Consider the following 72,089-nt stretch of genomic DNA (forward strand, 5'->3'; position numbering starts at 1 on the left):
TCTCCATATGTCCTGCAGCTCTCTCTACTTCTCCTGTACTTCTCAATATGTCCTGCAGCTCTCTCTACTTCTCTATATGTCCTGCAGCTCTCTACTTCTCCATATGTATTGCAGCTCTCTCTACTTCTCCATATGTCCTGCAGCTCTCTCTACTTCTCCTGTACTTCTCCATATGTCCTGCAGCTCTCTCTACTTCTCCTGTGCTTCTGCATATGTCCTGCAACTCTCTCTACTTCTCCTGTGCTTCTGCATATGTCCTGCAACTCTCTCTACTTCTCCTGTGCTTCTGCATATGTCCTGCAGCTCTCTCTACTTCTCCTGTGCTTCTGCACATGTCCTGCAGCTCTCTCTACTTCTCAATATGTCCTGCAGCTCTCTCTACTTCTCTATATGTCCTGCAGCTCTCTCTACTTCTCTATATGTCCTGCAGCTCTCTACTTCTCCATATGTATTGCAGCTCTCTCTACTTCTCCATAGGTCCTGCAGCTCTCTCTACTTCTCCTGTACTTCTCCATATGTATTGCAGCTCTCTCTACTTCTCCATATGTCCTGCAGCTCTCTCTACTTCTCCTGTACTTCTCCATATGTCCTGCAGCTCTCTCTACTTCTCCTGTACTTCTCCATATGTCCTGCAGCTCTCTCTTCTTCTCCATATGTCCTACAGCTCTCTCTACTTCTCCTGTACTTCTCCATATGTCCTGCAGCTCTCTCTACTTCTCCATATGTCCTGCAGCTCTCGCTACTTCTCCATATGTCCTGCAGCTCTCTCTTCTTCTCCTGTACTTCTTCATATGTCCTGCAGCTCTCTACTTCTCCTGTACTTCTCCATATGTATTGCAGCTCTCTCTACTTCTCCATATGTCCTGCAGCTCTCTCTACTTCTCCTGTACTTCTCCATATGTCCTGCAGCTCTCTCTACTTCTCCTGTACTTCTCCATATGTCCTGCAGCTCTCTCTTCTTCTCCTGTACTTCTCCATATGTCCTACAGCTCTCTCTACTTCTCCTGTACTTCTCCATATGTCCTGCAGCTCTCTCTACTTCTCCTATACTTCTTCATATGTCCTGCAGCTCTCTCTACTTCTCCATATGTCCTGCAGCTCTCGCTACTTCTCCATATGTCCTGCAGCTCTCGCTACTTCTCCATATGTCCTGCAGCTCTCTACTTCTCCTGTACTTCTCCATATGTCCTACAGCTCTCTCTACTTCTCCTGTACTTCTCCATATGTCCTGCAGCTCTCTCTACTTCTCCTATACTTCTTCATATGTCCTGCAGCTCTCTCTACTTCTCCATATGTCCTGCAGCTCTCGCTACTTCTCCATATGTCCTGCAGCTCTCGCTACTTCTCCATATGTCCTGCAGCTCTCGCTACTTGTCCTGTACCATCCCCAACACACAACTCTGCAACTAACGGGTCCATTTATCAATACATAGAGATAGGGCTGAATTTCTGTCTGCTTATCGCAGCCATATAAAACCTTGTCTCAGCAATACTGTCTCTAAATCTTCATCCTGTCCTGCAGCTCTCTAATTGTATGTACAGCAGCCCCCCAACGTGCGCACAGACGCACCTCACTACATCTTCATCCGGTCCTGCAACACTCTAACATTTCTGTACTGAACCCCACTCAAAAAATAACCCCCCACACATCTCATTTCATCTCCCTCCTGTCCTGCAGCTCTTCTACAATGTTATGTACTTTTCCATCCCCCAGCACACACACACATCTCTGTCACTACACCTCTATCCTGTCCTGGTATCTCTCTGCTATTCCTGTACTGTCCCCAAACTCACACACATCTCTGCCACTATTTTTCCATCCTGTCCAGCAGCTCTCTCTACTCTTCCGACTATACTGCCCCCAAACACATGTACCCTGTTACTACATATTCTCCCTGAATGTCCTAGAGCAGGCTTGGCCAACCTGGGGATCTCCAGGTGTTGCGAAACTACAAGCCCCAGCATGCTTTGCCAGTAGATAGCCAGCCAATAGCTGACAGGGTATGTGGGGACATGTAGTTTCACAACACCTGGAGAGCCACAGGTTTGCTAGCCTTGTCCTAGAGACTCCCAAATTCCAGGGACTGTTCCCACGAGAGTAGGACACCCCCCCCCACACCGATCCCGCTCCTCGTTGTTGTAAAACACATCATTGTGAGCCAGACCCATCCTGAGATGGGGATGGGGCAGATATTTGTTCTCAGTTCCACTAATTTAAAAAAAAAAAATGATTCAAATTGTAAACAAAAAAAAATATTTAATCATGGAAAAAAAAATGCCTTATTCAAAGAATAATTTTCATCTGTGATTGAATAGAGCAAAGCAAAAAGTAGCTCTCTCAATGACGGAAACTTCCACTGGCTATAGGGCTTTTCACCCCTTGATAAATCGGCATAAATCTACCTTCTGTTCTGCCGCTTATTGTACTATTCTTTTACCGACTCGCTTTCTGTCCCGCTTCTCTCATTCCTCTGAGAGTCCTGCAGTCCTGCCTCATATCACAGTAATGTTTGCATACGTCTGGGTGATTATTCTTTAATTGCTGCTCATGTCATGTCTGCCCTCTGAGGTGCGTGCGTTGGTTGCTCTGACCACACCGCAGCCTGTCAGTCCAAGTACAATGCAGTTCAGGCAGTTGTCACATCTTGTGTCAGTAAATAACTGCAGGACACGGTATCTAAATCACCTTCAATTGAGTGGTACACATATTATATTCCAGCTGCCTGTATTAAATGTCACTCACATCTTTAATCTCTCGTCTATAGTATAAAAAGCTAAATAAAGTGACTGGGAAGCCTGCATGAAATTCATGGCTGCTGCAAGACACAACTTGCTGATCCAGGGACACGTTTATAAAGGTGTACATACATTGGTCAATCTGTTGGCTGGTCAGATCATAGAGGGCACCAAGCATTCTTAATGTGTGTACTGCTGTTTTATGGTGGAAAAAGTGTACATGTCCCTGGAGGCAGCCATTTTGGGGCTGATCCAATATTAACTAGAGTTAGTGAGTTTGTCTGACTCCCGGTCCTTATTCGGTTCTTGTGTTCTCGATCCCCAAGATGCTATCCAGTTCATTGACCTTCATTAGTTCATTAGACTCCAGCTCTGTTCTGACGGTCCGTCTGCCTCCTGACTCTGTAACCGCACTGACCGCTCGTGTACCAGACCCTGGCTCTGTTCTGACTGTCCGTCTGCCTCCTGGGTCTGTAACCGCACTGACCGCTCGTGTACCAGGCCCTGGCTCTGTTCTGTCTGTCTGCCTCATGACTCTGTAACCACACTGACCACTTGTGTACCAGACCCTGGCTCTGTTCTGACTGTCCGTCTGCCTCCTGGGTCTGTAACCGCACTGACCGCTCGTGTACCAGGCCCTGGCTCTGTTCTGACTGTCCGTCTGCCTCCTGACTCTGTATCCGCACTGACCACTTGTGTACCAGACCCTGGCTCTGTTCTGACTGTCCGTCTGCCTCCTGGGTCTGTAACCGCACTGACCGCTCGTGTACCAGGCCCTGGCTCTGTTCTGACTGTCCGTCTGCCTCCTGGGTCTGTAACCGCACTGACCGCTCGTGTACCAGGCCCTGGCTCTGTTCTGACTGTCTGTCTGCCTCCAGACTCTGTAACCACACTGACCGCTCGTGTACCAGACCCTGGCTCTGTTCTGACTGTCCGTCTGCCTCCTGGGTCTGTAACCGCACTGACCGCTCGTGTACCAGGCCCTGGCTCTGTTCTGACTGTCCGTCTGCCTCCTGACTCTGTAACCACACTGACCACTCGTGTACCAGGCCCTGGCTCTGTTCTGACTGTCCATCTGCCTCCTGGGTCTGTAACCGCACTGACCGCTCGTGTGCCAGGCCCTGGCTCTATTCTGACTGTCTGTCTGCCTCCTGGGTCTGTAACCGCACTGACCACTCGTGTACCAGGCCCTGGCTCTGTTCTGACTGTCCGTCTGCCTCCTGGGTTTGTAACCGCACTGACCGCTCGTGTACCAGGCCCTGGCTCTGTTCTGACTGTCTGTCTGCCTCCTGACTCTGTAACCACACTGACCGCTCGTGTACCAGGCCCTGGCTCTGTTCTGACTGTCTGTCTGCCTCCTGGGTCTGTAACCGCACTGACCACTCGTGTACCAGACCCTGGCTCCGTCCTGACACTACATCTGCCTCCTGATTCTGCTACCTCGTTTTTCGCCTGGGACAGTTAAGTGATGTGGGAACAACTTCATGCCAGAAGATCCCAAGAGCTGCTGTAAAGAACAGTGTAGAACACGAGTGACAGTAGTTATCTCCAAGGCATGGGGTGTCAGCTCTTTTGCAGCACTCTGTTTAGCATTTACTAAGTATATGCTGGAGGTGTTCAGTAAAGGAGAAGACTTTATCTAAAGATGATCTGGTACCTATTCATTATAACAATTCTGATGTGAACTTTACTGTCACACTTGTGGTGCCGATAGCTAACCTGGCTTTCAAACTTGCATGTACAACAATGTACTTTCCACACTCTAACCTCCAGAGCCCAGGGATGTAAAGAGACTGAGCCTGGAGGAGCATGAGGTAGGTGCACTTGTGAGGAACACCCACATTACATACATCTGTGAACAGATAGAAATGACAAATAACAGTTAAAGTTACGCATGTGTACTATTAATTAATCGGACATGAAGCTATCACTCTGCCTTTATGACTCAGAGATACTCAAGGAGCTGTGTGTCATTGGTGTGTACCCACTGCACTAATCCAGGTTAAGCATGTTGTCATCCAGATAATCAAGTATAAACCACAGCTTGTTAATTATAAGTACTCAAGGGCACAGGGAGGAAGGAAAGTGTTAGTAAGATGTTAATGTGGAAGTTCATTATCCGTGATAGTGTCATATTAGGACGCGGTAAGTAAAGACTGGTAACATTTAACGCCTCACATAGCTGTAAGATCAATTTAAACACTGGCATCCAAAACCAATAATCAAATCAATGTTATGCAAATCCAAGCTATAATTTAATATTAATACAGGCTCAGTAATTAGCACAAGGGGTTGAAAGCATTTTTCAGCAAGAGACACGCAGTGCAACAAGTTTCTCCCAGGAACATTGACTTTATTTACAATTTTTAATTAGAAAAAGAAATCAGACAGGCAGCAATAGGTTTAAAGGATAATTCCACGGAAGGTGAAGATTCAGTTTTGTGAGGAATATCCTAATTAAAACCGGGTGCCATAATGTTACCTGGGATTCAGCATTCATTCTAATTGGTGGGTCCCCAGTTTCTTGTGTGTGCCCGACACCTCTACACTCACGCCCGCTGGTGTCTGAACAAAGATCGGGCTGGCACGAGTGAGGAGAATGTGGTGGGCAGTGCGGGACTGCTGGTGGCATGCTGTCTACGGACAACGCCAGTGGAAGAAAACGGAATTCCAGGCATACACAAGACATTGGGCAACCCACCAGCCTGAATAATAGGTACTGAGTTTTACTTAGGGTATTCCAACCAAAACTGAATTTTCACTTTTCGTTGAATGCCCTTTAAATATCCATCCAAACGTTTAATAATTTAAAAAGAAACAAAACATGTCATTTGTATGTACAGTTCCACCCATCCCTCAGCAGCCAATGCCCGTCACCACATCATGTCTCGTGAAACAAGCGGTAACTTTGCAATTAATCCAGCACAGAGTAAAAGAAACAAAAAATTCAATCAGTTCAAAAGATTAATAAAATGAGTACGGTCTTGAGGCTCTAACGTGGCAAAATCTACATCAGACCCGCCAGATATTTCCAGGGGTCTCCATGTGCGCTCCTCCTCTGGAATGGATGGGTGGGCAATAGTCCTATTTGGAGGAGTAAAGTTCTCCATGACACTATCCGGTCCTCTAGGTTGGGGCCCTGTTGGAAAGGTATGCAATTAGCGCTACCACAGCACCCACGTAGGTGCAAATGCCCAGGAAGATTGAGAGGACAGCCAGCAGGAAAGTCTGTCTGGACGCCACACTGGCCCCATGGTAGTCACCTTGAGCTGAGGCCTTGTTGGTCTGTAGAGAAGGAAAATCCCAGTTAGCAGAGTATACTATGACTTCTGCTCTACCACATCACTCTGAACTTTTCTGATTTCTAAACCAGCTTCTTGTGAGCCAACACATCTCTACAGCTTATTCTCCCATAGAGGAGAGTGTACAATTTCTTATTAGTTCACAACTTAATGGTTTCTTACAAATTCTTGCAAAACGCACGGTACACAGACGGTACTTCAGCCACCTAGACGTCCTTGCTTATACTCTCTTCCTTTCATCCAGTTCCTAACCCTCTGAAAAGGCTTTATCACCTTCCAGCTATCTTGGTTAAACCCACATGCAGCTATTATTTTAAATTTATCTTAAATGAGCTTTGTTTTTGAAAACCACAAAATTTGCTCCACAATTCTGTAGGAACCTGTGCAAATCCTGGGATCGTCTTTTAGTACCATGGGGATCCGACTGACAGCTAGAAATAATAGCTGGCTTGTGAATGGATGGCCACATCGCTCTTCCAGTCAGGAGCTAGTAGTCATTTCTAGCCACGTGTTGGATCTGTCTGCGTTGTACCAGTAGATGTCTTGTCTAATTGACAGTGGTAGCCCATTATTTGCTGAATTCACCAGGATCCTGATACTTACAATTAGTAGGATGTGTGGATAAAAAGCATTGTAACAAACAGGCGGGTGGAGTGTGTATCTATTATAACTCTGTTCCACCACTGAGAGCGGATTACACAATCTAATATGTGGAGATTAGTGGGTATGTGTAAAGCTTTAAACTGATGCAAACTGATGTTCTTACCATAACTGAAATTTTATCCAAACTAAAACTATTTCCATGTTTCTATGATGCATCAAACATAACAAGTGACAACCAATTGACTTTTTCATTAATTGACCAAATAACTGGCTGATATATTGTATAATCCACCCTTTCAAATCTTCATCCTACCCTATAATCTTATTTCCCTTAAAGTGGACCCATTAACATACACACAGTAGAGACAGCAACTTTGTGAGCTGAACCAATATGCAGGTGAATTCAACCTATCACAAGGTTAGGAAGTTTGTTCCACATGTTTCAGTGATGTCATAGTGATGTCACTATATCCTAGTGAATCGATAGGCTGATTATTGACTGTCTCGCTAGGTGCATTTGATGGGTCTAATGAAAAGTGTAGTACCTTATAATGATGTTAAAAAAAATAATAAAAAATTCACTGTATTCACCTATATTTACATATATGTTTAATTTTAATGGAAAATATTGATTATAACCAATAAACAAATCTACCTCAGTTGAGGTTTACAGTCATCTATCTGGACAAGGTCATGAACAATTTATTTTCTCTACTCTGTGCTCTTCTCTCTCCTGTCACCTTCTATCAGCAACCCCCGGAACAGACAGCGCTGAGGGCAATATCACCCGCATCTCACCTTTTGTGACAGGAAGAACGCAGCGATGCCCAGGGGCCAGAAACAGCAGAGCATGGAGAACACAGCCAGGCCCAGGTAATCTTGGGGCAGGAGGAGCGAGAAGTGGCTCTCGCTGTCTGTGTCGCTCTCACTGGAAGAGTCATTCTGTGGGAGAAACAGAGCACTGATCAGCGGAGACAACAGGAGCAGACAGTACACACAGGATACACTCAGAGAAGTACAATAACAAGAGCCCCACAAACATCCATATATCTCTTTCTTTCTGGGCCCCCTCCAAAATCATGGGGTAAATGTATCAGGCTGAGAGTTTTCCGGGGTTTGAAAAGTGGAGATGTTGCCTAGAGCAACCAATCAGATTCTAGCTGTCAATTTGTAGAATGTACTAAATAAATGATTGCTAGAATCTGATTGGTTTTTCAAACCCGCCGGAAAACTCTCAGCTTGATACATTTACCCCCATGTGTCATATCAAACAGCACTATATAGTGGCATAGGACAGCACATGGTATCACAGAGCAGTATATACAGAATTTGCTTATTATGCTGTCGTGGCTTTTAAAGAGTTAACTTGACCACTGTAATTAAAAAAGATGTGCCTAAGAGTCTAAGCCTTATTGCTTGCAAAAACGGCATTTAATTGCACCCTATATATCAAAGGGTTAACGCCAGTTATAACCTTGCGATAACCTTGCCAGCAGCAAGATTTGCTGGCTTTCGACTGTACATGGGGAAGCCTATTTAAGAAATATCACAGTGGTACTGGGTGTGGTTTGGGTGGAATTTGGCATTATGCGGAGGTCCAGGGAAGCAGCTTAATTGCGGCTTGGGTTTGCTTTTTACAGTGTTTGAAAGTTTGACTCCTGATGCACCAAAATTAATCAGTTGAAATATGATCCTATAATAATTTAACCTTATCCGGGTCTTTAAAAAAGGTAAGGATTGGATTAAATGGCCTGAGAAAATTTCAGGTCACATGAGTGTCCTGATTCTTCATTTCAGAATGATGAAACCACACAATGAATGTTACATGGCATAGAGACGCTGGGGAGAAGGGGGCTAAGAATATGGGTAGAGAAAAACCGTGACCGGTGAATGGTTTTCACTGGCCGAGGAAGGGATACTGTGCAGTGTTAGACATATAGGTTTCATAGATAGGTGTTGTCAAGGATAGGCCCCTCTAGCTACTCCCTGATTAGATATCTTATCATATACTCCTGAACCCCTTTATTTGTCACAAACAGTCCTCTGCGCACTTGTGACTTGGAAGCTCACTGTAAGGGAACACACAGGATTCCAGCCCAAATCTCACACTCACCTCTTTCTCTAAGGCTACAGACTTCGCTGGTCCCTTTTCCCAACACAGACGCACGCTTCAAACCTCTCAGCAAATGCCACCAGCTATGTATATGGCCCGTAGCAAACCTATGTCTTAATCACCCAATTGTGCACACTCTGTCCTCTGGTAGCTAAACAATTAACCCTTCACACACTGGTTTCTAAAGAGTAAATCGAGCCAAGCAATCTGTCTCTTCTAAACTGGCAATGAATTCGTTTTAGAGCAATAAGGACAGAACTATTAAATTGTTAGATTTAATATACAAAAAGTACATTGCCTACAGAGAATAAAAAAACAATTAGATAAAGTTTTGACATATAAGTAAAATATTACAAACAGTTATAAAAACAAATGGGATGAAAGTACAGAGCATCACTTATAATCTGTATGCCTGGGGTAGGCAGAAAAGATGGACAGTCCTTCGGTTAGATTGATCCCCAAGAAGCTGACCCCTTGTCCCTTCAAAACACAGGTTTTTAAGCATACTCAAATGGGACGGCATTCACAAGGGCAGTGTGAATGCTAATGTGGGGGCGGAAATGTCCCTTGGGTGTCACCTAATGCTTGTTCAAAACTATTTCTAAGTTTTGACCTGTCTTAGCTTTTCTCAGATATATCCCAGAGACATAACTTTCCCTTCAATAAACCGGTCATAACTTCCCGCACATTTAAATACCAACTATGATGGGATTACAACAATATCCAATCTCGTCCTGAAATACATGTGACTATGGCTGTTCCCTGTATAGTTGGTATCTATGTTTTAAAACCCTTATGTGGCTGATCACTACTTTTAATGATTTTAAGTAGCATATTTTAAAACTGAATTTATTTTGTCTATATTATATATAGTCTATGTCAGCACATGGCCTCTGTGAGCCAGACCACATGCTGAGCGGTACCTAAACGTCTATTCAGGTGTCACAACCAGGCTATATCTCACCGCAGGAGCTCTTTGAAGCTGCCCCAGGTGACACTCCTATCTTCTCACACTGGAATGTGCAAAGCCATCAAATACATTTACATCAGACTCTCTGGGCTAGATTTACTAAGCTGCGGGTTTGAAAAAGTGGGGATGTTGCCTATAGCAACCAATCAGATTCTAGCTCTCATTTTGTAGAAAGTACTAAATAAATGAAAGCTAGAATCTGATTGGTTGCTATAGGCAACATCCCCACTTTTTCAAACCCGCAGTTTAGTAAATCTAGCCCTCTGTCTTCACATCTTACACTTTAACTAAACTTATCAATGGATTCATTTGATATAACATATTTACACTGCAGTTATGATTTATCCCTTATAAATAACTGTAAGCGCTCTATGTTCACGACAGGTGTGTAGGGTTAGGGGATGTAGTAATCAGGAGGGGGATATATCATAATAAGTGTCTGTTAGTTGTGTAGTGATATTGGTGCAGGATGGGTGTCACAGTCTAACGTGTGAGGGTTTAGCGGTGTGTGTAGAAATGTGTTTACTGTTTTCTTTACGTGAAATATGTGGGGTTTAGTGGAGAGTGCGGTGTGCAGTACAGAGAAGGCCTTTTTCCAGGATTCCATGAGTGGGTGGGACAGGGGTCTGAACGATGCAAATTGCTGCAAATCGTTCGATGACTTGATCGCAGCATTTCACCGTGAGGAACGAGGCAAGAATTAAGTACATTTCTCCCTTACTCCCACCCCCTCCCAAAAAAAACCCTGAAGAGGTCGTCCACACAGACATTTTTAATCCTCACATTATATGACCCACTGACTTCAGTAATTTCAGAAATAAAATAATAGAAAAGAGCACAAATGTTGGTGTGTTTCCCATATAAATATGGTTGTTTTTGAAAAAACGTGTCTAAATCCATTTTTTACAAAAATGAGCACAAAACAGCAACATTCTTACACACATACAAGCATTTTCATTTTTTTTCCCACTAAAAGTGCATTAGGAAAAAAAACTTCCTGGTGGTGATACCTTTAACGTGTGCGTGTCTCTTACATAATCAAGCAATGTGTCACTATGCCATGACTGAGTAATTGGTTACCTGATAAATCCACCCCTATAAATCATTCAATGGCACATTTCCAATACTTATTCCCCCAACAGATCGATCTGTTCCCTTTTCCCACACTTACAAGACATTTAAAATACTCAGACATAAGCAGCAGAGTGTGGATGTAAAGTTTTGGTCTATATCAGTCAACTTGTGGCGCTCCAGCTGTTGTGGGACAGAAGGTCACAGATTGTCTCTCTAGAATCATAGTGTTGGGCATACTTGCCAACTCTCCCCGAATGTCAGGGAGACTCCCTGAACTAGGGGTGATCTCCCTCACTCCCTGAAGAGTCTGGCATTCTCCCTGATGCTGAGCCAGTACAAGACGTGGTTGACTTCGCCATCTGTGGCATGATGACACAGTTCAGAAATTTTGTCCTATGTCTATGTATTGATGCCTATGGAGGTGGCCTTTTTCATGGAGACCAAGATTTAATCACAGACTGACTGGTAACACAACATGACTTCAGTAATGGAGACAGAAATGTAAAAGACACTTCAGTCTCTAGAGATTCATTAGCTGCTTTTCTTTAACGCAAATTGTGTCAATCGTCCCCCCCACCAGAACCCAACACCTTGAGAACGATTCACAGAATCGAAATGCGTTGGTAGTGAGAACGGGGGATCTGATACCAGGTGGAAACTGCTTCTGAAAGACTTGCGGGACTGTGAAGCAATGTGGCGGCACCTGCTGATATAATCTCACAGCGATTGCGCTCCTTACATGCCTGTTATGTGCTTAATGGGGAAGGAGTCCACCTTCATAGGGATCGGAGAGAAACTTTAAAACTGGATATTAGAATGTTTTCAGATATTTTATATATTGGTAAAAACAAAGAATATTTGATTATTTTTTAAGCAAATCGCACTATTGTTGTTTTATTTGTTTATAAACACAATCTGTGGAGTGATAAGTGAAATGAAATACAGCAATGTTTGGTTCATATGTAAAAAGTAAATAACTCTTATAATGTCAGACCTCTCTAAGAGAGGAAAGAAAAGGAGATTGATATTACACTTGTGGATGAGAACATTTATGAGTTTGAAATTTAATTGGAATATGTCTGCTGTGAAGTTTAAATCAGAAGAAAGATTGCAGCTGTTTAGGTTCAAGAGTTAGCACAGTTTGCACTATGATCTTTTTTTGCTTATTTCTTTGTATGTAACACTGCAGGAAAAAAGGAAGTGATACATCTTTATTAAGAAAAAAGCACACATCATTTTAAAGGACAATATTTGTTTATATTGTAACACTGGAGGAAAAAAAGAAAGTGACACACTTGTATTAAGAAGAAAGCACACATCACTTTAAAAGGACATTGTGTTAATATATGCCTACAGCTGCCCAATCTTGTCTGATCTTGGAAACTAAGCAGGATTGAGCTGGGTTATTACTTGGATGGGAGACCACCTGGGGATATCAAGTGCTGTAGGCTAAAGTATATTTAATGAAATTCTATTGTTATTGTATGATGAACCAATAGCGCACAGTACACTTTATTTGTTTTTTGGATATTTTGTAATATTGGTTAAATTGGATGTTAACCTAAGGTGTATATTGCTGCAGTTGGAGGTAGCGCAGGGGAATCCAAAACATGTATTTATTACTCAAGTATTCCTGCCTAACCCGACCTTATTAGCATATACAGCCTGTGCTGGAAGAACACCGGAAATGCCCAGGGCTGTCAATCAAAATTCCAGTTGTGCCTCATCCTGCCCATATAATAGTAGTAATAGTCTACTGCTATACATAACGAAACTCACCCATTCAGTGTTATACATGATAATGTTCTGCAGTTCTCTATGAAATGCTGAGTATTGAAAAGTAGTCTTTAGCTATAATTTGTTATGGACTCAATGTAATGTGTTGTTTTACGACAAAGAACAGCCATAGGAAACCTATCCCCTAATCGCCCCCACCACCCGCGAACTGGTACCTGCTTGGCTCTGTTGCCCTGGGTGCAACTAAGAAAGCAGACGAGCAGGGCCATCTTAGCAACATTATGGGCCCCCGGGCAAAGCAGTGCACTGGGGCCCCTACCTACACAACCACTCACAGGAATAAAAATGTAAATTATCGATAAAATTAAGTTTATATTTATTGTTACCTGCAAAACGTCATAAATGGCCAACATACCCATAACACCACTCCACATGCCATCAAACCTAACTAAATGCCCCTGGCATGCCCATCAGATCTCTCCATATGCCCCATACATCCACATCAGCTGCTTTTGTCCCCCTTCATGTCTCCCCTATTTCACACACTGTGACCTCCATTATGCTCCTGTTTTGCAGTGCATGGGGAACTCTATTTAATAAATATCATGGAGGCACTCTGGAGCCTACACCATAAAATATAAATCTTTATTACATACCAAATTAAAACTATATGTCTAACCATTAGATTTTATATTTCTTTTTCTATATATGACCTTATTCAGATTATTCTAGAATGCTTCCCAACACGAGCAGGTATTTCTATACGCTATGGCTATTCTTCAGCTTGCCTATTATTCCAGTCTTAATGCACAGATCAGTCACACAAATGTAGCAATCAAAATGCCTTTCAAGATAAATTGTAGCAAAAGATATAACCATAAGATTACTTTCTGAAGTTAATCATTGTAGCACACAAAAAACAAGATATATGCTGTTACTATTCCCTTGTTACAGGTCTGTCTCTAAGTAACTGCTGGAAACGGAGATCTTCGTACTGCATGATCATTATCATTTTTTCTTTATAAAGTGCTGAATTATTATGCAACGCTGTGCACTGATTGGATCATGACAGGACACAAACAACTGACATACAATGACATGAAACAGAAGGTAAAGATGGCACTGCCCAAATGAGCTTACAATCTAAGAGGTATGGGGAACACATGATACGGAAGGTAGTGAATAATAAGGTGTGGGTGTCTATTGTTAGGCATATCAGCCTCCAATAATAACTAATAAAGAAGCCATTGGCGACTGGTATTGGCGTGCAGCTACCGGTGGTGTGGTATGGTTGGAATGAGGAGACTGTGGAAGGTGAAGACATGAACCAGTCACTGTAGAAATCTTGAAATAGGCATATGCTGGCAACCATGTCTGTCCTTCACCATTTATTATAAACGACAGGGCTATCTTTCCCCCTGGGCACGCTGGGCAGTTGCCCGGGGGGCCCATGAGCATAGGGGCCCCATAGGCTGGGCCCAATAGAAAAAAAATCTATTCACCCATGTATCAAGGCACAGCTGTACAACATGTTTTTTTAATGTTTAAACACTGATTTTTGTTGCAAGTACCAATAAATATAAACTTAATTTTATTGATAATTTACATTTTTATTCCTTTGAGTGGTGTTGTATGTAGGGGCCCAAGTGCACTGCTTTGCCCGGGGGCCCATAATGTAGTTAAGATGGCCCTGATAATTGAGCGTCCTTCCTCTGCTGGTACTAGAAGAGACTTTCTTCTGGTTCCCTCTGGTTAACTGTCAGTTTAGAGTAACTTCGTAGCCCGGTGTTTCTTTCCAGTGTCATGCTCACTGCATGACACTGTTGTTCCCCAACAATCACAACAACTGTTCTGCTACAGACCTGTAGCAGGACAGTTGTTCCCCATGTCCGGTGGCAGTAGAAGTCACCAAAGGAGGAAGAGAGATGGCAACAGTTAAACTCACTGGCTCCTGCAGTTAGACTGAGATGGTATCTAGTAGATCTTCTAAACAACCTTGTCCTTGGTGTGATGACTCTCCTGGCAACACCATGTGATTTCCCAGAGCCGACACAATGATATTTTATAACTTGTGGAACAATTGCATACATGCTAAGTGGCCACTGTTCAGCTTTGTTTCCCACACTTACTTAGAGAAGACTTGTGTGCAATATTACAAGGGAATAATTATAGTGTAGTTCTTCTATGTGGGCTACAAAGATTAACATCTGAAAGTAATCTCATGGTCATTTCTTTTGCAGCAAATTATCTTGAAATGCAATTTGATTGCTACATTTGTTGTGACTGATCTTTGTATTAAGATTAGGATAATAGGGAAGCTGAATAATAGCGTATAGAAATACCTGCTCACATTGGGAAGCAATCATGAATTATCCTAATAAATAAATATAGAGGCTAATGGTTACTTTAATTTGAAATACTACTAAATGGCCATCAGTGATGATATTTGGGGATAATGAACATAAATATTGCTTCAAACCAATTTATTTAATACCACTGTATCCTTTAATTCAGATTAATATGTATTCTCAACTCCAAAGAGAATATTGGGGATTTATTGTAAATAATTATTTGAATTAAGTGGATCTTTTGCTGCTTTAATGATAATTTGCATTTTAAATCACATCAGCACTTTCCACAAGTTAACATTATATGTCGTTGGTGGAATGCTGTGGCAAAACATATAGGGACTGAGGGCCTGATTCATTAAGGTACTTAAATTAAGAAGTTTCTTATCTAAGTCTCCTGGACAAAACCATGCAAGGAGTGAAAATTAGTTTTCTGTTTTGCACATAACTTAAATACTGTCTGTTTTTTCATGTGCGCTACATGAAAAAACAGACAGTATTTAACTTATGTGCAAAAATAGAAAACTAATTTGCACCCCTTGCATTGTAACCTGGTTTTGTCCAGGAGACTACTTACTCAATTTTTTTACTTAATGAATCAGGCCCATAGTTTGTTAAAAAAAAAAAAAAAAAAAAAAGACCTCAACCTCCCCCACCCTCAACCTATCCATTTTCATTCAATATCCTAAAAAAATATGAATAAAAAAAAACTAGGCCAAGTCCATTCTTCTTCTGTATCTGACCAATGCGGGCTACTTTACCCCTTAATACAAAATGGCGCTGCTTCGGCTTGTACAAAGTGACCAACATTTTTTGTTTTTTATCCGTTTCAGTGCTGTTCACCTTCACAGTAACACATTTATAGAAATAGATCACACAGCTTCTGCCTGCAGTCTAGTCCCACAGGAGCTATGGCAGGTTAGTAGCTTTAGTAAACAGACACTATAGAGAACAAAGATTATTTAAAGGAAAAGCAAAACTAAAATTTAAGTTGTCTTATGTACAAAAAAATGAAATAAAACTTTATGTAAGATGGGGTTTGAAATATTTTTTGTTACGCACATCTTTTGTCTTTGAATCTATAGAAGGATACAGAAGCAAGTGTCTTGGGGATAATTATACTATATCGTCTAAAAATGAAAAGCAGATTTGTTGCCCATAGCAACCAATCAGATTGTAGCTATCATTTATCTAGAACAATGCACAGAACGAGTCATCATTTGCAGCCCTCAACTCCTTCCTGATTTATTGTCAGATTTATTTGTTATTGCCTATAACACATGTTTATAATGCCTGCTGATGTTTTATTACAGATATGTATCTCTTTACTTGATTAAATGTATTGTTTTAACTCCTTACTGAAATTAAGGGTAATGTGTTGCCCTTTTGAAGGTCAGAGGAACACACCATGAAGTGTGTCAGATTGCCCATCACTGATCTAATACATTCTAGAACATGACAGCTAGAATCTGAATGGTTGCTATGGGCAACAATTCCACTTTCACTTTTTAGAAGTTTAGTAAATCTATCCATGTAGAACTGGTGGTATGGAAAATGTAAGTGAATGGAATTTGATAGATTTATAATCAAAACAGTTAGATAAGTGGTGGACCAGCCCACATCGACCACTGCTTCTATCTATCTATCTATCTATCTATCTATCTATCTATCTATCTATCTGTGACTGGATCACTTATAAATAACTTATGGTATAAATTTTTTTAAAGGAAATAACGCAGGGCGCTTATTTATATAATTGCAAATGTACTTATTTTTGATATTGTGTATATTTTGGTAAAGGAAATATCCTTATTTCTGAGACCAGAGGAGTAAATTTGTTTTTTGTTTTTACTTTGCTCAAGGAAATGCATTATTGCTGAGGTATATACCTGATGCAAAAAGCATTTGTTGAGGAAGAATTTTGTGTATTTTGGTGTGGGGGAATGACTTGATTGGGATTTTGTAACTTTTCTTTGGGAATGTGTATTCTACAACTGTCTGAAGACAGGACCCATGTTAATCTTATGTTAATTAGACTTTTTGATGTGTGAGGGTCCAGTACCTGAAGGCACAGGAAGGTTTAATTAGACTTGCTGTTAGAGTTCCTGTGTCTAAAACAAGATGCCAGAAATCACAGCAAGTTTTACGATATCACAGATAAGTGTAAAAATTGTTCGCTTTGCATTGCATGTAAATCCATGTTTGGGAAAACATATTGCATCCTGATTCCAAAAAGAACTCAGACCTCAGGGGGCTGGCTTACCCTGTGAGGCTGTGTACAGAACTGTGTAAAAAGCACTGTTTTGTATTGAAAGCTGTTCTTCTTGTTTCATCTGACCTGCTCACTGGTACCTTCAACCAGTATGAGCAAATAAACATCACTTGCTTCAAAGACCTGCTTGGAAACTTCTCTATCCCTGTGACCTACAGATTAGACCCAACTCTAATCTGTTACCGTCTATTTCCGAGGTTTGGACCCAGCTTTCTGGTACCACCGATCTGCCCGCTACCCAGCAGCTCTGGCCAGTGTGATAGGCCAAGGGGGATACATCCACAGCAAACCTGATCCATAGGAAGAGGTCAGGGCTACCAGCCCAGGTACACCAGAAACGGGGTACACTAGCAGCATCAGTTACCCAGAAAAACCCAGTACTGGATGCCTGTAAGGAGTGCAGTTGCAACAGTATTTGTAAGCCCCTCCTACTGCGGTTAGAGGGCGCATTTGTGATAACGAAAGGGAAGGATGGCAAAGTGAGCCCAGTCGGTTCCCAGCAACAACAGACAGGGTGGCATAGGCGGTCCATCCGGTCACACTATCTATCTACAACTGTGATAGTTAGCTGCCAACCCTGCTCTCTAATTGAATGGATGATTAATTTCATTAGTCCCACTCTTGAGTAAATGGTAACATTAAAATACCATGTAATACAGTTGATTACTATGTTTGATGTTCATCTATACCTAATACATGTTTTAACATTATTATTAATGATATTTATTTAAGCATGCTATAAATCTGACTTTCTGGTCAATAAACTAATCCACTACCAGAACATAATTCCCAATTATTCATCTTCAGGAGACAAATTCCCAGACACTCTTGTTTCAAATTGTCCTTTTTTTTGACAAATGTTTTCAGATCTGTCTGTGTGTCAAATGCTCACAAAACATTGATCTGCTTTCTGTACTAAGCATAGTAACTTTATACAGAGGTGGTTGAACAAACGCATATTCTTATGCAAAATTTTGCATTCCAAGCCATTTATTCCTATATATTAGGAAAAGACAACCTTGTTTGTCAAGGCAAAAAGACAATATCACATTCACTTTGATACAGGTAGAGTCCTGTCACAACTTATTAATAGGGTGCGTGGGTTCTAGAATTGAGCAAAATTCGCAAAACTGTTCTGAAAATCATTTGCGTCATTCTTCATTCGGCCGCATAATTTTACACATTGTCCCTGCACATATTGGGCCTGATTTATTAAGGAACTTAGGCAAGAATTTGAGTAAGTTTTCTTACTTAAGTTTCCTGGACAAAACCATGTTACAATGCAAGGGGTGTAAATGAGTTTATTAGTTTGTACAAAAGTTAAACACTGGCTGTTTTTACATGTAGCACACAAATATCAACTTTAAATTTCAGTGGACAAATAAGCTATCAAGTATTTGTGTGCTACATGACAAAACAGACAGTATTTTCCTTATGTGAAAAATAATAAACTAATTTGCACCCCTTGTATTGCAACATGGTTTTGGTCAGAAAACTTAAGTAAGAAAACCTTCTCAATTTCTTGCATGGTAGCATGGTAAGGTTATTGCGCCATGTTAGAACCGTCACCGTTGGCCCTGGTATGTCACCTCAATTCTTATCCACCGTTGGCCCCACCTCTTGTTCTCAAATCCTAGAACTTGAATAGGAGATTGTGTGCTGGGTGAAGCTCGTTGGGTTTTATGTTCTCTTATTGGTTAAATACATCCCTGTGGGAGACAGTAAGTTTGTTTACACACCGCGGGGAGTCAAAGAGGGGTGGGTACCTTCTGCTCCCTACCCCTCTACTCTCCCTCACACCCTCCTCTCATCTCTACAAACGTCTGATAGAAATGTATTATATATATTCTATATATATGTATTATATATCCCAAAAGTTAAGAAGTGATGTGGTGATGATAGAGGTGAGTGTCAGGAAGTCATATCTCCCGACTATTCCTTTACTGCTACCGCACGCAGATCTCTACCATTCCCATACCCACTCCACATCTAGCTCATACTTGCCAACATGGGCAAAATGATTGCCGGGAGGTCCGGGATGCAGGTGGGTGTGTGGGGATGGGGCTCAAAGAATTGTGTCATGAGCCCCGCCCCCAAATGGACACCACTACTCTGGACCAATAAAAACAGTGGGCGGGTCCACGATGCCGCGTCCATGACATCACTAGGCCCCACCCCCTCTGTTTAGTTTACACAGCCAGCCAGGATCAGGGAGAATTGCCTGCTCTATCGGGAGTCCGGGAGGACTCCCAGAAATTCGGGAGTCTCCCGGACATTCAGGGAGAGTAGGCAACTATGATCTAGCTCTCTACTATTGCTTGTGTGAAACATCTATAGGAACATTGGTAATGGGTTATTAAACCGCTGCTTGAATCAGACAAGCCTTTCTGTACAAATCTGTATATAAGTAAATTGCTCAATAACACCGTTAGATAAATTATAAGGGAAAACTTTAAAACCAGGGTTGCTGTGACTAAGATAAAAAAATATATTTATTTTAATATACTACCAAAATAAAGCTCTATATATCCTGACAAATCAAGGTGAAATGCACCAGGTAGGGTATGCAAAATATTTAATAAGTTATTCTCTGTATAACCAACACATTGAAAAATTGTCTAATTTGGGCTAGTTACAGATGTATAAGAAATCTCTAATTATGCCAGTGGTATATACAGTCAAATATACCCTAAACAGATATTTTATTTGAAAATGTCAACACAAATGTTCAAGACAAGAGAAACGTGTCCCAGCCACCTCCCTCCATCTGTGTCTCCTGCGTCCCTAGCTCGTTGGGAATCAGCCTGTAAACGAGCTGACAATTTTAGAGCAGCCAAGCATGCAGATACAGTCTGTCAGACACAATGCCACAACACACTGCAAATTTACATGGCAATGCCCGAGTAATACACACCTATAGTACTGATACAGCGACAAACATGACACAATATTACAAATAAATAAATCTAAATAAAATACTTCTTCAGATATTGAGCATTGCCATGTACCAAGGAGGAATGAGGGAAGGTGAGAAGGGTATCACGGTTGACCTTACTGGTGAGTATACAATAAGAGGAGTTATATAACACTTGTATCGCTAGCATTCCATGTACTTCATAAATACTTTGTGATGAATGTTAATATTCATGTCTTGTCTGGCTGTATATACCACATGTGAGGTCCTTTTGGTGAGCATTTTTGTTATTGGTATATACATTTTCATTTAGTCTTACAACTCTCTCTACGTTTCCTGTAATGACCCCACACATAGCTGATTTGCAGCACTGCTATTCCTCTAATAAACACACGCAGAGCTTAGTCACATAACCTCTGTCTTGTTGCTCTCTCTATAGTTCCGTAATAACACCACATACTCACAGTTCTATCACTAGACCTCCAGCTTTACTGCTCTCTTACATATACTGACTACACACAGTGCTGGCACTACATCTCCAGCCAGTGGTACTATACTGACCATACACAGTTCTATCAATACACCTTCTGCCTACCCTACTGCACTCTTACCTATACTGACCATACACAGTGCTGGCACTACATCTCCAGCCATTAGTACTGCACTCTTACCTATACTGACCATACACAGTTCTATCAATATACTTCCAGCCTACCCTGCTGCTCTCTTACCTATACTGACCATACACAGTTCTGTCAATATACCTCCAGCATACCCTACTGCACTCTTACCTATACTGACCATACACAGTGCTGGCACTACATCTCCAGCCAGTGGTACTATACTGACCATACACAGTTCTATCAATACACCTTCTGCCTACCCTACTGCACTCTTACCTATACTGACCATACACAGTGCTGGCACTACATCTCCAGCCAGTCGTACTGCACTCTTACCTATACTGACCATACACAGTGCTGGCACTACATCTCCAGCCAGTCGTACTGCACTCTTACCTATACTGACCATACACAGTTCTATCAATATACTTCCAGCCTACCCTGCTGCTCTCTTACCTATACTGACCATACACAGTTCTGTCAATATACCTCCAGCATACCCTACTGCACTCTTACCTATACTGACCATACACAGTTCTGTCACTACACCTCCAGCCTACCCTACTGCTCTCTTACCTATACTGACCATACACAGTTCTATCAATATACCTCTGGCGGCCTACCCTACTGCACTCTTCCCAATACTGACCAAACACAGTTCTAACAATACACCTCCAGCCTACCCTACTGCACTCTTACCTATACTAACCATACACAGTTCTATCAATATACCTCCAGCCTGCCCTACTGCACTCTTCCCTTTACTGACCATACACAGCTCTCCCACTACACCTCCAGCCTACCATACTGCTCTCTTACCTATACTGACCATACACAGCTCTCCCACTACACCTCCAGCATACCCTACTGCTCTCTTTTCTCTTCTGATAACACATACAGCTCTGCCACTACACCTCCAGCCTACCCTACTGCTCTCTTTTCTCTCCTGATACCACACAGTTCTGCAACTACACCCCCAGCCTACCCTACTGCTCTCTTACCTATACTGACCATACACAGCTCTCCCACTACACCTCCAGCATACCCTACTGCTCTCTTTTCTCTTCTGATAACACATACAGCTCTGCCACTACACCTCCAGCCTACCCTACTGCTCTCTTTTCTCTTCTGATAACACAGTTCTGTCACTACACCTCCAGCCTACCCTACTGCTCTCTTTTCTCTTCTGATAACACAGTTCTGTCACTACACCTCCAGCCTACCCTACTGCTCTCTTACCTATACTGATCATACACAACTCTGCCACTACACCTCCAGCATACGCTACTGCTCTCTTTTCTCTTCTGATAACACACAGCTCTATCACTACACCTCCAGCCTGTCCTACTGATCACATTCCTATGCTGGAATCCACACAGCTCTGTAACTACATCTTCAACCAAGACTTAAGACATTAGATGACAAAGGTTACATTAGTGGACCCTTGATGCACTCTGCAAAACACAAAGGGAAAAATGAGGCTGTATTCCTAATCTAGAATGTATCAGACATCAAGAAAGAAAAACAAATTCCACTGGTACAAATTGTTCAGTTATTACATTTGCAGAATTTGAGGAGCGAGATCATAAATCTCATGGAATCAGATTGTTTTAGAGCTTTAGATAGATTTATAGTGAGATTTGGATGATGCCTTGGGCTAGGCTGGAGTTAAAACTTGTTGTAGATTCAGGACTTGGGTTGGTATTAGGTCAAGGTAAGTGGGAGTGTTTACATTATAACGATGAACTTCATCATCATCACCATTTATTTATATAGCGCCACTAATTCCGCAGCGCTGTACAGAGAACTCATTCACATCAGTACCTGCCCCATTGGAGCTTACAGTCTAAATTCCTTAACACACACACAGACAGACTAGGGTCAATATGTTAGCAGCCAATTAACCTACTAGTATGTTTTTTGGAGTGTGGGAGGAAACCGGAGCACCCGGAGGAAACCCACGCAAACACAGGGAGAACATACAAACCTGAATCAAGATGGTTCTTGTCCTAAGACACTGGGGGTCTGATATGAAAGTCCTTCAATCCAGACTCCATTACTATAAAGTATAAGGGTGGTCGGCCCATCGTGATGGTACCAGTCCAATTTCCCCTTTATTAAAACAGCTCTGACTTCAACTTGTCCTGAAGTTTTCTTCACTATTCTCTTACTGATCCCACACACAGATCTCTGCTATTCTGGTATTGACCCCACACACAGATCTCTATTCCTCTGTTGACTCCACAGACAGCTCTTTGCTATTCCAGTACTGACCCCAAACACAGCTCTGTGCTATTCCTGTACTGACCCCAAACACAGCTCTGTGCTATTCCAGTACTGACCCCAAACACAGCTCTGTGCTATTCCTATACTGACCCCAAACACAGCTCTGTGCTATTCCTGTACTGACCCCAAACACAGCTCTGTGCTATTCCAGTACTGACCCCAAACACAGATCTCTGCTATTCCTGTACTGACCCCAAACACAGCTCTGTGCTATTCCTGTACTGACCCCAAACACAGCTCTGTGCTATTCCAGTACTGACCCCAAACACAGCTCTGTGCTATTCCTGTACTGACCCCAAACACAGCTCTGTGCTATTCCAGTACTGACCCCAAACACAGATCTCTGCTATTCCTGTACTGACCCCAAACACAGCTCTGTGCTATTCCTGTACTGACCCCAAACACAGCTCTGTGCTATTCCAGTACTGACCCCAAACACAGCTCTGTGCTATTCCTGTACTGACCCCAAACACAGCTCTGTGCTATTCCTGTACTGACCCCAAACACAGCTCTGTGCTATTCCTGTACTGACCCCAAACACAGCTCTGTGCTATTCCTGTACTGACCCCAAACACAGCTCTGTGCTATTCCTGTACTGACCCCAAACACAGCTCTGTGCTATTCCTGTACTGACCCCACACACAGCTCTCTGCTATTCCTGTACTTTCCCCACACACAGCTCCCTGCTATTCCTGTACTTTCCCCACACACACAGCTCTCTATTCCTCTACTGATCCCACAGACAGCTCTCTGCTACTCCTGTACTGATTCCACATACAGCGGTCTGCTATTCCTGTACTGAACCTACACATAGGTCTCTTCTACTCCTGTACTGATCCCACACACAGCTCTCTGCTATTCCTGTACTGAACCCACACACAGGTCTCTGCTATTCCTGTACTGACCCCACACACAGCTCTCTGCTATTCCTGTACTTTCCCCACACACACAGCTCTCTATTCCTCTACTGACCCCACAGACAGCTCTCTGCTATTCCTGTACTGATTCCACATACAGCGGTCTGCTACTCCTGTACTGAACCCACACACAGGTCTCTTCTACTCCTGTACTGATCCCACACACAGCTCTCTTCTACTCCTGTACTGATCCCACACACAGGTCTCTTCTACTCCTGTACTGATCCCACACACAGCTCTGCACTATTCCTGTACCTTCCCCACAAACAACTCTCTCTTCCTCTACTGACTCCACAGACAGCTCTCTGCTATTCCTGTACTGAGACCACACACAGCTCTTTATACATCTACTGACTCCACATCTCGCTCTCTAATATCCCCGCACTGATATTCCTGTTCTGCGAGTACACACTGTTCTTTCACTACACCTCCACCCTGTTATAAAGCCACATCCATGATCCCTTTACTCAGTGGCGCACGCAAAACCCCTCCCCTCCGCTAAAAAAGTGCCCTATATAGCGGCACTGTACTATACAGCAGCTGCGGCGCTGCCAAAGAAGCGTCCGCGGCGGTGCTGTACTGTATACAGGACCGCCGCGGACGCTTCTTTGACAGTGCCGCGGCTGCTGTATAGTACAGTGCTGCCTAAACGGAGCTGATGCGCATGATTGGCAGCTCTCTCGCTTTTTTTTTTTTCTCGGTGGAGGGGAAACCCCCCTTAAAAATGCTTTGTGCGCCCCTGTTACTGAGCCACACATAGATCTGCAGAGGGTTGTGGACCCACACCCTCCGAAGTGATGACTAAATGCTGCCTGGAGGGATTTGGAAACTGAACTTGGGGTAATGCTTAATAATAGCAGGCACCCACTTAACTGGGGTCATTTTGGGGGCATGGGGTGGGTTTGAAACGTTAACTGTCAACATGGCAGAGGTTTACAAAAAGGCTAGAATATCATTAACCCTATCCATAATCTTGCCCCCAAATCCTAAAAATAAAAGAGATTCCTCGGGGACAAATATTTGTACTTGTGGAAATATATTATTTGTTTGGGTTGTATACATATTTTGGAAGTACAGTTGGATGTTACCTCTCATTTCATATAACCAGGTGTCTGCTTTATTTAAATTATAATATAATTAAAATAATATTACCGATATCCGTAAATTATGTTTTGCAATTCACAGTACCTGTAAAACATGTCAAACAGGTACAGAATAATATACTTTTCTAAAATAGTATGGGGTACTATTTAGTGCAGGTCTGCTCAACCTGCGGCTCTCCAGGTATTGTGAAACTACAAGTCCCAGCAAACCTTGCCATCTATAGACTGGCTATCTGCTGGCAAAGCATGCTGGGGTTTGTAGTTTCACAACACTTGGAGAGCCACAGGATGGCTAGGCCTGATTTACTGCATTGAAGTGAGAAAATGTGAGTATATATTATTTATACCAGTGTTGTCATTTAGTCCATTAATGGAGAAGGCCCACTAATACGGTTTTTGCGTCCAACAATCATCCATCACCACACAGTGATTTTTTACTTTGAAAACCCAGTTACCTCCAAATCCAGAACATCCTCTTCCTTCACTTCACAGGATACAGTATGAATGTCTTTCTCTGGGGAGTACAACAACTTTTTGCAGATCTCTGGGCTCCCCTGAGCATCCACAAAAGTGGTCTCTGAATAGACTTTTCCCTTCCACACCCGGGGATCTGTTGACCTCCAGAAAGATACATCCGCTACCCTCCCACCCCCAGAATCCACAGTCCTGCGCAGGCTTCCAGGATCCAGAAACTGCTGGGTCAGTTCTGCCCCCTGCTGGGATCGGTGTGGGAGACATTTCCAAATGAATCCTCCTCCCCCACTGTCTTTGGAAATGAGAGGGGTAAGCATGCCCGTTCCGATAGACCGATCCAGGAGGGGATGCTGTAACTCATGTAGACACTCCATTACTTATTTGTGTTACTGTGGTCTCCAGAGGATTCTGGGAAAAGCCATTATCCGCTAAGTAAAGCTAAGTGTCCTTGCCTTGTCTTTGAAGTGGGCTCCGCTTGTATATTCCTTCTTTGTGGCTTGTCTCGGTATTGTGCTATATTAATGTGCTAGATACTGAGACCCAACGCTTCATGACTTCTGGTTATTATAGATTTTTTTGCATGTTCTTGGGGCCAGACAGGCGGAACTGCCCAACACGTGGCAGGAGGATTAAGGTGTAATAATACATTATTTTGTAGCTTGGTTCCAAAATATGGAAAACGTCAGTGAATAATTTATGCCTTGTTTACTGTGGGGAAAGAAGAAAAATAATATTAATAATCCAACTCCCATCCAGGATGAAGACACAAAAGGGGTTATTTACAAACTGGGAAAAAATGTGGAGTGTAGCGCAAAATATGTATGATTGCTTTTTGTGGCATCCTACACCTGTTTTTAAGCATTTGGTCCTGTTTGTGCTTGTATGGATATGCACATGGGTTCAGAGGTTGAAGTAGCAAGCTGTGGGCCCCGATGCAGGGAAGCCGGGCGGAGGGAACCAGGACCCACAGCTTGCTAGTTCCCCATGCAATGGGCCCCATTATCTCCATGGGCCCCGGTGCAGGGAAAAGGGACAGAGGGAACCAGGGCCCACAGCTCGATAGTTCCCCATGCAATGGGCCCCATTATCTCCATGGGCCCCGGTGCAGGGAAATGGGACAGAGGGAACCAGGGCCCACAGCTCGCTAGTTCCCCATGCTATGGGCCACCTTTATCTCCATGGGCCCCGATGCAGGGTAACGGGACAGAGGGAACCAGGGCCCACAGCTCGCTAGATCCCCATGCAATGGGCCGCCTTTATCTCCATGGGCCCCGGTGCAGGGAAACGGGACAGAGGGAACCAGGACCCACAGCTTGCTAGTTCCCCATGCAATGGGCCCCATTATCTCCATGGGCCCCAGTGCACCCCACTTGCTGCACCATTGGTAGCTCTGCCACTGCATGGGTTAATGTGGTAAGAAGGTGCGGACTGAGAGGGGAGCACATTTTTGTTTCTTATGGAAGTACTTTACATGAAGTACTTTACATGGAAAGAAGAAGCACTGAGGGGTCTAAGGGTTAACGCCAGAGAAATTAGAGATTTCTCTGACCTTAATTCATTGCCGGAGCTTACTGCTGTCCCCATAAAACTCTATGGGGAAAGCAGCTCTAGTCAATTTATCAAGCTGTGAAATGCAAAGGACCATCTCAGGATGGTGTTACTGGGCTTTTACAATGGGATAACGCTGAAGTTCCAACAAGCAGTAATGGACCACAGGCCAGCAGGCATTGCCTGTGCAGGCAAACATTAAAAAGCAAAATGCGTGGCAAATAGAATGCATTGTGGCTCTGCATTGTTTTACAGTTCACAATAGGACTATAATCCCTACACTGCAGGGTCATACAGACAGAACAGAACAATGAGCTATGGAGACTGTCCCTCCTGCTGCAGGGTAACACAGACATTAGGGAGCTATGAGTGACAGAGGTAGCCCCTCCCACCATAGGGTTACACAGATGGAGAGAAGCAATGGCACAGATTTTCTCCCTCTTAATAAAGAAGTGTTTGTTCTATCTGAACCCCTGGCTGTTTTATTACATATCCAGGAACAGAGATGCTATATTTAGCACACAGTGCGATGGAAATCGCCTTCATACATATGTTATGTGACGTCTCTCCCTCCTGCCTGCAGGGTGATAGAAACAGAGGAGAGATATGCGTGAGGTTATTATTTGCATTTAAACGGCAATGTTCTCTCCCTGTTACTAGGGTGTTTCCTTGTAGTAATATGAAATATTCCCTGTATTTGCTTATACACATAAATCACATTGCATGAAAGCAGGCACAGAGGACATCTAGCACAGCAATATAGTATAAACTTTCCCATGGGGTTTTAATGAAGGCCAGGAATGAATTATGTTCCAGGGTAGAGGGGGGGGGGGGCTACACTGGATTTTTGGAGGTCCCTGGGGCAGCCCCTGTTAGGGGAGTGAGCGTACATGATAATGTGTCAGTCAAAGGCAAAGCAGGAGAGCATAAAGTGCAAGCAAACCATGTAATAAAATATTAATAGGCTTTTAAGGCAGCTGTCTTGGTGATGGAAGCCCTAGCTGCCTCGCTCCCTCAGTGCGTGGAACTGCAAGTGGGCACATAACATCTATCTCACTGCTGGAACATGACAGAGTCGCGCAGGAGGAGGAGGGTGGGGGGTTGGGGTATGATGGCCGGCTGTGCCCCTCGTCTCTAATACTGTGACACGATAATTCAACATTCACGGCCTCACTATATATTCTTTTTGTTCTGTCAGTAACAATTATTACCTCACACATTTCTTCTTAGACTGCACAGGAATTAAACCATCCAAATCCTCTGTGCATGGGCAGTGTGTGTCTCAGGGGTCCACAGTGCCCCTAAGCTGGCAGCGTTCCTGTCTGCTAAAGTCACAATGACACAATAATGAATCAAATCACCGGGCACCAGAAGATTGAGGGGTTAATTAGTACCAGGTTTGAGGGGGGGGGGGGTTACTGCTGGGCTGTAACTAGGACAAATATGAAGGGGGGCACAGGGAAGGGATATTTTATATCAATTTGTTCGCAATTGAGCATTTGGCGGGTGTCACATTTCCTTCTTGCCCCAGGAGCTAACATTTCTACTTATGCCTCTTGGTCACTGTGTAGTGTGAAAGGACAGACATAGCCGTTACGGGGAAAGTAACACAGTATGATGTGATTGATGACATGGAGGGAGGGGGGGTCTGGGGTAATGAGAGTAATTATTAAAGGCAGATCTATCAGCTGAAGATGGACGGCTTCGTTACATTAGGGCAGAGAAACAAATTAGGAGAAGTAGTCGATAGGAAATAGCATCACCTGGGGAGCTGAGTGAAAACACCTACGATTATGGGATTGGAGTAAGAACAATGCGGAAGACGGGCTACCAGCCTCTGTATACTGCTCTGTGATACCATATGCTGTCTGTGCTATCATATACCACTATACACTGCTCTCTGGTACATACAAGGATTAAAGTCTGCATTATTGTGCATTGTGGGGAGGTTACAGTATGGGGGGGTAGGAAGAGAAAGAGGTAGACAAAGATGCAATTGTTTCTTATATGCTAGAGTGTCACACAGAGCTAGCACTCTATCAGCCACATAATCTCTGCATACTTTATACCTGAATTTTTTCTTAAGCTATCTTGTTCCAGATGAGCCACCCAGATGCAGGATGAAGCATAAATTCCAGTGATGCAGAAAAATCCATGTAGACAGCAGCCAGCAGCCCTGGGGGATCCCATTAATATAGATAACCTGTCGATACAGCTCTGTGTCCCTGACACTGAGATATAGGTCACTGTCTGCACGCTGCACGGGATATAACCACGTCACCCTCTATAAAATATACATGTACTCCATATACCACCTGCTCTATGTATAACCTTCTATACGATCTCCTCTTACCCAAGCCAGCTGTTAAATATTCATATATAGCACCCTTCTAAGCACAGGAACTGCTTCCTACAACACAAACTGTCTTTATGTACCTCCATAAGTCCCCCAGTTACACATGCACAAATGACCCTGTGCTAGCCATCTGCCCCTTTACCAGGGAACGGATGGCAAATTTTTGCCCAGGGGGCAAGGTTTGACTCAGCAGCCTACATAGAACATTTTAAAGTTAAAAAAAATGGAGGTGGCCCAGTGACCCAGCCCAAGGCAGCCCACTATAGGACCGGCCCGGGGATCAGATACCCCCCCCCCACCCCTGCCCCCCAGACCAGACTGCACCTCCCCTTTAAACATACACTTGTTTTTTTAGGATCCCTTTTAAGGCAATCTTTCCAGCCGCTATACATTTCTATCCACTTCACACCTACCCACAGCTGCCCTTAGGCACTTCCATGGGAAACCTATTTACACCGCCTCAGTTTGTATCAGAGCTGGAGCACCCATTAGGCTATCTCGGGTCCCGTCTATAGCCCAGTGATCAATGTGGGGCCTTTTTTTGACAAACAGAGGGGGTGGTGGTGGGAGGAGGTGGCCCAAACCAGTACCTTGCCTAGGGTCCCATGAGTTCTTAATCAGGCTCTGGTTTCTATAGAGTATTATGCACTCTTCCTCACACAGCTGACTCTATACATTAACATTAGACTCTCTTTTATATACACACAGCTAGTAGTGTCAGACTTTGATATGCAGTGGCCCCTAGTAAGTGTAGTGTAGTTCCAAGGGCCCACCGTAGAGTTGGAAATAATATAATATATATATATATATAACACACGTTGTATACCATAAATACACAATAATCCACAATATAGCCATATTCATTTAATGATTATATGCTATCAGATGGCAATAAATTCCTCTTTCTCCAGCATTCCTTCTACTACACATGCTACTGGCATTAACTTGGGCCACCGGGGGATCTACTGCTATTTTTATTGGCTAGTCTGAGCCTAAAAACAATTGCTCCTGTGCACTTCCATATAATGAATGCCTTTTCATACAGAGACAGTTGTCCTTACACACATAGGATGCCCTCCGATACAAATTGTTGTACCCTTGAAGAGGAATCCCTATTATACACTGCTTTTCCTATGCACGTGGGTCGGATACCCTCTCTCCTTGATACACAGCTGTCTTGGTTCGCTTCAAAGGAATCCAGTTTCACCTATAACCGTGCCTAATAGACCATAATGGGATAAGTCCCCTCTTACTCTCTACAATATAAGGAAATCAATATAATATGATCTCTGCAAGGAACACAAAGCTCTGTCTTCCCACTCTGGCTCTGAGTATAAAGGCTCCGTAGGCGGCAGAATATAAATTACATATATATATATATATATATATATATATATATATATATATATATATATGACTCATTTTGTGGTAATCTGTGTAAATGGCTCTTTTGTAAGAGTTTTATGAGAACATGAATTTATAAACCCTATAGCTGAGAGCGCATCCGTCCTTGGAGAATAAGCCTCATTTTATTCTATATTACTTCAGTGGCTGCAGCTGCTTCATGTAACGAAAAAAAAGAAAAATCCAATTTATTGTTACTATTCTTAACAGTGCATCTGCGGGAGATTTGTGAACGATGCAGGCGGGGAGGCGCGGAGGATGTATAGAAAGCTGACCTCTCTGGTTTCTGCTTCATTACAGATAATCCATTAGTCGAGTTTCCCTGCTCTGGAATACAGATGTGAGCAGGACGGCAGTGCCTCACGTCTACATTTCTGCCATGTCTCATTATTACGCTCCCAGTGCTGGACAATCAATAACAATCCCATTACATTGCAAAACCTATTATTATTGTATGTGATCACCTAACTCCTAAGTGCCTTCTGTTGATATGAATGGAAAGTCAGTTCCTGAGAACCTTATTGCAGTAATGGTGATTAAACGACACCCTTAAGGCTCAACATGTTTGGTCTTTGAAACGTTTATGCCTTAAGGCGTTTTTAAAATGTATCATGATAATCAATGTGTATTGCAATGACAGACAAGAGGAAAACACAGACATACAAAGCACACAGCCAGGATAGGGTTATCACCAGGTGGGTAAATTTGGCACTCAGTGCCAGTGTTATAAATAGGGCAGAAACAAACCAGAAACAGGTCAGGACGACTGGTATTTTTTCCAGAAAACATGGCAACCATAAGATAGAAACCGAAAAACTGAGTGTACAGACAAACTGTGGAATTTACTGTGTTCCAAAGTGAAGTGCTAAAATATCTAAATAGATTCTTTGCAAGCTCACTTAATAAAGGTTGACTGGATCCTCCTGCAGACAAGGGGATGTGCTAAAACAGCATCCAAAAGTGCTGTATTTCAATCAAAAGGTACTAAGAAGAAATTATTTTTTATAAATGATTAAAGGGGTACAAATTAAAAACATGTATGTTATGGAAAATAAGGTATATATTGTATGTCTTATAATATTTTTATACTCCAGGAACAGTACAAAGCATATACTATACATATATATTTAAAACACGTCACTGACAACACATGTAATCAAAAGCAAGACTTAGGGGTATATTTTCTAGAGATGGGAGGGTCCGGTTCCCCGAGAACCGAACCCACCCGAACTTTGCCTATCCTATCCGCCCGCTTGGAATCCAAATCGAGGCCGAACGTCATCGTGACGTCGTCGGATCTCGGGGCTCGGTTCTCGCGATACTTGAAAATAATAAATACACGCCTCCACAGCAATCCATCGCCATTTGACAGAGGGAGAGAGCAGGGTGTAGTCACAGGCTGATTAGAGCAGCGTCAGACAATACAATTCTGATTCCAATTGTGCTAACAATCGATAGAGAAGAGGAGGATGATAGAGGAGTCTTTTTTTTTTTTTCAATATTTGGCACTCAAAGTGCTTTTTGGGTGTCCCCCATTATTTGGCATAAATATTTCTGGCTGTGAAAAAAGAACTATATTGCAGCACATTAATAGGAAATATATTTATATATTTAGAACTTCCATTTGCTATTGGGGTGTCCCCCATTGTTTTGCAGAAATTTATCTGGATGTGAAAAAAGAACTATATTACAGCACATTAATAAGAAATATATTTATATATTTAGCACTTCCATTTGCTTTTGGGGTGTCCCCCATTGTTTTGCAGAAATTTATCTGGCTGTGAAAAAAGAACTATATTGCAGCAGTGTCAAAAATAATTTGTAGCACTACAAGTGCTTTGGGCTCAGAATGAATTCAAAGCAGTCCACATATGAGCAAAATGAGCAATCAGGTTCTGTCACCAGTCCTGATGGTAGTGTTCCCAGTACGTCATCTGGGAAAGGTGATGTCAAACTACACCGTCTTTTGAAATCATCCAAAAAAACACACGCCAAAATATTTTAAGTCTAACTGAGGAAAAGTTAACTGACGATAAAAAAAAAATTGCCAACATGCCATTCTACAGACGCAGTGGCAAAGAGAGAATGAGGCCTTTGCCTTTCTCTATTAGTGGCAGATCCAAAAATGTTACCGAGCCTACGAGTGGTGCACAACTACTGTTACGCGTCAAAGCCGAGCTGCAAGATAACAGTAAGGCAGTAGAGGATAATGTTTACTCTGAATCAGAAATGACACCAATCCCTGTGGAGAGTCCATCCAACAGTGGGATGTCTAATCGTGAGTATTCTGTTAGTGTACCCATGAAGAAGGGCCCTTTCAGCAGTTCTGCTGATGTGTACCTGAACAGCCCCAGTGCAGCCGGTGATACACCAATTGAGGATGCCACTTTGGAATTAGAAGAGGATGAGGGGGAGATTTGTGTAGGCGACGAGGGCACTAATGATGATGTTGATGATTATGATGCAGACAGATACCAAATTGCCTTTCTCAATTTCTATTTATATTCTAGAGTCTATAACGGCTGAATAGTTTTCTATTTTACTCCTAGTGGAGAGGGGGTCTGATGCAGACAGATACCAAACTACCGTGGTCCATTTATTTTTACTTTCTAATTCTACAGTCTATGCAGGCTGCTTTTTTTCTATTCAACTACAAGTGGAGGGCAGGGGGGGGGACATAGATAGCCACCAAACTACTGTGGTCCATTCATTTTTACTTTCTAATTCCACAGTCTATGCAGGCTGCTTTTTTTCTATTCAACTACAACCAACTTAAGCAAGAGGTGGTAACTAGGTGGAATACACCCTGTACATGCTTCAGAGGATGGAGGAACAGCGCAAAGCCATCCAAGCATATTGTACAAGCCATGACATTGGGAAAGGAGGGGGATGTATTTCAGTCTTGCACAGTGGGGAATCCTTTCAGTGCTGTGCAAGGTGCTGAAACCATTTGAAGTTGTGACGTGTGAGGTGAGTGCAGACTCTGCTAGTTTGAGCCAAGTCATTCCTTTAATTAGACTATTGGAAAAGCAGCTTGAGAAACTGAAGGAGGAGCTGAAAGCAAGCAATTCAGCAAAGTATGTTGGCCTTGTCGATCAAGTACTTTATTCGCTTCATAATGATCCTCGAGTTATTGTGATCTTGAACTCGGATCACTACGTTTTGGCCACTGTGTTTGATCCAAGGTTTAAGACCTACATTGAGTCTTTACTTGTAAATGAGCGAGATGTGAACTTTTGCAAGGAGCTATTGCTCAGAAAGTTGGCCGCTGAACTGGGCCTCGGCTTGACTACGTGTCTTCCTTCACTTTCTCAAGCTGCTGCTGCTCGTAAAAAATTAAATTTCCAAAAAAGAAGCAGGGAAGACGCAGGGGGGCAGACCAGAACAATTTAACATCTGGGCTGGTTTGAAGGATTTTTCTAAAAAATGTGTCACCTTGCCCATAACTCCATCCAATATGAGTATAAACATGCAAAGGATGGTGGAGGATTATTTTCAAGAGGTAATTGATATGGAAATGTCAGACAGTCCCTTTCCTTACTGGGAGGAAAAGCAGGCCATTTGGAAACCCATGTACAAACTTGCTTTGCAATACCTAAGCTGCCCACGATCCAGTGTGTACTCTGAACGAGTATTCAGTACAGCCGGGAACTTAGTCAGTGATCGCCGTAAAAGGTTACTCCCAAAAAATGTGGAGAAAATTATGTTTATAAAAATGAACTACATCTTCCACGAGGAAGGCCTTCACCATCAAAGACATCCAAGCACTGACTGTTCTCTAATGGCGGATTCAAGCGGCGATGAATTGATAGTCTGTGATGATGACGTACACACTGATGAGGGTGAGGATGAAGATAACATCTTTTTAAAACTTTCTATTTAAGTCTAGGGTTCAATCTAACCCCAAAGAGGAAAGGGACTTGGGGCATTTCCATATCACGTTCCATCTTGAAAGGTTGCTGTTTTGGCAATTTCTCATTATGGGTAGGGTGTCATACACAGACTGACCCCAAACTGCCTTTGTCCATTTCAAATAATATTGTACAGTCTACAACGGCTGATTTTTTTTGTGTTTTCTACAACTGGAGGGGGGGCCTATAGAGACAGAAACCAAACTGCCTTTGTCCATTTATTGCTAATGTCTTGAATTTTGACAAAAGTGATTTTTCTACATGTGACATGGCACTTAAAGGAACTACACTGGCAGAGGCCTTCATTATTTTAAACCACAAGAGCTCTAATTAATCTGTCTCCGAACTCTCTTTTGCACATTGTGACACGGGCATTAGGTAGGGTATGCCAGAAGATTAAAAATGTGGACTCTAATAAAATGAGAAATAATTGCATAACAAAGCATTTCTGGGGCACTTGAAATCTTTTTTTACTGCAACTACTTCAATAGAACATCATGTGCTCTTATGTCATTCATCACAAAAGCAGAAACTCTCCCCCCCTGCAAATTTTTATTCCACAATTTCAAATAACTATAATACACATGTAGTCAAACCACAAACTTTCAAAATACAGTAACCCTTCGCCTTTGGTGGTACAATTACAGGGGAATTTTACTTTTTTCCTTATTCAATTTCCTGAATCAATAAAGAGATAATTTGGTAATTGCTAATAATAATAATAATGATAATATTAATAATAATAATAATAATAATAATAATAATAATAATTATTTGTGTTGTCTAATGAATGAATAACACCACTTAAAAGTATCAGATTTCCTGCAGCATTAACAATTTACTATGTTCCAGGGTGAAGTGTTACAATATCTAAACAGCTTCTTTGTAATCTCACTTAAAGTTGGCCGGATCCTCCTGCAGACAAGGGGATGTGCCAGAACAGCATCCAAAAGTGCTGGTTTTCAACCAAAAGGTTCCAAGAAAAAAACAATTATTTTTATAAGTGACTCACAAATGATTACAGGGGTATGACTTAAAATTGTGTACATGTTTCTTTTCAAAGTGAGCAAAAAAGGGTTTATATAGCCAAAATCTCATTAACTCAGAATAAAATATGACATTTAGATGGGGAAAGGGGGGGGGGGGGGGGGTGACCACCAGAGCCGTAACTTAGAATTCTACTGCCTGGGGCAAGAAAGACAAATGCCGCCCACCTAGCACTCAATTTTAACCAAATTAACCTAAAAGATTCCTAAATTGTGCCCCCCTTCAGCGTTGCGCCCCTGTCGTACGGACCTAGTTATGGCCCTGGTGACCACTGATCCCAGGCAGTAGCAGTCCAGGCGATGTGTGCGACACTCATAGTGCATTATTGCGAGAAGGGTTTCTTGAAAAGAGGTGGTAGAAATTAAATTAGAGTGATTAGCATAGAGAGTGACAGGGGGTGGAGACAGAAAGTGCAAGAATGATGGGGCGAGGTGAAGAGAGATGGGATAAGTACTCAGAAAATTATATTTGTAGGAGACAGAAAGAGAAATATGGAGACAGAAGAGAATGTGACAACTGACACCCTATAATAAGACAATTGGTGCATTTGTTCCTCAGTGCGATGTCACACCTGAGTGAAGGGTGACAGGTGCTACGGATAGGGAACAGATGTATCGGCAGATGGTAGTTTTCTGTTACCAGGAGCTATCTTGTCTAATATCAAGTACATGATGTATTTCCTGAGCTTGCAAAATGTCATCTTACAGACTGCTAGCTCTGCAGCCTATAGAAACCATAAAATACAATTGCTTCACTCCAATCGCACATAACTGGAGGTTGTACAGTCAAATCAGGATTTCATGTTGTAATCGGTGCCTTTGCTGGCAATGCAGCATTTTTCGCTTCATCCTATGCAAGAAAGGGTCATAGCAGGCGATAGCACTGCTAGCACTAACCCCTGCCAGTGGTTTGATTCAATGACTTGTGGCTTACACATGCATACACCGGCAGAAACTCTAAGTTAAGCCTGACAGCTCTGGACCATTGCAGTGGATGTCGCGTACCTGCCTGGGCAATTTATGTTTGTTAAATTGTGGCGATTAGGGATTCTTTAAAATCCTACTTATCACCAGAGTAATGGGCCTGTTGGGAAATAGGCCCTTAGATCTTGTACAGTAATACTATATATTTACCTAATAGTGCATGGTCTCTTTTGGGGGAGTCTGAATATGGCAATATTGGTGGAGGTGTGTCAGATTAGGTAGGTATGAGGACACACTCAGTGAAGGGTATGTATGATCAGGCACATAGTGCAAGGTATGAGACATCCAGGGAGGATTGAGAAGACACACTCAGTAAGGAGGAGTATGAGGAGACATCCAGGGAGGACTGAGAAGATACACTCAGTAAGAGTGGTGAGAGGATGAGTATGCACACTCAGTTATGGGGAGGGGATGAGGAGACTCACTCAATGATGGGAAGGGGGGGTGAAAAGACACACTCAGTTATGAGAGGGGGTGAGGAGACTTACTTAATGATGGGGAGGTGAGTGAAGAGATACACTCAGTTATGAGAGGGGGTGAGGAGACTTACTTAATGATGGGGAGGTGAGTGAAGAGATACACTCAGTTATGGGGAAGGGGATAAGGAGACTCACTCAGTGATGTGGAGACACTTAGCGAGAGATGATTAAGAAAACACTCAGTAACGAGGGTGAGGAGATGAGGAGACACACTCAGGAAGAAGGAGTATGAGGAGACATCCAGGGAGGATTGAGAAGACACTCAGTAAGGAGGAGTATGAGGAGACATCCAGGGAGGATTGAGAAGACACACTCAGTAAGGAGGAGTATGAGGAGACATCCAGGGAGGATTGAGAAGACACACTCAGTAAGGAGGAGTATGAGGAGACATCCAGGGAGGATTGAGAAGACTTACTCAGTAAGGAGGAGTATGAGGAGACATCCAGGGAGCATTGAGAAGATACTCAGTAAGGAGGAGTATGAAGAGACATCCAGGGAGGATTGAGAAGATACTCAGTAAGGAGGAGTATGAAGAGACATTCAGGGAGGATAAGGAGACACACTCAGTAAGGAGGAGTATGAAGAGACATTCAGGGAGGATTGAGAAGATACTCAGTAAGGAGGAGTATGAAGAGACATCCAGGGAGGATAAGGAGACACACTCAGTAAGGAGGAGTATGAAGAGACATCCAGGGAGGATTGAGAAGATACTCAGTAAGGAGGAGTATGAAGAGACATTCAGGGAGGATTGAGAAGATACTCAGTAAGGAGGAGTATGAAGAGACATCCAGGGAGGATAAGGAGACACACTCAGTAAGGAGGAGTATGAAGAGACATCCAGGGAGGATTGAGAAGATACTCAGTAAGGAGGAGTATGAAGAGACATCCAGGGAGGATTGAGAAGATACTCAGTAAGGAGGAGTATGAAGAGACATCCAGGGAGGATTGAGAAGATACTCAGTAAGGAGGAGTATGAAGAGACATCCAGGGAGGATAAGGAGACACACTCAGTAAGGAGGAGTATGAAGAGACATTCAGGGAGAATTGAGCAGACACACTCAGTAAGAGTGGTGAGAGGATGAGTATGCACAGTTATGGGAGGGGAATGAGGAGACTTACTTAATGATGGGGAGGTGAGTGAAGAGATACACTCAGTTATGGGCAAGGCTGATGAGTGAGACTCACTCAGTGATGGGGAAGGGGTGAAGAAACACACTTAGTGATTGGGAAGGCTGATGAGTGAGACTCACTCAGTGATGGGGAAGGAGGTGAAGAGACACACTTAGTGATTGGGAAGGCTGATGAGTGAGTCTCACTCAGTGATGGGGAGGGGGTGAAGACACACACTTAGTGATTGGGAAGGCTGATGAGTGAGTCTCACTCAGTGATGGGGAGGGGGTGAAGACACACACTTAGTGATTGGGAAGGCTGATGAGTGAGACTCACTCAGTGATGGGGAGGGGGAGAAGAGACACACTTAGTGATTGGGAAGGGGATGAGGAGACTGACTCAATGATGAAGAAGGGAGTGTAGAGACACACTTAGTGATGGGGAAGGTTGACGAGGAGACAAAGGATTAAGTGAGATAGGATTAAGAAAGCACTCAGTAAGGAGACGAGGAGGCACACTCGGTGATGTGGAGACACTTAGCGAGAGATGATTAAGAAAACACTCGGTAACGAGGGAGAGGGGATGAGGAGACACACTCAGTGATTGTTAGGGGGGAGGGGTTGAGGAGACACTCAGTGAAGGGAACAGAAGATAAGAGAAGGTGAGACACAGGTGAAACATAAGAAAGTTGAGATATAATAACGCTGTATAATAACACCCTTACTGTCCTCTTACAAACACTCTGTAAATCTGTGTAATGCAGATTGATATATACATTATATAATACAGACAGATATGAGAGTGTAGTGTGTAAGAGTTGTTGACTGTAACACACATGACTAAATGGGCTATATTATATAGAATTGTAAAGTATTTTTTATATGGTGTTCTATATTTGTATGGTGTTAGTTAGTAATATAGGAGATATGTGACTCAGTGGTTAAGAACACAGCTGTATAACAATGACTGTGGCAGTCTCGCTGAAGACCACAATTCATATTCTACTGCCAGCTCCTTGTGACCTTGGACAAGACAATTATTTCTCTCTCTGTCCCAGGTGACAGAAATAAGTGTAAGCTCCACAGCACCGACACAAAGACTGATAAACCCCTTTTAGTCAGATACATGATATGTGGCGTGGTATGGAATTGTTCAATCTAATAATTGGGTATAAAAATTATAGGTGTCTTTTATACAAGTATAGGACATAGGGGTCAATTGTAGGAGATAGGGTTCAGATATAGATGTGTTGGCTATAGCAATCAGGTATAGATGGAAAATATAGTCACGTTTATGAAGAGGATTTAGAGTTATGTAAGATATAGAGTTAAGAAATATTCAATATAGATGTCACGGTAAGAAACATTGGATTTATGGAGAGGTTTAAAAATGATAGATTATAGGAGTAAGGCTGGATATAGGGTCAGGTATAGATGTGTAGGTCAGAGGTGCAGAGTTGGGATTCCAAGTGGTGTCCTAGAATCTGGTTTGTAGTGATTGTCAACTACTTGCTTTGGGGTCCTAGGAAAATGTATAGAAGTGTAGGATGTACAAGTGGGATTAAGAAGTGAATATTACAGGGGACTGGTATGGAAGTGTGGGATGTAAGAGTGAGATTAAGAATCAATTATTATTATAGGGTCCTGGTGTAGATGTGTAGTATGTAGGTACTGGGATAAAAGCGTAGAATATAGGGGTCAGGTAAAGAAGGATAAAGTGTAAGAGTGGGATTAAGAAATCAATATTATAGTGGTAAGGTGTAGTTTAGGATATAGGTATGGGATTATGAAGTGAATATTACGGGGGCATATATAGAATCGTAGGGTGTAGGATTGGGATTAAGGAGTGAATATTACATGAATCAGACGTAAAAGTGTAGGATGTAAGAATGGGATTAAGAAGGGAATACTAGAGGGGTCAAATGTAGATGTGTAGGATCTAGGTGTTGGGATAAAAGTGTAGAATATAGGGGTTAGATGTATAAGTGTAGGATATAGGAGCTGGGATAAAGTGTGGCTTATAGGAGTTAGATGTATAAGTGTAGGATATAGGAGCTGGGATAAAGTGTAGAATATAGGGGTTAGATGTATAAGTGTAGGATATAGGAGCTGGGATAAAGTGTAGAATATAGGGGTTAGATGTATAAGTGTAGGATATAGGAGCTGGGATAAAGTGTAGAATATAGGGGTTAGATGTATAAGTGTAGGATATAAGAGCTGGGATAAAGTGTAGAATATAGGGGTTAGATGTATAAGTGTAGGATATAAGAGCTGGGATAAAGTGTAGAATATAGGGGTTAGATGTATAAGTGTAGGATATAAGAGCTGGGATAAAGTGTAGAATATAGGGGTTAGATGTATAAGTGTAGGATATAGGAGCTGGGATAAAGTGTGGTTTATAGGAGTTAGATGTATAAGTGTAGGATATAGGAGCTGGGATAAAAGTTTGGCATATAGGGGTTAGGTATATAATTGCAGGTCACAGGCTTCACGTTTTGCAGTGTAGGATTTATGGAGCAGGTATACAAGTGTAGGATATAAGAGTTGGAATAAGAAATGTTAGTTATAAGAGTCAAGTCAAGAAGTGTAGGACAAAAGGATTTTCCAATGTACCAATGAAGAAAACATAGTCTAGCCCCGGTACTGAGGTGAGAGTCCTACCCAGACCCCAGACAACCCCCCAGCCCCCCTCACCTCGGTGCGGATCCATATCACATACCTGGATACTCGGAGCGGCTGTGTGCTCTGTCCTCCTATCTCACTGCCTCTGATTCTCTGCTAGGGAAGGAGGGAGGGAGCGGAGGATGCTGTGCCTGCGCTCTGTAACCCCTTCTACTCCACACTGCAAGGCTGCTGCTGACAGACACACTGCGGGGTCCTGCATGGAACAAGAGACCCCATGTGCCGCTCTGTAATATACTTACTGCATGTATGACAGCACAATGCTCCCAGTGTGTATAGTCCTGCTGTGCACATATAGGTGCAATGCAACTCAAACACATAAATTGTTAGATTAGAAAACCCCTGCAAACCCCTAGAGGGTTAATCTTGCACATACAAATCCACTCTGTTTAATCCCTTGTAATCCACATGTCAGGCATCGTATTCCCCTCTGGACAGATGTGCGACATTTACTAAGTGTCCTTGCTTAACATCATTTAGTTGTAATGCACCTCATCCCCCAGTGTGACACATTACTCCGCAGTACGCGCACAGGGAATTTACAGTTCTTACAATGTAATGTAATGCAAGCTCTAATGCTGAAATTATTGTGTATCAATCTGACAAGACAGCAACTGTTAGTTATTCATCAGCCTGGTGATGGAGATCGCAAATACCAATCAACACAGACAACATGATCATGGCAAAGTTATGTCATGCTGGGAGTTGTAGTGTTCTATGTCTGTATAGACTATAATAGAGTTGTACTATGATCATCACAAGTAGTTAAGTCATGCTGTGAGATGTGCTGTTTTATGTATGTGTAGAGTATAACAGAGTTGAATTAGGATCAACATAGGAAACATGATTATGACAAATGATTATGCCATGTTGGGGGTGTAGAGTCCTATGTCTGTATATAATGTACTAGAATTGTATTAGATCATGTCCAGTGATCAGGTCATGCTAGTGGGTGTAGTGCCCTTTATCTACATATAATATAATAGATTGTGTCCTGTGGACAGTTCATGTTGGGAGGTGTAGTCTCCTCTGTCTGTATAGACTATAGAGTATAAAAGAATTGTATTAGATTATGTCCAGTGGTCAGGATATGTTGGTGGGGGTAGTGTCCTATATCTGTAATAGAATTGTATAATGATCGTCTATTATAGTTATTTTAGGGGGGGGGGGGGTGTATTGTCCTGTGTCGTTGGTGATAGAGCCTTTTCTCCATTTGACCTATAGAACAAAGGGTTACCGAAAACACTAACACTGCTATTAATGGCAGTAACCTCCACGGTAGTAGTCCTGGTATGATTCACTGACTGTCATCTACCTTTGCATGGGGAAGCCTTGATATTCTAGGAATGGTGATAACAGATGAAAATCATTACAAAAGGTTTTATTCCTTGAAAAAAGCATTTCTTTTATATGAAAAGGTTTACATTTTTTTGTTAATGTCTTCATTTTTTTAATTTGTGTAACTATTTTGTATGTGCATATCCCTTACCACTCTGGGCAAGTATCCCCAGTGAAACTGAGTAGATTTTTTTCCCCATAAATTGCAGTGATAAGGGATCTTTTATCGCCATGATAAGCAGAGATTAACAAAATCAGCCATGTCTCTGGATTAATTAGCCCCATATAGTGTCCTATGAGAGCCTAGAGCGTTATAGAATTATATTATATCCCGTTGGAGCATATAATAACCCAAAGTACAAAAACGATAACTATTCCATTCCAAAAAAAGATGGAGCATCCTGACGCCGTTACAAGAACCAGGACGCCCTTGATCGGGAAGAAGATAAGTCAGTTATGAGCATTGTCTTATACAGAAACCAGGAAATTAGCAAACTGTAGGAACAACCTGGACAGAGAATTATAAAACGTATAACTTTATTAAATCTTCATGAAAAACAATTGTCTTTAGCGGATAAACCAAACGTAACAGTGGTCTGGTTGGAAAGCACTTAGGGGTATATTTAAGAAATAACGGTGCACTATCGTGCACTTACCGTGTAAATTAGTCCAGGATGTCTCCGACTCAAATTTATTAAAGGTGCAGATCATGGATATCTGCTGCTTTGCACTCCCTATCGTTTTTGCGAGCAGTCACCATACCATACAACAGTATGGTGACTGCTCTGGCCGCAATCTAACAAGTCCCGAAAAAATCTTTTTTTCGGGAACTTGTTGTGTGAAGCTGGCGTACATTATCAGAATTGAAGAAATCCAATGTTGTCAGCTCTGCTGGACAGCGCATGTGTGGAGGGATCACATGATCCCTCCCTGTCACTCAGCGCGCTCTCTCTGCAACGATAGTTGCAGAGACAGAGAGGGGATCTGTGTGCGCATGTCCAGTTCTTGGAACTGGACATGTGCAATTGAAGAATGAAAAGAACGAGGAGAAGACCCGGAGACAGCGCTTCCGAAGAGGGGGGTAAGTATGTTTTTTTACATCACAGAAACAGCAGTTTTTCGGAACTGCTGTTTCTGTGCAGGGTTGTACATAAATGTGAGAAATAGTTCAATCCTTATCATTGCGATAAGGATTGAAAACTACTTTTCACTTTATGTGAATATTGATAAATGTGCCCCTATATCATAGGTATAGAAATCATGTATCCAGAAATTTAAACATGTGCAAAGATTGCTCTATCTATTTAAGTTTGAAGTTGACAATCATTGTGTCTCCAGCTGACGTGGAACTACAAGTCTCAGCATGCTTTATGGTGCTTTATGGAAGGCCAGGTGCTCCCTGGATCGGTTCCTCCATGATTTGGGCAGTCACCCTTGCCCTTCCAGCTGGCAGGTCCAGATGCATTATCTCCTGGAACCATACAAAGCGCTGAGGCTTGTGAACACTACAGATAAGGCACACGATTCACAGCTGACTCCCCTAGAGACTCTGCTATTCCTGCACTCAGCTGTGTGTGTGTTCTGCATCCCTTTCCACACAGTGTGGAGGACGCTGCAATACACAGAGCGGGGTGATAAAGCAGTATGGGGGCATCTGGTAATGTTGTCTTCCTCCAGACATCTGCACACAGCGGTTGTGTTCCCTCTGTGCTGAGTCTTTGGGGCAGTAAGAGACCCAGGAGTCCTGCTAGGAAGCATTCAGGCTGTTATATCACAGAGAGATAATGCTTCGCTGTAAACTTTAATTACTCTATGTAATCATGCGTAGGAACTTGTTTTAATCTGCAAAGGTTACCTAGTTAATTGCACCCCTCCTAATGAAGTCCATTGTCTTCTAGTTTGAATGTGAAGCAGGAGACAAGTGAGGAGAGAATGTAGGGGGTATAAGCTGGTATATAAAGTGCATGTAATTATGTTTCATGGAGGGTATGAATAATATAGATAAAATTATCTTCAATTTCCCTAAATCTAGAAGCGCTCCTTCTTCTCCTTTCTCCCCAGTCTGTTTTTGATGTTCAAAGGATGTGACTATCCCTCTCCCCACTTTATGTTGTCTCTGTGGGTATCTTTACAACACCTATTTTCTCTTCTCAATCCAAGCACCCGACTCACGATCTGTACCCCATTCCTATCTTTGTGTCTATCTGTCTCACTCTAATGCTTTTGAGATCTGCAGGGTCACATTAGGACTGTTCTGTTCTATAAATAAAGAGGGGACTGACATTTCAGGCCGGGGAGCTGGAGTGCATAAGCGATAATAGAAAAGGGACGGTGGCTTCTAATGGAGGTATTGTGTTGTCATGGCAGCCAAAGTTCAAGGACACTTACAAAGGGCACCGTTAAACCTCCAATTTGTGGTTATTTGTAAGAAAGGAGGTGGCAGCTGAATGATAATAAAATGATCATAAGATTGTTGAGAGGAAAACAAGGGAGAAAACATGATCTGCAGAGGATAAGGAGAGGGAGATAGAACAGAGAGAAAGGGGGAGAACATGGTAATGACAGAGAAGGGGAATGGGAGACAACGAAGAGTCACAGAGAAGTGGAAATGATAAGAAATGGGGTTGGGAAGTTACAGGGATCTTAAGCTGGCTACACAATGTACAATCCTGCTGCCTGACCAGAGCCCTGAGCAACAGGATCAGAGTTCAATTTGGCAAAACACTTAAGTAAACATATTAGACGAGATCCGACTATTCAGTGCTTGAGACAAATAGAGGGCTCTCTTCCCACCTAACTGGATCATCATCATCATCTATTTATTTATACAGCGCCATTAATTCCGCAGCGCTGTACAGAGAACTCACATCAGTCCCTGCCCCATTAGAGCAGACCGAGAAAGACTAAGGGCAATTTTCAATAGCAGCCAATTAACCTACCAGTATGTTTTTGGAGTGCGGGAGGAAACCGGAGCACCTGGAGGAAACCACGCAAACACGGGGAGAACATACAAACTCCACACAGATAAGGCCATGGTCGGGAATTGAACTCATGACCCCATTACTGTGAGGCAGAAGTGCTAAGTGCCAACCACTAAGCCACCGTGCGGCCCAATCCACTTAATGGTGTTGTAAGATCACTGTACTCAGGGCCGTAAGTAGGGCTGTGCGAGTGAGGCATCTGCCCAGGGCGCAACGCTGAAGGGGGACACCGTTTATAAATGTTTTAGGTTCATTTGTTTAATATTGAGGGCTAGGGGGGGCGCAGTTTTCCTTCTTGCCTTAGGCGCTAACATTTTAAGTTACGGCTCTGTCCGTACTCACAAGCCAGTAGCATCCGTGGTCATCTTCTGACCGTATCTAACAACATCTCGAATAATCGTCCACCCTGCAGATCTTGCGACAAGTGTGGTCAGCACTAGAATGCAGAGCATGAGACAGGTAGTCGGAAAATGTTTGAGACGCAACGGCGTGTACTTGGAGGAGAGAATGACAGAGCTGTACAATGCCAAGACAAGTAAGGAAACGGGAGTAGGAGATGAGGTGCTGTAGGACAGACATAGAAGATAAACCTGCTAAGACTCATTTATACCGCAGAAGATGGAACCTTCTCTCTTCTAAGGTTGGTGCCATTCCTGCACTTTTCCAGCCAGAAATGCTGTTTATATGATGGGCAAGCTGCTTTTTCCATTCATTGCTCTGTGTCACTATGCCCGTGTGACTCCAGTCTACTTTCTAAGACTGGGTACACACTACAGGGTTTTCAGCTGATTATCGGGCCAATCACCCAATAAGCAATGCCTATAAGTAATGCAAAATATATATAAGTAATGCTATATCGGGCCAATTCGGCCCGATATAGCATTACTGTGTACTCTGCAACCATGAGCAATTATCGTTTCAAAACTTATCGTATCGTTTCATTTGATTTTTAAACTGAACTAAAAATCTTCTTCAAGATGGAGCGATGTCATTCCAATCCTGCAGTGTATATTCGCTCACGATCAGGATCTCCATAGAGTTTACAGAGACACGATCTTTTCAGCCGATGGTTATGACAGATGAAGAGCACAGATCTGAAGGTAAATCTTGTAAAACGTCTATAGTGTGTACACATGAATCCGCATGCTGATCGGGACATTTTTTTATCAGCCGTTGGTAAAATCGTTATAGATAACACATCGGGAGAAAATTTATGCAGTGTGTACCCAGCCTAAGGAAGACTGTTTATTTATATCACTGCAAAATCTAGAAATAGATTTAAAGTACAAATGTATCCTTATAAAACACACAATAATAACATTTATCTACAGGGAACCTTTTAGAACCTTAAAATGCCTGTCACAGAGAATACTGTGCAGCAGTAAGATAGACATAGGTAGCATACAATGTACAGATATATTAAAAAAAACAGTAAAAAAAGATTTATTTTGATTCTATCCTCTTAGTGCTAAATAGGGTGCCCCTGTTTCTGCTCCCCGTCTATGCTGGGCTACTTTCTGTCCCTAAATTTTGGCTGATCAGAGAAGCAAGCACGTGCTTTTATAGTGGACAGTGCGAATGACTCAGCCCTCTTCTGGTTTCTGGATGGGGAGGAGGTGAAAATAAAAAATATACTCTCTTAATGTATGCTGTCTGTTAATGTATGTAAAGGTATGGAATCTATATTAGGGAACGGTGCATCTTCAGAGCATGTGGCACATGTACTGGACTCGCACAAGCACAGAAGAGGCCCCAACTCTGCTCTTCATAGAGCACAGGATGCAATGCTGGGCCCCAAATGAAAGGTGGACTTACTGTGGTTGCAGGAGATACAATGGCTACAGGGCATGCAGCCACACCCCTTTCAGCTATGGTAGTTCTTTGAGCAACGCCACAAGATGTGTGTGTATACGTGTGTGCTTGTGGGGGGAGGGGTGAGATCAGAAGTGACAGCGACAGACATTTCTGATGCTCTTTGTGGAGGTCAACACCTGCACTGTGAAGCCCTGTTTTGGGCTATTTGCCCAAACGGGGGCCTCACTGCACCTGCACCAACCCTGCCCATGCTCATAATAGCAGAGCAAGGGTCTCCTGACCAGCAATGCTGGACTCCCTCTAAATTTTGCTGTAGGGCCGGCATTTAAATGTTTTGCCCCCGGATATAAGTGAGGGGTAAAGTTAAAATATCTAAGCAATTACTATATGCCGTACTTGCCCATTCTAACCGGAATGTCCGGGAGACTCCTGAATTCCGGCTAGGTTCCCCGGACTCCTGGAAGAGCAGGCAAGCTTCCCACATCCAGCCCATCGGAAGGCAAAATGATGTGGTTCGCCATACCCTGCCCCCTTCCGCCCCCCCTTTCCCACCATGCCTCCACTCTGGGATCTCCCGCAGGCAAACTATTCAAAGTTTGCAAGTATGCTATATGCAGAGAGATGAAAGAGACAGACAGCTGGAGAAAAGCAGAGTTTGTAAAAACCACAGAGAAGAGATTAAATCTGCTTTGTCAATGTACCTCAGTAAAGGTTTGTACACTGTGTTCCCAGCTGTGCCGAGCACTAATAAATAGCTGGCACTCTGCAAATTAAGATTAAATAGTAAAAATGTTACAAATAGAAAGAACCTTAAAAGAATGTGATAACATCTAATGAACTTATTGACTAATGAATTATTTTGTTTTAAACTCTAAACCCCCTATTACGGAGCTGTATACCAGCCCCTCTGGTGCCATTTTTTGCTGTTGCTTTAATACATTGTGCATTTTTAGTTAACTCCTCATTCCGAATGTTAAATTATGTTGGAATGAGTGTTTAGCAATGCTCCTCACAGTGACTATATATTAGAAATGCTCAGGCTCGGTTCCCTGAGAACCGAACACACCCAAACTTAGCAGATCTGAGTACCGAGCCGAGTCGGTTCGGTACTTTCTCGGAATGGACAATGAAGCAAAACATCATCGTTACGCCGTCGGATCTTGGGAGTTTTGGATTCTATAAGTACCGCCCTCTGCGGCGATGCAACGCCATATCACAGAGGGACACAGAAGGGGTAGCACGTTTCTTGGCAGTCTCTAGTGCGGTTGGGCAGCATCATAGGTAGAAAAGAAAGAGGAGGGGTAGCAGTGCTCTTCAAAGTCTCCAGTGACATTCAGGAGAGCTCCATTGCTCCATTGCTAATTGTCATTGCTGAAATAGAAATAATAGGGCTGGCAGGCTTGGTCTTCTAAATCTGCAGTCACATTGTACTGTGTTATATAGGTAACATACAAAGAGGAGAGCTCCATTGCTCCATTACTAATTGTCATTGCTGAAATATTATTATTATTTATTATTATTACCATTTATTTATACGGCGCCACTAATTCCGCAGCGCTGTACAGAGAACTAACTCACATCAGTCCCTGCCAGATTGGGGCTTACAGTCTATATACCCTAACACACACACACAGACACAAACACACACACAAAGACACACACTAGGTTAAATTTGTTAGCAGACAATTAACCTACCAGTATGTTTTTTGGAATGTGGGAGGAAACCCATGCAAACACAGGGAGAACAAACAAACTCCTCACAGATAAGGCCATGGTTGGAAATTGAACTCATGACCCCAGTGCTGTAAAGCAGTAGTGCTAACCACTGAGCCATTGTGCTCAGAATTAATAGGGCTGCAGTCTTGGTCTAAATCTGCAGTTACATTTTACTGTACTATAGCTAACTCAGAAACAGGAGAGGTGGCAGGGTTCAGTGCTGAAACAGAAATTGTGTTAATAGGGCTGTCAGTGTTATTAAAAGTATCCAGTGACATTCAACTGTGCCATAGCTCATACAGAAACAGGAGGGGTCGCATTGTTCTTGTCACTCTCCAGTCTCAGTCATGATGATACTAATCCCTCTACCTCATGTGCTAAAGTCTATGTTCAAGTGCATAGTGGTTTTAAGTTAGGGAAACTAAAATGTAAATAAAAAGCTTGTACCTTTTTTTTAAAAAAACCCAAAAAAACACCTCTCTAATAAAGGTGAAAGTTTACTGTAGAAAAACTTGCCAACATCCAATTCTACCCAAAATTTTACCAAGCATATCAGCATCAGCTAGCTCCCTTCTCTTAGCTAGATCTCAGCACCTGCAATCTACACTGTCATCATATTCAACCCTCATCAGTGTGTACTTCATCCTCAAACAATACTAATTCATCCCCGCTGAAATCCATCATCACAGAAGTTTGTGTACTTTGATGTAATTGCCGGTAATGGCCTTCCTCATGGAATTTGTAGTTCATTTTATGGAAGAGCTGTCACGATTTTTGGGCAATGCTTTTAGACCGTACCAAATGTGAAAATGTTGTGAAGACTCATCTGCATCACCACTGGGTGTCTTGGGAAAGCTAAGTTTTTTCCTAGCAGCAATTTCCATAGAAACTGAAGGAGGAGATGTCATTGAGTGTCACTCACCGGACCGTGAGTGCCTCTTCCCGGACATTTAGGAACCGTGGCCGTCCACCATCCTGAGGGTCTGCGCATGCGCAGCCCTTTTCTATACTTCAGTGTATACCCCTTTAACTCAATTGGCAGATCAGGCAACACTCCCTATATTAAGCACCTGTGGTCAATACCACGTTGCCTGATCTTGGAGTCTCATTCCTCATGAGTCTCTGAAGGTGTTCCTGTATTACTCATGTATTCAGCGCTGCTGATTCCTGTGGTTTCCAAACCACTTCTACTACTGTGGTTCCATACCACTTCTACCATCAACTGTATCATCATGACTGTTTGCTGATTCCTATCCGCTGCCTCCGTGCACTACAGTCTTTTAAACCACTTCTACGTTATTTTACATCTATGTGACTGTTTGCTCATTGCTATCCGCTGCCTCCGTGCACTCCAGCTTTTACTTCACTCACCTGCTTCTCATCAAGTCTGTTTGCTGATTCCTATCCGCTGCCCGTGCACTACAGTCTCCTGCTGGCAACTCGCCTGTGTTCAACATCGTGACTGCCAGCTGAATACCATCCGCTGCCTCCGTGCACTACAGTCTCCTGCTTTCAACTCGCCTGTGTTCAACATCGTGACTGCCAGCTGATTACTATCCGCTGCCTCCGTGCACTACAGTCTCATCTCATCTTTGCTGTGACTTCCTCGAGCCTGCCGCTTTCATTACCATCTGCTACACTTCGTGATCAACAGCTCCTGCCCTGCGCTGCACTCCTGTTTCCCATCGCTGTTGGTTCCTGTGGTTGCTACTGGTTACCTCCGTGTGCCGCTGAGTCCTGCTGCTGTGGTCAGCGCTATCCTCCATCTCCTGCTGATCCACTCTCCACGCCTTCACGTGTTCCACTGGTCTCTACCCTCCTGTCAGCATTTGATTTGTATCTCATCTACTACCCTCTGCTGGATCATCTCCATTCTCCTGGGTCTCCTATGAGTCCAGTTCCACGTGTTGCTGACTCCTGTGAATTCGTGTCCCTGTTGGTCTACTCACCTGTGCGCTGCACCTGCTAGACCGCTGCCTCACCTATCCAGGGACTTCCTATCCAGGCGGCCTCCCGCCGCTCAGGTACCGCTGCTATCCTATCTGACTGCTACTGCTGAACCACGGTATGCATACTTCTCATTGACTGTGCTGTGTATTGCATATCTTGCTGGACTGTGTTTGGTTCTCTCTGGAGTCTGCTATCCGCTGAGTCTATTGCCATCATTGACTGTGCTGTGTATTGCATATCTTGCTGGACTGTGTTTGGTTCTCTCTGGAGTCTGCTATCCGCTGAGTCTATTGCCATCATTGACTGTGTTATAATTGTGCTGGACTACTTCAAGAGACTCTCTAGATTGCAGACCTGCTCAGTCATTTATATCTATATGTATATCTATATTGTGCATATTTCTGTGGATCGTGTATAAGGTGCCTGTGTATATCCTGTGTTGCAGTCTTCCCCTGTGCACCTCCTCACATATATATTCAGTGGTACAACTTGCTGATGTCAGACCACTGATCCCTGTTTCCAGTATCACCTGTTCCATCATCCTCTCACATAGCAGTGGTACAACTTGCTGCCGCAGACCACTGACTACCCGGATACCTCCACTTGGATTTCATTCCTTCACTCAGACAGCGGTACAACTTGCTACCCGCAGACCGCTGACTCTCATCACCTCCTTGTTTTTGTTGGACATTCCTCCTCCCTATAGCAGTGGTACAACTTGCTATCGCAGACCACTGACTATCTTCACGTGTCCTTGTCCATACAGTTCCTTGTGTATTATTACCTCATTATTACCAGTGTTGCTAGTCATAGACTTTCCTGAGCATCTCATCGGTCATCATTTCATGTTCCGTGATCACCTAGCTACCAGAGTATTCGATTACCATCTATATTGCTCTGGTAAGCCTACCATCTGGTGATCCCTGGGTAAAGACTCCTAGTGCCCGTGACAGTAAGATCAGGCCATGACAGACCCAGATGTGGAACCTACCGCCAAAGAGATGCTGCAACATCTGGTTAGCCGTGTGGAGCAACAGGATGCCCGCCAACAGCTGCTACTTCAGTGTTATCAGTCATTAACCTCCCAAGGAACATCTGGACAGACTGTGACAGCTACTACTGAAGCTCCTGTGCTTTCCTCCGTTTCCCTATTGCCATCCCAGGTGTCTACAGCTTCCACGCTTCACCTGCCTACTCCGTCAAAGTACGATGGAGACCCCAAAACTTGTAGGGGTTTCCTTAACCAATGTTCAGTCCATTTTGAGCTCCAACCTCAAAATTTTTCTACCCATCGTTCCAGAGTGGCCTATCTTATCTCTTTGTTTTCAGGACAAGCCCTGGCTTGGGCCTCCCCTCTGTGGGAGAGGAACGATCCAATATTACAAGATAGTGCCAAATTCATTTCTACATTCCGAAGTGTGTTCGATGAACCAGGTCGTGTGACCTCCGCTGCTTCCAGCATCCTCCGTCTGCGACAAGGATCTCATACTGTAGGCCAGTACGTCATTCAATTTAGGATCTTAGCCTCTGAACTTCAGTGGAACACTGAAGCCCTAGTTGCCGCCTTCTGGCAGGGGCTTTCCGATAAAATTAAAGATGCACTGACTACCCAAGAGCTTCCTTCGTCACTTGAAGATTTGATCTCTCTATGCCATCGTGTTGATATGAGATTTCGTGAAAGAGAGGCTGAGAAAACGACTTCTGCTAAAGCACCTCTTCGCTCTAACCCTCAATTTCGTCCAGTGTCACCCGCTGTGATTCCCATGGAGATAGGACGTTCCAAGTTATCTTCTGAGGAGAGGAAACGAAGAGTCAAGAATAGACTCTGTATCTATTGTGCTGATTCCACTCATGTCCTCAGCTCCTGCCCTAAGAGATCGGGAAATGCCAGGCCCTAACTAGTTCTGGAGAGGTGAAGTTAGGGTCCCTGGAGTCCTCTCCATCGTCTATGAAATCTAAAGTCTGCGCTTTTGATGTGACTATTTCCTTTGCTACCAAAACCTTTGAGTCACAGGCATTGATTGATTCCGGAGCAGCAGGAAATTTTATTTCCAAATCGTTAGTAAATCAATGGTCTCTACCAGTGATTACCTTAAAAACTCCCATTACTGTGACGGCTATCGATGGATCACGTCTCATCAACGGTCTCATCACCCAGAGTACGTCTCCAGTAACCCTTCAGATTGGTGCTCTGCATCATGAAGAGATATCGTTTTTAATTCTTCCTGTTACGACAAGTCCGATTGTCCTAGGCCTTCCATGGCTTCAGTGTCACTCTCCCCAGATTGACTGGCGCACCCCTCAAGTCACGTCTTGGGGGTCTGAATGTCACCATCATTGCCTTTCCCAAGTCATTCCTCTCAAGGTACAGCAAGCTTCCATCTCAGCTATTTCACCAGGACTCCCTCCTCAATATGCTTCATTTACCGATGTTTTTGATAAAGCTCAGTCTGAACGTCTTCCTCCTCATCGTTCTTGGGATTGTCCGATTGACCTTCTTCCTGGCAAGACTCCTCCCAGGGGCCGGGTCTATCCACTCTCGTTACCTGAAACTCAAGCTACATCTGAATATATACGGGAGAACCTCCAGCGTGGGTTCATTCGACCTTCCACCTCGCCCGCTGGAGCTGGGTTCTTCTTTGTCAAAAAGAAGGATGGATCATTACGCCCTTGTATAGATTTTCGTGGACTCAATGCCATTACTATCAAGAATCGGTATCCCATTCCGTTGATCACTGAGCTATTTGACCGCATCAAGGGAGCCCGTATTTTTACTAAGTTGGATCTTCGTGGTGCCTACAATTTAATCAGAATTCGTTCCGGTGACGAATGGAAGACAGCGTTTAACACCAGAGACGGGCATTACGAATATCTGGTAATGCCTTTCGGGCTATGTAATGCCCCCGCTGTTTTTCAGGGCTTCATCAATGAGATTTTTCGGGACTTATTATATGTATGTGTCGTCGTCTACCTGGACGACATATTGATTTTTTCACAGGACCTGCCCTCTCACCACCAACATGTGGCAGAAGTCCTCTCCAGGCTACGGAAAAATTCATTGTTCTGTAAATTAGAAAAATGTTCATTCGAATTACCCCAGATTCCATTCTTGGGGTATATAGTTTCCGGAGTTGGCCTGAAGATGGATCCTGACAAAGTAAATGCTGTACTACATTGGCCCCAGCCAACTACTCTTCGTGCGATCCAGCGTTTTTTAGGTTTTGCCAATTACTATAGACGCTTCATTCAAGACTTTTCTTCCATTGCATCTCCTATTGTGGCCCTGACTCGAAAAGGGGCTAATCCTAAACAATGGTCAACTGAGGCTATTCAAGCCTTTCAAACATTAAAAGAGTCCTTCTCTTCGGCTCCAATCCTTCGTCAGCCTGATGTGACACTCCCCTTCTTCCTAGAAGTAGATGCCTCTAATGTGGGCTTAGGAGCTATTCTCTCCCAACGCTCGGAACAGCAAAAATTCCACCCTTGTGCCTTCTATTCTCGGGGTCTCCTACCCGCAGAGAAAAATTATACCATCGGGGACAAGGAATTACTGGCTATCAAAGTCGCACTAGAGGAATGGAGATACTTGTTGGAGGGAGCTCACCATCCGGTGACGATCTTCACGGATCATAAGAACTTGTCATATCTCCAGTCTGCCCAATGCTTGAACCCTCGTCAAGCAAGATGGTCTCTTTTCTTTTCCCGTTTTGAATTAATAATTACCTTCAAACCAGCTGCCAAGAACAAAAAAGCTGATGCCTTATCTAGAGCCTTTGTTACGTCCTCTGATATAGAAGAGGTTTCCAACCATACCATTCTAGACCCCAAATGTATCTCACTGGCTGCTTCATCCACCAGAACGCTACCATTTGGGAAGACCCTTGTGCCTCCTATACTAAGGAGGAAAATCCTTTCGTGGTTCCATGCCTCTCGCTTTTCTGGACACGCCGGTGAACACAAGACTTTTGAGATCCTCTCTCGAAGTTACTGGTGGCCTTCAATGAGGAGAGACGTCAAAGAGTTCATTGCTTCCTGTGAATTATGTTCGCAATTCAAATCCTCTCGCAGAACCCCAGCAGGGTTGCTGCGACCACTACCCATTCCGTCCAAATCATGGACCCATATTAGTATGGATTTCGTTACTGACTTACCACCTAGTAAGAACCATAACACTATTTGGGTGGTAGTGGACAGATTTTCGAAGATGGCTCATTTCATCCCTCTGTCTGGTTTGCCTTCCTCGTCTATTCTGGCTGAACATTTCATTAAAGAGATCTTCCGTATCCATGGATGTCCATCTGAGATTGTGTCTGATAGAGGAGTACAATTCGTGTCCAGATTCTGGCGAGCCCTTTGTAAAACCTTGGGCATACGATTAGCACTCTCATCTTCTTACCATCCGCAATCCAATGGACAAACCGAACGTGTCAATCAAGATCTTGAGACTTTTATAAGGATATTTTCATCAGCCAATCAAGACAACTGGGTAGAGTTACTCCCTTGGGCTGAGTTCGCCCATAACAACATGTACCATGAGTCATCATCCAAAACTCCATTTTTTGTGGTCTACGGTCACCATCCGTCTTTTCCGGAATTTCCTGCCCTCCCGCCCACCCAAGTTCCTGCGGTGGAAACTGTTTGTCAGACTTTTAAAAATATCTGGTCTCAGGTCAGAACCTGTTTAAAGAAGACATCTGTCAAATATAAATCTTTCGCTGATAAGAAGAGGCGGGCTATTCCACCACTAAAAATTGGAGATCGTGTCTGGTTATCCACAAAAAATATTCGTTTGAAGGTTCCATCCATGAAATTCGCCCCTCGTTTTATTGGTCCATATAGGATCATTCAAGTTATCAATCCAGTATGTGTGAAACTCCTTCTTCCTAAGAGTCTTCGGATTTCTAATGCCTTCCATGTATCCTTGCTCAAACCTCTTATTATCAACCGTTTCTCAACTCCTCCCTCAGCTCCGCAGCCAGTTCAAGTTCATCAGGAGGAGGATTTTGAGATTACCGAGGTACTAGATGCAAAAATTTCGCGAGGAGTCCTCCACTTCCTCGTTCATTGGAAGGGCTTTGGTCCTGAGGAGCGCTCTTGGATCAAAGCTGAAGATCTTAATGCTCCTGCCCTTTTGAAGAAGTTTTACTCCAAAAATCCGGACAAGCCCGGTTCCAGGCGTTCTGTGCCCACCTTTAAAAGGGGGGGTACTGTCACTCACCGGACCGTGAGTGCCTCTTCCCGGACATTTAGGAACCGTGGCCGTCCACCATCCTGAGGGTCTGCGCATGCGCAGCCCTTTTCTATACTTCAGTGTATACCCCTTTAACTCAATTGGCAGATCAGGCAACACTCCCTATATTAAGCACCTGTGGTCAATACCACGTTGCCTGATCTTGGAGTCTCATTCCTCATGAGTCTCTGAAGGTGTTCCTGTATTACTCATGTATTCAGCGCTGCTGATTCCTGTGGTTTCCAAACCACTTCTACTACTGTGGTTCCATACCACTTCTACCATCAACTGTATCATCATGACTGTTTGCTGATTCCTATCCGCTGCCTCCGTGCACTACAGTCTTTTAAACCACTTCTACGTTATTTTACATCTATGTGACTGTTTGCTCATTGCTATCCGCTGCCTCCGTGCACTCCAGCTTTTACTTCACTCACCTGCTTCTCATCAAGTCTGTTTGCTGATTCCTATCCGCTGCCCGTGCACTACAGTCTCCTGCTGGCAACTCGCCTGTGTTCAACATCGTGACTGCCAGCTGAATACCATCCGCTGCCTCCGTGCACTACAGTCTCCTGCTTTCAACTCGCCTGTGTTCAACATCGTGACTGCCAGCTGATTACTATCCGCTGCCTCCGTGCACTACAGTCTCATCTCATCTTTGCTGTGACTTCCTCGAGCCTGCCGCTTTCATTACCATCTGCTACACTTCGTGATCAACAGCTCCTGCCCTGCGCTGCACTCCTGTTTCCCATCGCTGTTGGTTCCTGTGGTTGCTACTGGTTACCTCCGTGTGCCGCTGAGTCCTGCTGCTGTGGTCAGCGCTATCCTCCATCTCCTGCTGATCCACTCTCCACGCCTTCACGTGTTCCACTGGTCTCTACCCTCCTGTCAGCATTTGATTTGTATCTCATCTACTACCCTCTGCTGGATCATCTCCATTCTCCTGGGTCTCCTATGAGTCCAGTTCCACGTGTTGCTGACTCCTGTGAATTCGTGTCCCTGTTGGTCTACTCACCTGTGCGCTGCACCTGCTAGACCGCTGCCTCACCTATCCAGGGACTTCCTATCCAGGCGGCCTCCCGCCGCTCAGGTACCGCTGCTATCCTATCTGACTGCTACTGCTGAACCACGGTATGCATACTTCTCATTGACTGTGCTGTGTATTGCATATCTTGCTGGACTGTGTTTGGTTCTCTCTGGAGTCTGCTATCCGCTGAGTCTATTGCCATCATTGACTGTGCTGTGTATTGCATATCTTGCTGGACTGTGTTTGGTTCTCTCTGGAGTCTGCTATCCGCTGAGTCTATTGCCATCATTGACTGTGTTATAATTGTGCTGGACTACTTCAAGAGACTCTCTAGATTGCAGACCTGCTCAGTCATTTATATCTATATGTATATCTATATTGTGCATATTTCTGTGGATCGTGTATAAGGTGCCTGTGTATATCCTGTGTTGCAGTCTTCCCCTGTGCACCTCCTCACATATATATTCAGTGGTACAACTTGCTGATGTCAGACCACTGATCCCTGTTTCCAGTATCACCTGTTCCATCATCCTCTCACATAGCAGTGGTACAACTTGCTGCCGCAGACCACTGACTACCCGGATACCTCCACTTGGATTTCATTCCTTCACTCAGACAGCGGTACAACTTGCTACCCGCAGACCGCTGACTCTCATCACCTCCTTGTTTCTGTTGGACATTCCTCCTCCCTATAGCAGTGGTACAACTTGCTATCGCAGACCACTGACTATCTTCACGTGTCCTTGTCCATACAGTTCCTTGTGTATTATTACCTCATTATTACCAGTGTTGCTAGTCATAGACTTTCCTGAGCATCTCATCGGTCATCATTTCATGGTCCGTGATCACCTAGCTACCAGAGTATTCGATTACCATCTATATTGCTCTGGTAAGCCTACCATCTGGTGATCCCTGGGTAAAGACTCCTAGTGCCCGTGACATTGAGTCATGTACCACTTGAGCTGTCAGCTTGCTGACCAGGAGCTCATTGCATCTCTTGAGATCTGGGTCAGTTGGAAAGAAAGAAAAGACATAGCTCTGAAACCTAGGATCAAGCACAGTTGCCAAAATGTAATAATTCGATTTCAAGATGTTGATAACTCTTGGATCCTGGCAAAGCGAATAAATGACTTAATCTGCAAGTCCAACATAATTAGCAGAATTGCTTTGTTTCATTTCCTCCTTCAATTTTTTTTGCTGCTTTTCAAAAAGTCTAATTAGGGGAATCACTTGACTCAAGCTAACAGTGTCTGCACTCTATTCACAGGTGACTACTTTGAGTGGTTTCAGCACCTTGCACAACACAGATAGTATTCTCCACTCCACTGGACTAAAGTACTTTCCCCCTAAATTCTATTATTCTTGCAGCTGCTGCATTCTCTCACATACTGTTGCAGAATCCAAAAAATGACCCTAAATATTTCGGGACACAGACAGCATCTCCTGCATGTCATTCTCTTTTTTCAAAAAGTTCTGTACCACAAAGTTGATTGTGTGAGCAAAACAGGGAATGTGATGGCATTCCCCCACTGTAATGCTCTAACAATATTGGTGGCGTTATCAGAAATCACATATCCTCAAGAGAGTCCAAGCAGGATAAGCTATGTTGCAATGACATTCCTTAGTTTTTCAAACAGGTTGTCAGCAGTATTATCTCTGACCTGCGCCTTTTCTCGTCTCTGATAACCAGCTCTCAATCCCGCCTTCAAGACTTCTCCCGTGCTGCTCCCCACTTATGAAATTCCCTACCACACTCAATCAGACTTTCCGACAGCCTTCAAATCTTTAGATGCTCTATGAAAACCCATCTCTTTTTTAGAGGTGATCTTATCCTCGATAACACTATTCACACTAATGCACCCTCACAACTATCCCAGTCTCCACTCTGGGCCACATTTGCTCCTCTTGTTTCAGCTGTGCCCTCTTACACTTGGAATGTAAGCTCTCTAATGAGCAGGGTCCTTCATACCCTTTATTTTCATGTCTGTATTTTTTTTGCCTACCTTGCATGTTTTATGTATGTATTGTTTTCCCTACTGTACAGCGCTGTGGTGCACTGTGGTGCCTTACAAATCTATGATAATAATAATAATATGCCTCTTAGTGAAGCAGATGATACACAGAGTAGCCTGCCTCTGAAAAATGTGACGTTCTTGGGTACATGCTGCTGCTGTCCCTCCTGGTGAAGGCGAATCCCCAATCCAGTGGGCTATCACAATCATATAATCTTTAGTTTGCCCAGTTGCACTTGTCCACATATCTGTGGTTAAGTGTACAGTGGGTAGAATGGCATTTTGTAGTCCAATAATTACATTTTTACAAACCTTCTGGTAGAGGCGAGGAATAGCTTTTCTAGTAAAATGGTGTCGTGATGGAATTTGGTAACTGGGACAGAAGACCTCAAGTAGCTGTCTAAAACCATCTGCATTAATAGTGGATATTGGACGCAGATTTAATACTAGCATAGTCGCCATGGCGTCTGTGATCCGCTTTGCGACTGGGTGACAGCTTTCATACTTGCTTCCTCTTGCCAAAGATTGTTTTAACAGTCAATTGTTGTAAACTACTAGTAGTCTTCTTCTTGGTCTGCTTCTGGGTTGAAGATCCACCACCAGCAGCAGGAGCAGCAGCAGTGGGCGCTCAAGAATTCTTCTGAGAAGTCCTGGATAAGGAAGGAGTCATCTCGCCTTAGAAACTTGGATGCAGGACTAACTCCGATCACTTGTGAGGATATTGATGATGAAGGTGAAAATAATACTGTGACCTGTGAGGTGGTCAAAATTGACTGAAAATTACTTTAAATTAGTGTTATTGAGGTTAATAATAATGTAGGGGAGAAAAAAACAAAGAAAATTATGTGATTGTAGCAAAAAAAAAAATAGGGATTTTGGAAAAAAAATAGGGACCCAAAACCAAAACACGCAAGGGTGGTTTTGCCTAAACCAAAACACGAAGTTAATCCAGATCCAAAACCACAACCAAAACACGGGGGTCAGTGAACGTCTCCAACTATATATATAGGGAAGCTCTAGGTGATATGTTTGTGTGCTTTTATGAAGAGCTGTATTTTTTTTTACTTTTTTGTTACTCTGTTTCTTGGAACTTCCTGGATATAAAATATATAAAAGATAAAATATATAAAAGATCCCATACATATATTTTTTTTGTAATGTACTTGATTAGGGTGAATGGATTTCTGGGTTTTGTGGTTTCTTTGCTTGTTACGTGGATCACAAAATTGAATCCTATTGATTTGCTTTACTGCAGAAGTGCAACAAGATGGTGTAATGAGCATCCTATTATAAGTATAGAGACAAGACTTGAATTCTCCACCTTTCTGAATTCCAAGAGATCAGGGGTTATATTTACTAAACTGCGGGTATGAAAAAGTGGGGATGTTGCCTATAGCAACCAACCAGATTCTAGCTGTCATTTTATCGAATGCACTTAATAAATAACTAGAATCTGATTGGTTGCTATAGGCAACATCTCTACTTTTTCAAACCCGCAGTTTAGTAAATATACCCCCTGATCTCTTGGACTTCAGAAGGGTGGAGAATTTAAGTCCTTTAGCGAGGATAAATGGGCTTTGTGTCCTCCTACAAAGCAGGGAACTGCTCCATGAATTTGCCATTTCCATCCCTTTACTATATTTAAATAATCCTGTTCTGCTAAAAGAAATCCCCTTTCTGCACTTCAGTCCCCTATTTTGCACTTACCAAGTAGATCCCAGATTGGACTAAATGTTTGCAATCCTGCAGGCACCATCATTTTTGCCAGCAAAAGCAACAAACAGATAAGATTTTCATAACCGTAAGCGCCTACTTCCACTAATCCCCCTCATCCACCTTCTACAGACCACGATGCATCTCCACATCTACGATCTACGGACCACAGCTCCTATACACACCACCCTCCATTATGTAAACAAAACAAAACACACTTTCAAAAAATCACTCCTGTGCATATGTTTTATATATGATTTGAATTATAACATACTATTACTTCTGATGTTATGGAGAAGGAATAAGCACTGCACACTGACTAATAATGACATTGAGAAACTTTGGTGTCAGCTACTTAGACCCTTTCTATCTGCCTTCAAAAGTAGGTTTTAAGCTCCAATGGAAAAAATAGTGATGCCCTAATGATTCCTATAGACAGCAATACCTTCTGTATTATATTTACTAGGACAAATAGGAGGTTTGTAAAGACTAAGCAGTAAAATAAATAAAAGAAAAAACTAATAAAATAATAATAATAAAAAAACAAGTTTTATGTTGCCCCCATGGTTAGCGCTGCCCTGTGCATGTGCCTAGTTGGCTTATGGTAAATACATGTCTGTGTGTGACTGAAATGTAAAGTGTTTCTTTCATAGTCGCCTACTCTCCCGAAATGTCCGGGAGACTCCCGAATTTCTCGCTCTCCCGGACTCCCAGGAGAGCGAGGCAACCTCCCGGGTTTCTAATCACCACCTATAGAAAAGTGGCGGGGGCGCATCATTGTGGCCCACCTCCGCCTGATCTTCCGGAAGAGTCCTTGCCAATGTAGGCAAGTATGGCTTCTTTTTCCTATTGGTGTAATCCCCGGTCACTGTATGATGGATCAGTCTACAGTAAAAGGGGATATTTCTTCTGAGAAGTAAACCTTCAATATTTAAGTACAGGGCCCCGACGCAAGCACAATGCCTAATAATGACCCTATCAAAACCAAAATAATCATCATTGTTATTGGTATGGCATAAAAATCCAGCGAGAAGATGACTGTACGAATAGCCCTATAGTGGTAAAGCCGACCCCAATTTGGCTACCAGTGTGAACGCTAACAATTGGCGATTACACAAGGAGGATATGGTATATAACATTTCATTTGGGAAGCAGACCTAACATTTTACCGCTACAATTCTCCTCTTTCTGCAGAAGAATAAATTGTTTAAAAGTACATTGTGGAAATAACACATAAAAGTATTTTTATGAACATTATTGGTGTTTAGTTTTTTGTCACAGCAAATAAAACTACCAGCCGAATTTTCACAATCTGCTTGAATGTCATCAGCTTGGTGCGTATTAGCTCTCTGTAGCTTTTACTCTGCAATGTGAAATCAAAATACACAGAAAAAAAATGAAATGCTAAAATCACTTTTAACGCAACATAAAATAAGCACAATAGCGGCTGACAAAAAAATAGGCTTAAGGTGAAAACGGTAAATCTCTCATACATGGATAATTTAATTCCACTCCAGTGCATCAAATTGTTAAAGAGGCAGTTGCATTCCATTAAAGCCCTGATGAACAACAAGCCAAAAAATTGCTACACAAGTCCAACATGTCATAAAGGAGCTGAACTAGAGAGGCCTAACACATTTGTAAATACAATGACACGTTTTAAATCGCACTTCTTCCAGCCACTCTATTTTTGTGTTCATAAATGACTCCCCTTTCATTTCTTATGGGGATTATAAATGTCTTGCACATAGCATGTAAGTGTTAAGATGCACGTAACAGGTCCAGTAGGGTATCCCACTGCAAACGCCAACTGAGTAACACAATTGTATGATTTCAGGGTGCTCATGGCTTCCTTCATCAGAGATACAGATAACTTGATAGTGTTGCCAGGGACAATAATATTTATTTTGCATGGAAAAAGTTTAACTAGTGAAGGTGAATCGTGAGAAGGATGAAAGGAGTCAGATGGAGGAACATTAGTACCAGAGGATGAGAAATTCCTGCTGAAGGAACTTGGCAGCGTGTGGCTCATTGTGTAGATAAGTGACATATTTATCCTATAAGAGCAGGATCAGACTGCAGGAGGATTGATTAATAACCTGATTGGGTCTGAGGTCGGTAATTACGGCCATCGACAGACTTGAGCAGCTGGGAGTGCGCTTATCATAATCCATAAATCATAGTGTTCTGGAGTCTAGGTTAAGAGGACAGAGAGAGCAAGGGTTAGAGAGAGTGAGAGAGGTCTCTGGGAAAGAGACATCTGGGAACTGAGAGAAATATCTTCAGAGCAATGAATGAGTCATCTGAAGAGCGGAGAGTGAGCAATGTCTGGGGAGTGAGAGATATGGGCAGCTGAGCATGAGGGAGACATTTAATGAGTGGAAGTAAGAGATTTCTAGCTGGGTCCATGGCTTCACCAATATTTTATTGTCTCACACCCAGCCCACACATCCTTATAATACAAACACTGTGTGCATGCAAACAGTGGTCATCAGAATACTCTCTCTATATTGTATATTGCTCAACAAAATTATCTCTGTATTGTATATCTGTCTCCAGAATGCTCTCTGTGTTGTATATCGGTCATCAGAAAGATGATTGTCTATTGCTCACTTGAAAGCTCTATATATTGTGTATTGGTCACTAAAAGGTTCTCTGTTTTGTATATTGCTCTATTGGGGCAGTGACTAATGTGAGTTCGTTCTCTGTACAGCGGAATTAGTGGCGCTATATAAATAAATAAATGATGATGATGGTGATGATGATGGTCACCAGAAAATTTTCTGCATTGTATATTACTCAACAGAATGCTCTCTGGAACTCTATTAAAGCACACTTGATGAGCACCACAAAATGCCTTGGTTTGGCACTGGGGCACCTGGATGATCTTTTCAGTGCACATCGAGTGCACATATTAGTAGAGTGCTTTCACATGCAGAGAGTTGTAAAAATCTGCAATTACCCTTTTCATTACATTTCCATTTTTCACCTGACACACTTCGTGGATTAGCATTGCTTATACCTTGAATTAATCATGAAAGTGATGAGACATTGCACTGTTTTTATTACATCTGGCACTTTTGTGTGTGCGAAGCTTTTTATTACATTATTCAGCATGCGCATAGATATGTGTCTGTGTCGAGTAAATGGACCACAGCAGATGTTTGAAGACCTCCTTTATAACCTATAGAAGTCACTAGAATGTTCTCTGTATTATGTATTGATCCCTAGCATACTCTCTGTATTGTGTATTGATCACTAGAATGCTCTCTGTATTGTGTAATGGTCACTAGAATGTTGTCTGTATTGTGTATTGGTCACTAGAATGCTTTTTGTATTGCATATTGATCCATAGAATGCTCTCTGTGTTGATCACTAGAATTCTCTCTGCATTATGTATTGATAGCTAGAATGCTCTCTGTATTGTGTATTGATAGCTAGAATGTTCTCTGTATTCTATTTTGGACAGCAGACTGACAGGTTACCCCTCTGTAAATCTGCCTGGATAGTGAAAAAAGAGGGGGTTTTGTAGGGGAATGCATGATGGGAGTGGTAATGAGTTTAAGTTGCTACCAGTGGAGGTCAGATAACCATACCTCAGTCAAATAAACCATACCTACATTTGAATAAGCCACATCCATAGCTTAACAATCCACCCCTGCTAAAGACAATTGATGGCATGCACACATGGCCCCACCAATCACAGGGGCATATTCAATTCCGATCCCGATTCGCAGGATCGCGCTGGAACGGCTGCAAACCTAATCCGCTGTACCGCAATAACGTGGATTTTCGTTCGCAGCCCATAGGGCTGCGTACGAAAATCCGCGTTATTGCGATACCGTATTACCGGCAGTAGTGCGCATTTTCCGCGGTAACGCGCGTTACCGCGGATCGGATCGGAATTGAATATGCCCCACAGAGTCTTTCCTTGGCCTATTATTGATATGGCAGTTAGCAGTTGGGTTGGTGGTCTGCATGTTGGGTTAGGTGTCTAGATATTGAGTTAGAAATCTGGATGTCGGATCAGGTGTAGGGATCTTGCGATAATAGTCTGGAAGTTGGGTGAGGAGTCTGGATGCTGGATCAATAGTTTTTGATTTCGAGTCAGCATCTGTGTGTTGAATTAGTAGCTATCAGTAGCCATTTCTGAGCCAGATAATCTGGAAGTTAAGTAAGTAGCCGTGATATGGGGTCAGTAACCCGGATACTGGATATGTATTCTGATGGATGTTAATGATGGGAATTTTGAAATAACGAGGTGACAACAAAGCAGTAGCTGGGAGCACCTCACTGAACCGAGTACAGCACAGTCTATTTAATAATTGGTCATTAAACAAGTTCAGTGTATCCCACCGCTCGCCCTCCTCATAGGTCAGAGTATAAATAATTATCATGAGAAGGGTTGGTGAATGTGGGAGAGTTTGTATTGTGTTGATTGCTTCTGTGTGAAATCAGCAGTGTGTGCTGATTGCTGTAAGCTATGTTGACTTATAAGGTAGGAATGTGCTTGTTTAGCTGTATGAAAGTACGTGTTGCATAGCTACCAGCATAGTAGTATCAATGACATCCCAGGGTCTTGCTACCAGGACAGACTGGAATGTAAAAGGAATTAATATTATATTATTCTTTTAAGTATATCATCGGCTATTCAAATGGCGCCACTAACTCCGCAGCGCTGTACAGAGAACTCACTCACATCAGTCCCTGCACCATTGGAGCTTACAGTCTAAATTCCCTAACACACACACACACACACACACACTCTAAGGTCAATCTTGATAGCAGCCAATTAACCTACCAGTATGTTTTTGGAGTGTGGGAGGAAACGGGAGCACCCGGAGGAAGCCCAAGCAAACACGGGGAGAACATACAAACTCCACACAGATAAGGCCATGATCAGGAATCAAACTCATGACCCCAGTGCTGTGAGGCAGAAGTGCTAACCAGTAGTGGGGGCAAAAAAAAAGTCTTACATGACCAGGTTTGTTCTATAGTTCTTTATTTGGATAACCCCACCTTACATTACTGTACAAATATGGGCTAATGCACATCAACTATACATTATATTCATATTAGAAGTCACCAATGATACTCATGACTATATAAGTGCTTTTATATAGTTTACAGATCTCTGATGTGACTTATAATACCAGTAATAATTTAGAGCAGGGTGTGCGTTATTCCTTATAATATGCAAGTTTTCCTGATGACTACTGATACTGGTTATAAGTAATGATATCAGAATGACTCTTTATACAGCTATTATTTACAGGATTTACAGCGATATCTGGTCTAGGAGCAATTTAAAATACTGTTTCCACAAAAAAACCTGCTATTACTCCACACACAGTCCAAGCACCATCCCATATAAACCCATACATACAAACAATCCTGCATAATAACAACTGGGAGAAATGTATCCACTCTCTGGATTTAACCAAACCATATGGCAACACCTCGATCTCATAATCCCTGCCTTCTTTTGCACAGGGAACTGATCTATTGGAGGGGTACGCCAACCCACCACGACAAACCCCAATATAGGGACCTACTCTATTCAGGGAGATAAGAAGGGGAGATTTTTGTGGACACAAAAGTAGTGTACTCTTTCATGCCCAAAGTGTCTCCTAATTCAATAGAAGTGGATCAGTGGATCTCATGTCAAATTTTTGGGGTTTGGCGAAATGGAATGGTGGACATAAACCTAAATGTTTCACGTGCAGATATGGGCGTTAGGAGACTGAGCGGTTCATAGCTGCTGTGCTCAGCTGTGTTCTACCACCTTGCTCCTGCCCGTTACACAAAACAGTAAAAAGAAACACAAATATAACATTTTATTGAAACACTTACTGAAACCCCTCGTTAACCACTTTCATATCAAATAAGATCTTCTTTCCATCATAGACCAAACGGAAATGGCAAAGGCCAGCCATACCTAATGCCAGCAGGGTTATTGCTGGCGATAGTGATGTTATTGCCAACACTAGCCCCTTGCATGTATAGGGCAATACAAAAACAGACCAGTAGGGATTTTTCCCCTGATAAATCTTTTCCCAAATGTTGATTGGGTTTCTAATAACTGCAAGAATTGCTGCATGGTGACAAGCCCTGCACTATGTAGTGCAAACCATCTGTTTGATTAGTCATGTTGGCTTTTGAGCTAGCGATACAGAGCTGGCTAATAATCTAGTACTGCACATTGTGTCACGCGTCAGTCTGTAGTACAGATGTATTATTATACTATAATGAAAATGTCACTATGTCTCTAAAACAACAATCAATAAAGAAATAGCTGTCCTTCAAATTCCGCTGACAACTGTGCGCTCGATGAAAGATCTCAATCAGACTCTAATACTCGGCCAGTGACTGCTACTTTCTAATTCTACCCCTGCATCATATCCAGCAAATCCTGCCTATCAACACACTAATAGGAATAATATATTCATCCTCTAATTAATGTGTACAGAGGGCACCTCCCCCTGCATTACTTTCCATACGTTTGTCAGAGATAAACCCTAACACACAATTGCCAGCCATGTACTGACCAGAGAGTACCCAATTGCCAGTTATACATTGTGTAGTAGTAACCCTATTACTAGTCATATAGCACATAGAGATACGCCAATTTCCAACTGTACATTGCCAGTCACATATTGCAATCAAATGTGTAACCCTTACTGCCAACCATATATAAAGGATATTATGATTATTATTATTATTATTATTATTATTATTATTATTAATATTAATAATATATTGCACAAATACCCCCGCAGCCTGTCATATATTGACAGAGGTGCCCCCAATTGGCAGTATATATATAAATATATACTGTATAAATATATATATACGTACACATTATATGGACAAAAGTATTTGGACGCTTGACCATTACACCAACAGGGACTGTGATGACATTGTTCAGATACATATACTTTAACATGGAGTTGGTCACCCTTTTGCAGCGATAACAGCCTCCACTCTTCTTGGAAGGCTTTCCACAAGATGTTGGAGTGTTTCTGTGGGAATTTGTGCCTATTCATTCTGTAGAGCATTTATGAGGTCAGGCACTGATGTTGGACAAGAAGACCTGGCTCACAATCTCAGTTTCAATTCATCCCAAAGATGTTCAATGGGATTTAGGTCAGGGCTCTGTACGGGCCAGTCAAGTTCTTCCACACCGAACTCATCAAACCATGTCTTTGTAGTCTTTGCTTTCTGCACTGGGGCACAGTCACGTTGGAATAGAAAAGGGCTTTTTTTTGTTGCCACAAAGTTGGAAGCATAGTATTGTTCAAAATCACTTGGTATTCTGAAGCATTAAGATTGCCCTTCACTGGAGAAAAGGGGCTTAGCCCAAACCCTGAAAAACAGCTCCATACCAGTATCCCTCCTCAACCAAACTTCACAGGTGGCATAATGCAGTCAGGCAGGTAATGTTCTACCGGCATCCGCCAAACTCAGACTCGCCCATCTGACTGCCAAACAGAGAAGCGTGATTCATCACTACACAGAACATGTTTCCACTGCTCCACAGTCCAGTGTCGGTGTGCTTTACACCACTCCATCCGATGCTTGGTTTTGGTCTTTGTGATGTGAGGCTTACATGCAGCTGCTCGGCCATGGAAACCCGTTGCATTAAGCTCTCATCGCACCGTTTTTGTGCTTACTTTAATGCCTTTGGAAGTTCTGAACTCTTCAGCTATGGAATCAGCAGAGCGTTGGTGACTTTTACGCACCATGTGCCTTAGCAGTCGTTGACCCCGCTCAGTGATTTTACGTTGTCTTCCGCTTTATGGAGTTGCTATTGTTCCTAAACACTTCCACTTTCTAACAATATCACTTACTGTGGAATATTCAGCAGCGATGAAATTTCACAAACCGTCTTATTGCAAAGGTGGCATCCTATCACAGTACCACCCTTGAAGTCACTGAGCTCTTCAGAACGACCCATTTTGTACAACAAATGTTTGCAAACGGAGACTGCATGGCTAGGTGCTTGATTTTATACACCTCTGGCAACGGGTCTGATTGAAACACCTCAATTTAATAATTAACAGTTGTGGCCAAATATATATATATATATATATATATATATATATATATATATATATATATATATACACACACATACATACATAAACATTATATACTATCAGGATATGTCACCATGTTTCTAAAATAGTCATATCTGTCCTTTAAATCCTGCTGACAGCTGTGTTTTTGATGACAGATCTCAATCACACTCTCCTACTCAGCCAATGACTGGCATTTTTTAATATTAGTCCAGCATCATATCCAGCAATTCTTGATTATAAACATACTAATTGGAAAATAAATCCCATTATAGCTAGGCTAGATAAAAATTATCACAGTGAATTTTTTTTTATTTAATCTATTTTTATTGGAATTTTTCAACTCGCACAAATACAGGAATTACCAGCTTCTAGTATTGATCGTGGGTCTCTTGGGCTGGGAAATAAGTGGTTTTACAAGGATTAAGAGGTGGGGGAGCCAAAGTTGAATATATATGCATACTGCTTACAGCAATGCAAAATGGTCCCACTTCCCACAAAATTGCAGCAGGGCAGGTTTACAGTATTTCCTGACTGTTGTTTTCATGAGAAAATCCATCCAACTTGTAGTGTTGGAGACAACACAAGATTATCAGATGGAGTGTTAGTTATTTTTGCAACTTCTAGCAAGTGACCAATGAGGTCAATTGGCAAGTGCAGGAGGGGGCGTGGTGACATGATCGCGACACTGTATCATCGTACAGGGGGGGAGGCCTGATGATGCATCGTTAAGCCCACAGTGTCCATCTACAGAGCACTCCCCGAAATTCAGTAGCCTCTCTTGACATTTTGGGAGAGTAGTCAAGTATGCATAGCCCTGGAGAGCCCCAGGTTGGCATTTTTTGTCTGAGCCACATGGTAGAATTGGATGGATAGCTACCGGTTGGCATGCTGGCTGACATGACATTCTTGGACCTGTAGTACCACAACAGCTGCAGAGTCACAATTTGGCAGACAGAGGCTGGAAGGATAGACTGGGACTTATAGTGTCACAACAGCTAGAGAACCACATATTGGCAATAGCAGGAGAGCTACAGGTTGTCAGCCAATGGCTGCAATGGCCTACTGGCACTTATAGTTCCACAACAGTTCAAGAGTCACACATTGTCCAAACCTGCTGTAGGCTCTCTCCCCCACCCACAAGCACTGACCTCACCTCCCTCCATACAGTGTCTGCACTCTGGCTGTTTATATAACAATTTATAATTTCCTTACATTCTCTACCACCGCACTCCCTGCCTGCTCTGAATCATTTGTAAATGTTCAACACCTGCTGGATAAACTCCCAGTTCTCATCAAGGTCTGAACTTCTGCCAACCGCTCACAAAACACACATCTCAGACTGCTATGCGACCATTGTTAATGTTTGCTCTCATGTGACAGGCCATGGTTTAAGCAACATTGGAAAACAATAATACAAAGCTGACTTCTTTCCTGGTGGATATTAGAATATCTCCCCGCTAGCACTACATACAACTCATCACAGGCTGTGAGAAGCAACCTTGGGACTCCTGGGCTCCAAATGATCTCAGTCTAAATATAAAATGCAGAAATCAATCTGATGTTAAATATACAGACAGGAGCGGAAGATGACCTACATGTTGCTACTCAATCACTTTCCCCCGGAGTCTTATCGTTCATACACATTTGCCAACATAATTTACAGCTCTGTCACTACACCTCCATCCCATCCAGCAGCTCTCTCTACTATTCCTGTACTGACCTCATATGCAACTATGTCTCTGCACCTCCATCCTATCCTGCAGCTCTCTCTACTATTCATGTACTGACCTCATACACAGCTCTGTCACTACACCTCCATCCCATCCCGCAGCTCTCTCTACTATTCCTGTACTGACCTCATATGCAACTATGTCTCTGCACCTCCATCCTATCCTGCAGCTCTCTCTACTATTCATGTACTGACCTCATACACAGCTCTGTCACTATACCTCTATCCCGTCCCGCAGATCTCTTTACTATTCCTGTACTGACCTCATATGCAACTATGTCTCTGCACCTCCATCCTATCCTGCAGCTCTCTCTACAGTTATTGTACTGACCTCATACACAGCTCTGTCACTACACCTCCATCCTATCCCACAGCTCTCTCTACTATTCCTGTACTGACCTCATACGCAACTATGTCTCTTCACCTCCATCCTATCCTGCAGCTCTTTCTACTATTCCTGTACTGACCTCATACACAGCTCTGTCACTACACCTCCATCCCGTCCCGCAGATCTCTCTACTATTCCTGTACTGACCTCATACACAACTATGTCTCGGCACCTCTACCATATTCCACAGCTCTCTCTACTATTCCTGTACTGACCTCATACACAGCTCTGTCACTACACCTCCATCCTATCCTGCAGCTCTCTCTACTATTCCTGTACTGACCTCATACACAGCTCTGTCACTACACCTCCATCCTATCCTGCAGCTCTCTACTATTCCTGTACTGACCTCATACACAGCTCTGTCCCTACACCTCCATCCCATCCCGCAGCTCTCTCTACTATTCCTGTACTGACCTCATATGCAACTATTTCTCTGCATCTCCATCCTATCCTGCAGCTCTCTCTACAGTTATTGTACTGACCTCATACACAGCTCTGTCACTACACCTCCATCCTATCCCACAGCTCTCTCTACTATTCCTGTAGTGACCTCATACACAGCTCTCTCACTACACCTCCATCCTATCCTGCAACTCTCTCTAATATTCCTGTACATCTTTGTCCTTATTCCTACATCCTGTTCTTCAGCTCTCTATACTGTTCCTGCACTGACCCCACAAAGCTCTGTCCCTACCTCTCTATCTTGTCCTTCTCTCCTATTCCTGTACTGTCCCCACACACAGCTTTGTTGCAATACCGTCCTGTTCTATAGTTATACTATTACTGCAGTGACCAGCCCCATCTTCAGCTCCTTTTACTATTTCTGTGCTGTCCCCAGAAATCTCTGTCACTGCGTCTTCACCTTGTATTTCAGCTCTCGTCACTATTCCTGTGATGACCCCACAAACCTCTGCACTACCCTCCAACCTGGCATCTCTTCTTATATACTGGCCCCATTCACTCAACACTAACACTACGCTACCGTCCTGCCCAACATCTCTCTCGCTGCTATTCTGGCACTGATTGACACTCTACCTCCACTCTCTGCTATTCCTCATGCAAATACCATCATTCCATGACATGACCTCATGCTATGCTGGAGCAAACCTGCTAAT

The 72,089-nt window shown here is 43.0% G+C and overlaps 1 protein-coding gene across 3 annotated transcripts; it reads right to left on the reverse strand.

The window, feature by feature from the left end:
• Positions 1 to 5,068: 5,068 nt before the first annotated feature.
• On the reverse strand, positions 5,069 to 41,194 carry TMEM91 (transmembrane protein 91). Of its 3 annotated transcripts, none has more exons than XM_075186912.1 (4): positions 41,029 to 41,194; positions 25,454 to 26,180; positions 7,440 to 7,583; positions 5,069 to 6,021 (listed from the first exon to the last, which is right to left on the reverse strand). In XM_075186912.1, exons 2-4 carry the CDS (start codon positions 25,844 to 25,846, stop codon positions 5,863 to 5,865), a joined length of 696 nt encoding a protein of 231 aa, XP_075043013.1. In that variant the 5' UTR covers positions 25,847 to 26,180; positions 41,029 to 41,194; the 3' UTR covers positions 5,069 to 5,862. The 3 variants fall into 3 exon arrangements, with proteins under 3 accessions (XP_075043013.1, XP_075043014.1, XP_075043015.1); XM_075186913.1 differs by having other exon boundaries at positions 41,004 to 41,194; XM_075186914.1 differs by lacking the exon at positions 41,029 to 41,194 and adding an exon at positions 28,232 to 28,325.
• Between the last annotated feature and the right edge of the window lie 30,895 nt (positions 41,195 to 72,089).

This window comes from Mixophyes fleayi, chromosome 9 (genome assembly GCF_038048845.1).
Source record: "Mixophyes fleayi isolate aMixFle1 chromosome 9, aMixFle1.hap1, whole genome shotgun sequence".
Classification (NCBI taxonomy): Eukaryota; Metazoa; Chordata; class Amphibia; order Anura; family Limnodynastidae; genus Mixophyes; species Mixophyes fleayi.

Excerpts from the sequence above, each read along its gene's own strand:
- TMEM91 (XM_075186912.1), bottom strand. The coding sequence starts at position 25,846 with ATGGAGTGTCTACATGAGTTACAGCATCCCCTCCTGGATCGGTCTATC. Across the intron at positions 7,584-25,453 it reads AGGATGTTCTGGATTTGGAG|AATGACTCTTCCAGTGAGAG; the intron begins GTAACTGGGTTT and ends TTTCTCCCACAG. Across the intron at positions 6,022-7,439 it reads CGTTCTTCCTGTCACAAAAG|ACCAACAAGGCCTCAGCTCA; the intron begins GTGAGATGCGGG and ends CCTTCTCTACAG.